This window comes from Trematomus bernacchii, unplaced genomic scaffold (assembly GCF_902827165.1).
Source record: "Trematomus bernacchii unplaced genomic scaffold, fTreBer1.1, whole genome shotgun sequence".
Taxonomy (NCBI): Eukaryota; Metazoa; Chordata; class Actinopteri; order Perciformes; family Nototheniidae; genus Trematomus; species Trematomus bernacchii.
Window position 1 is genome coordinate 4,489,250 of NW_022987839.1, and position 72,089 is coordinate 4,561,338.

The 72,089-nt window shown below is 39.5% G+C and overlaps 5 protein-coding genes across 5 annotated transcripts; 2 read left to right on the forward strand and 3 right to left on the reverse strand.

Annotated features, from left to right (window-relative positions):
• Nucleotides 1-8,125: 8,125 nt before the first annotated feature.
• pip4p1a (phosphatidylinositol-4,5-bisphosphate 4-phosphatase 1a) lies at nt 8,126-29,192 on the reverse strand. The gene is given in 8 exon segments (XM_034153185.1): nt 8,126-10,924; nt 14,957-15,047; nt 17,613-17,665; nt 19,964-20,069; nt 22,387-22,493; nt 27,647-27,795; nt 27,798-27,839; nt 29,009-29,192. Coding segments are annotated over 8 exon segments (810 nt in total). The 5' UTR covers nt 29,127-29,192; the 3' UTR covers nt 8,126-10,780.
• Nucleotides 29,193-31,007: 1,815 nt separating this feature from the next.
• On the reverse strand, nt 31,008-34,202 carry dnaaf6 (dynein axonemal assembly factor 6). Its single transcript, XM_034153137.1, has 6 exons — nt 33,948-34,202; nt 33,443-33,509; nt 33,220-33,325; nt 32,048-32,144; nt 31,438-31,523; nt 31,008-31,230 (listed from the first exon to the last, which is right to left on the reverse strand). Exons 1-6 carry the CDS (start codon nt 34,041-34,043, stop codon nt 31,101-31,103), a joined length of 582 nt encoding a protein of 193 aa, XP_034009028.1. The 5' UTR covers nt 34,044-34,202; the 3' UTR covers nt 31,008-31,100.
• A 568-nt stretch (nt 34,203-34,770) lies between these two features.
• LOC117500312 (MICOS complex subunit MIC26-like) lies at nt 34,771-35,952 on the forward strand. The gene is given in 2 exon segments (XM_034153136.1): nt 34,771-35,314; nt 35,316-35,952. Coding segments are annotated over 2 exon segments (603 nt in total). The 5' UTR covers nt 34,771-34,915; the 3' UTR covers nt 35,520-35,952.
• Nucleotides 35,953-36,639: 687 nt separating this feature from the next.
• Nucleotides 36,640-41,284, reverse strand: eif3f (eukaryotic translation initiation factor 3, subunit F). The gene is made up of 8 exons (XM_034153138.1): nt 41,138-41,284; nt 40,512-40,582; nt 40,043-40,122; nt 39,823-39,960; nt 39,596-39,687; nt 39,216-39,352; nt 37,789-37,902; nt 36,640-37,028 (listed from the first exon to the last, which is right to left on the reverse strand). Exons 1-8 carry the CDS (start codon nt 41,247-41,249, stop codon nt 36,951-36,953), a joined length of 822 nt encoding a protein of 273 aa, XP_034009029.1. The 5' UTR covers nt 41,250-41,284; the 3' UTR covers nt 36,640-36,950.
• A 2,353-nt stretch (nt 41,285-43,637) lies between these two features.
• LOC117500409 (G protein-activated inward rectifier potassium channel 3-like) lies at nt 43,638-56,778 on the forward strand. Its single transcript, XM_034153335.1, is given in 8 exon segments — nt 43,638-43,964; nt 45,673-45,886; nt 47,262-47,463; nt 48,958-49,099; nt 49,102-49,149; nt 50,650-50,847; nt 53,253-53,383; nt 56,288-56,778. Coding segments are annotated over 8 exon segments (1,335 nt in total). The 5' UTR covers nt 43,638-43,681; the 3' UTR covers nt 56,405-56,778.
• Nucleotides 56,779-72,089: the final 15,311 nt, after the last annotated feature.

Consider the following 72,089-nt stretch of genomic DNA (forward strand, 5'->3'; position numbering starts at 1 on the left):
CAGTCGGGCATTCGCGGCGCCCTACTCAGGTTTGTGTGTCCCGCACCGTCGTCTCTTTACGGCACCTTTTCACACCTCCCGACGCCTCCCGCGGCCGATTCAACATGTTGAATCGGGAGATCAGAGAAAGTCGGGACAAGCAATCACTCTGATTGGCTGTTCACACTACCGCTGCCTGCTGGTAAGGACAGTTATTGCCACTCGTCGACTGAAGTATTTGCGGTGTGTTCGTAGGCGGGCGGCGTAGCGGGCGGCGTAGCCGACGCAGGCGACGAAGCTGACGTAAAAGTCGGGACGCCTTCGGTACGCGTTCTTTGGTCTCAGGTGGGTGTGTAGCGGCCTTTAGAGTGCTCAGAGGGCAGGGATATGATAGGAGGAGTGAAGGAGACACAAGGTGTTCTCCTCTCTGAACCAAAAAGGTAAAGCAGTTTTATTAAAGTTTATTATTTCTGATTCGACAGTCGCTAATTAAAAATGTTTAAGAAATTCTGCCAATTTTTGGCTTTTTTATTCAGGCAGGATTTTGCACAGCTGCTTGCATTTATACAACATTTATTAAGTAACTGAATAAATCATAGTGGAAAGTAAAGAGTTCGATAAAAAGATTGATAACCACTTTATGTCCCTGCAGTAAATAACATTTGAAGCTATACCAGCAGCTAGTTAGCCTAGCTTAGCATAAAGAATGGAAACAGCTACCACCACCTCTAAAATTGAATAAATAACACTTAAATCCCTACAAAAAATGTGCCTATTTGTAAAGTAATATGCTAATTTAATATAAGATAACTTCTTCCCCTGCCATTAAACATATGATTTTGTTTGGGTAAAATCATGTTTATATATAGTATAGTGAGCTTTTGTTTTGGTATTGGTGCCAAAGGCCCAGGAGAAAACAATAATACTCAGACTGAAATCTGAAAGTGTTTTTTTTTTTTAAAGTGATTTCAGTGAGAAGCAGGTAACAAGATAATGCTGGACTACTTAACCCCAACTCAGTGTGTGTCGCTGTGTTTGAAGGTGGATTAGCTGTGATTTAGTTTGCACTGCAGCTGAGAAGGAGACAGAAAGTGAAACTCACAGCAGCAGCAATTCATTTAAGCTTAGGATACACAGGCATCGCTATACATTCACCTCCTTTAACACACAAACACACTCACACCACTTACACACACACTTATCGCCCCTCAGATGTGACAGCTGACACCGGAGGCTTTTAATTCCAGTGTAAATACAAATACTCTCCCAGACAGCTATCAATTATGCATGCCGCTAATTGAGTTGAATGTTGTGCTTTTAGCAGCTCGGGGACCCTGGGTCACATGCAAAGAGCCTGAAACCAAACACACGCACACATGCACACGCGCACACGCACGCACACACACACACACACACACACACACACACACACACACACACACACACACACACACACACACACACACACACACACAAATACAAACAGACATAAATAATAGAGGACCGTCATGCATTCACCAGCCTCTAACTTAAATGTTTTGGTACCACTTTACAATAAGACTACCCTTATAAAGGATTCATAAATGTTTATAATTAGGTTATGAATTAGGTTGTAAACACTTTATTAATCATTAAGAACCATTTATAAACCAGTTCTAACATAGTTTTCATACATCAACACAGGCTCACTATTTGGCAAGACGACTAAGCCTTATATTGGCTACCTAGATTACTTCGTCTTCTTCATCAGCCAGCATCCTTGGTATCTGTTGTTCACTGAGTTGACCCCCCCAAACTTTCCCCTGGCCACATCAACCAGCTCTGACTGGGGGAGCCCAAGGCGCTCCCAGGCCAGCCAAGAGATATCATCCCTCCACCTGGTCCTAGGTCTACCCCTTGGTCTCTTCCCAGCTGGACGTGCCTGGAACACCTCACTTGTGCTTCTAGCCAATAGAAGCACAAGTGTTACATAGTGATGTCACTATGTTAGGAAAGTAAACAAAGGAGTCCAATGGAGGCCTTTCAAGCAGGGGGGGGAGAAGAAATTCTCTCTGGAGGGGAACTTTAAGTTGGAGCCTTTGCAGACCATTAACATGCACTATATATCACACTACAGGAAAGGGAAACCCCCAAAAGTATAATAGGGCCCGTTTACAAATCTACTGATGCAAAGCTTGCTGATGATGACCATGTGATAGGCTACTGTAGAAAGCTCCAGAATGTGGATCTTGTATGGGCTTGATATGTCATTTTTTTACATACTTAAGCCCTCAAAAGAATCCCTTGAAGCTAAAAAAAAAAAAGCACCTGCAAAAATGTCATAACTCCAAACAATGTTTCCACCGAAACTGGAGTTGGTCCTCCAAGAGATGGAAGTATGAGGACACACACTCATAACACTGCTGCAGCTCATGGGTTTATTCAGACATATCTTTGTGCACACACACACTAATACACACGCAACAAAGGAAGAGGACTCACACAGAGTATAAAAGCTGACAGTTTGGAAATTGAGCCTTCGGACTGATGGAGCCACCCAGGCAGCATCCAGAGCCCGATGACAGAAGAAGAGATTTAAACAAACCGGGTGAATATCGAGGCGAGCGGCGTATAGGCAGGGGAATATTACTGTTAAGATGTAATATAAACACATAGTTGTAAGAAGAAAAAAACACCTCTCCTTTGCCATATGTACTCTGCAGTGTTCCAGATATTAGTCCAGTCTATCACAAACAAAAGGGGGAAAACACAAATGTAATGAAGGACTTCTGCCTGGGCATAATCAGACTTCACAATCCCTGAGGGGCAATTTAGGGAGATGGGAATTTGCTTTCCACCAAGATTGTCATCCTCTTTCGTCTCCTCCCGTTGCATTATCTCCTCTGAGTGGTGTGTGTGTGGTGTGTGTGTGTGTGTGTGTGTGTGTGTGTGTGTGTGTGTGTGTGTGTGTGTGTGTGTGTGTGTGTGTGTGTGTGTGTGTGTGTGTGTGTGTGTGTGTGTGTGTGTGTGGATGAGGATGAGGATGAGGAGGAGGAAAGTGGGGGGGTTAAGTCTGGATTTGATCCCCGCTAAAAGGACTGTTTGTTTTACAGCTGACGACCCCGGAGTTTAATCTGGTGCTTAGCCCTCTGCTCAATCTCTCCTCTCCTTCATCTCCTTGCATCCTCTCTCTTTCCTCCTTCATCTCTCTTTCTCACTCACTCAATCGTATCATCCTCTCGCAGCAAGTCTCCCCCCCTCCCCCTTCCTCCCCATTAAGTCACCACCATCATCCTCCTCTCTTCATCCTCCATCCCTTGTCATCTCCTTATTTCTGTCTTCGTTCTGTACGGCAGGTTTTTTTCTTTTACATTTAGCTGGATCCATCAGGTTGTGTTATGCGTACAATTAGGCGGTGTTACATCATGCAGTACAGTGGGTGCATGCGAGTGTGGGAGGATGGGAAGGTGTTCTAGGAATGGTTTCGGGGCCTGAAATCAGTCCATGTGTGTGTGTATCGGGGTCTGTAAATGTGTGTGTGTCTAGAGAGGACAATAGTGAGAGTGTATTTTAAACAGGATGATGGTGTTGCAGCAGATGAGGGTCATGCTCCGGGACTTACAGGTCAAATCCTGTTAGAAGTAAGAGGGATCAAGGCTTTAGCGAGGCGCTGGCTTTTTTATTTTTTTTACTGCTGCAATATTCAATGACGCTGTGCAAGAGGAGCTCTGAGTGTGTGTGTGTGTGTGTGTGTGTGTGTGTGTGTGTGTGTGTGTGTGTGTGTGTGTGTGTGTGTGTGTGTGTGTGTGTGTGTGTGTGAGAGACATTCACAAAGTGTGTGTGTGTCTCGGTGGAAAAGCTTGAAAGAGATTTGATTGAGATGCGGAAGAAGTCATTAGATGTTTTATTTAAATAAAAGTATAACTGAGTGTAGTGAACTCTTGCATTACAATTCTTACTAGTGTTAAGCATCAGAATAAACTTAAGTGAAAATACTCATATTCACATTTTATAATATTATTATTGGATAATAATGGATTCATAATGCGGGTGCAGTTGGAAAATATATGGCTAATTTGTGGCTAAAAATGGCTAAATGTACTTTATGACAACAAAACCTCATAATTTACAAGTTGATTTTGAATTGTTGAATCATCTGAACCCTAACCCTAACAAACTTCTGTATAGCTGTCAAAAAGTACAATATTCACCTCTTAAATCTAACTTTGAACTTAATGGCGGACAGATATATGCACCTACTTTTATAAATGTGTTATAGTAAAAAGTCATTACACTTCATTAAAATATATTCATCCCAAGCATGTTCCTTTGTCTTGCTCAAGGACACAATTAATGCTCATGCTAATTGACACACAAATACTGATTTACTTTAATAATTATCAAATGAAATAAGACGGTAAAAGGAAGGGAAAAGGGAGATTATGAGAGGCATTTCTGTATACCTTCATTTTGAAGACTGTGCTTGTTTTGTGAGCAAATGTGTGGATTTATATAGAAATGAAAATAGCTGAGATAAGTAGGCAGTATATACAATGAGGGGGAGGTAATAAAGGAAAAAAAACATCAACAAATATATAAAAATGCATGACATAATTGCAGCCATTTAGCCCTGCAGATATTAGTCCTCATATTTTGACACATTCTTTAATGTGTTAATATCAAATTATCCCAGAATGTTGGCAGTAAAAAAACACACATAGTATCCAAAATGTTAAAAAGAGCTTTATCAAATGTGGATGATGCAAAATAAATTGCATTTTAAACCCTGGCTTTGTTGTATTGCTGCATTTTCAAAGACTCAGGTCATGCTTTTAGAGAAGTAATTATCACTTAAAGGGGACCTATCATGCAAAATGCACTTTTGTACGTCTTTTATACATGAATATGTGTCCCCGGTGTTCCAGGGAACTCACCAAGTGTCAGAAAACACAACCCTCTCTATTTTCCTCCATACCCAAATCTCTAAAAAAGGGGCTGCAACGGATCTGATAAAAACTGATCCAGATTTGAACACTGTCCTGACGTCAGGACGGTGGCGCTACGGCTATTGGGCCAACTCCACCAATCAGGAGGAGACAGCCACGGCCATTGCCGTTCGAAAGCGCTGGAGACGCTGTAGTACATATGCCAGGCCAGTAGATGGTGCTGTTCTCACTGAATCTGCCCTTGCTAAAACAGATCTAAAAAATGTCAAATTGAGCAAAATGAGGCATGGCTAAAATGCATGATCTGTTTGGTATTTTGAAAAAAAAAAAAGTATAAATATGCCTTATATAGGTATGGTCCTACACTATATTATTCAAATATAGCATGATAGGTCCACTTTAAAAGAGCATTTTTCTCCTAATGATTGAGTTAGCTTACAGCAAGAGGTAATGTGCAGAAATCCTAGATATGGTGTGATAGAGACATTGGTTTTATACTGTTCACGGTAGACTGAATGTAAGGTGTCATGTTGTATAAAACACTAAAATAAGGAGATTTACAGCAAATAAGATTTCCTTTCTCCTTGCTGACTTCTGAGTCCCTCTTCAGTTGAGTTGTCAGTGAAGTGTCTCACAAGGGAATGCTGTCAAGATGGAAGAGAGAGGAAAAGTGGAGCGGGAACAGACGAAGATGTTCCCTAAGGAGTTAAAGCAGTATAATATCAAACATTAAGTCAATAAAAGAGACCTGAGGCACTTTGAGTAGCAGTGTGTCCGTGTGAGAAGGAGGCTGACTGTGTGTTTGCTGTGTAGCTGAATGAAAGCACACTGCAAAAATATAAAATATTGCCAAGTATATTTGTCAAATTTCTAGTCAGAATATGTCGTTACACTTGATATAAGACTTCATAACTTAACTCTTGTTTTTAGACAAGGCATCTTAAGCATCTTTTTAAGTCAAAGTCTCTTAAAAACATCTTATCTTATTGGAAAATCTCCAAATAACATCAGAAAACAGAAAATGTCTAAGCATTTCTGTCTTTTTTTGTTACAGATTCCCCAATTCTGGTCAAATAGTTCAAAATAAGTTTTCCCAGCTAAATACAAGATCTCATTTATCTAATTATCCCATCTTTACTTCACAAAATCTTACTAAGCCATTTTGTACTTGTTCTATTAGCAGATTTGTTCACTTATTAAAAGCGAAAACACCTTGTTTTTATTATATATTTACTTGTTTTTTTTCCAGTTCAGGCTTATGCCCTCTCACTTGAAACCAGAAGGTTATGGGACCAATTGTCTTCCTCACTTCCTAGGTTTTTTTTTTAATGCTTTTTTCCTTTTTTCCCCCATCCACTTTCTGGTCTCTCAGCCTCCCTCCTCTCCAGGGAGCTGTGGTTTCTGAAAGGTTTCTCAATGTCCTTAATCCCTCCATCTCTTTGTGTCCAGGCAAAAAATATATCCGCATGAAACTCAAGAGGCCAAAAGGGGGCCAAGTCATGTGAGAAAAAAGCTTCTTTCCAACATTATATAGGAGTAGGGGGGAAACAAAGCTCCTTTAAAAAACGAATTTGGTTTCCTTTTGAAGCTTTAAATGTGTAAACTGGATCACTTAAGGTTCAGCACAAAAAAAAACTGGTTTGACTTTCATTTTAAATGAGCATGTGACAGCTTAATCATAGGTTTCAGTAACAAACATTATTCTTAAAACTACTACTGCTGTAAGTGGAAAAATGCAGGACAGCTTGACTAATTTCAAAATATGATTTGATTATAAGTTAAATCCACACATTTGTGTTAAGTAATTGGTGGGCTGAGCTGCAAATTAAGCCGACAATACACACCATCAATTTGAGTCAGTTGTTGATAAAATACACCTAGAGGCAAATCCCTTCCACTGTGATTGACTGGTTGACGTTTATAAGTACTTTTGTTAGTCTAAAAGCCTTAAATGAGTGGTACTGTTGTAGCTTGGTTGAAGCAATGAATATATGGTGGAAACAGATAAAAGTACGATGAAGGGTAGAAATAAGTGGCTAAACATAACAGATAGCTTATGGTTGAATTACTTGGCTAAAGGTTATGGAAAAATGGAAAAACATATGGATAAATCGTTGAATCTTCTTGCTAAAAGTAACAGATGAATGGCTCTAAGTATTAGCTCAAAGTAATGGATAAACAGATTATTAAACAGTTAGCTTGAAGAACTGGGTAAATTATGAAATGGTTGGTTAGAAGTAAGATAAATTGTTGAAACATACGACAAACATTACTTGTATAAACAGTTGAAATTTGAAGCTAAGGGTAATGGATAAATGGTTGAAAATGCTAGCTGAAAGTAACAGCTTAATGTAACAGATAAAGGGGTGAAACCTAACAGTAGCCTGAGCTAAAAGCAATGAAAACATGTATGAAATAGTTAGCTAACTGTAACAGATACACGTGGGAAGCAGTTAGCTGAAAGCAACGAATAAATGGTGGGAACACTGGGCTAAAGGTAATGGCTAAAAGTGTTAGCATAGCAATGAATAAACAGTTGAGACAACAACCTTAAAGTATGCTACTTGATAGATGGGTAAAAATGTTTCCTTAAAAGTAATGGATGAGGAATAGAAATCATTAGCTAAAAAGGTGACATAAATGATTTAACAGCTAGCTAAAAGTAACGGGAAAACAGTTTTAACAGTTAGCTTAAAGTGATGGAGAAATGATTGGAATTGTAACGGGGTAAACAGCTAAAACAAGAAACGTTAAAAGCTCTGGTTTCGCTCGTACTTTGCCAACTTTTACCAAATTGATCCGAATATTGACATTTTTAATTAATCAATAACTTAGTGTTGGTCACGGTTCAGTCTAAAATCCACAGAAAACAACATTCGGTAGTTTTGATCAAGAGCTGCTTGATCCGTTTGGCTGCGGGTAAATCATGAAAAAAGGTTGGAAGATATTTGAAATCACAAACCCAAGAATAGATGCAAAACCGAAGCAGCATACAAAGTAAAAAAACAAGACAGCTGCTCATTATACTGAATGTTGAAAGATGATAATATTTATGATGAAACAGTTTGACTTTCAAAATCTTCCCCGGGCAGCTTTACCTAAAAAAGGGTTGCATCATAAATTACACGTTTTTAAATATAAACACTTGAAGCCTTAAGAACAGAGATATGTGGCATTATCAGGTCATGGGTGTTGTTGAAATAAAAAACAACTCACGTTAGCTGTTTTGTACATCATCATGTCTTTATTTATGTGTAAACAAACTCTGAAAAGAGAATCAGCCAGGTTGATTTTTGGCATTAACATGATGGATATCTTTAGCAGTCATGGATAAAACACGATCACTCCACTGCAAAAAGAAGGTCGTCTTAAACAAGTCATGACGAGTCTGTCCTTCAATCTTATTTTTTTACCTCCAATCAAGATCTTAAAATGTAAAGCACTGACCATAACTTGAAACCTGCTCACTGTAGTGATTTCAAAAAGGGAAAAACAAGTGTCCTTGGTCTAGTCTTGAAGAAAGTGAATAGAAACTCACTCTACTGTTTCTACAATAAATACGATTTTAGGACTTGACTAACGACTCATTTGTGGCCTTTTTTTGCAGCGTGTATAATAAATAACATGACACTTCCATATGAACTGTTTGCGACCTCAGTTCAGTCTAGCAGGGTAACTTTTCTCATCTTACTTGGTGTATGCAGTGTTTCTCACTACTGTATAAGGTGCTGAGTGGGTGTGTGTGTTTGTGTGTGAGAGAGAGAGAGAGAGAGAGAGAGAGAAATGTCATAGCTTTGGGAATGTGATTCAGTCATAATGTCTTTCGTTGGTGCGAGTATGTTGATGCGTTTTGGACACTGTCCAGAGGCTTATTAGGTTAGTAGTTCATTAAAATCATTAAATATTTAACAGGTGAAGAGTTGCAAAAATAACCTTCTTAAAAACAACAGATAAACGTCTGAAGCAATCACAGCATTAGTGTTAAATTCAGAGTGCAACATAATTCGCTTAGTCACTTCCATTGTACATAAACAACAAATATATTTACAATCAAAAAACATAATTTCATAGCAAAGGAAATGTTACCACATTCAGAACCACAGACACATAAGTCATTGTGAGAATGTAAAGTGTTGTGTGTGTGTATGTTACGGACCTATTCTGACCTATATTAGGCGTTGTGTGGTCGGTAGAGCTCTCTTTACAGATTTATTCCACTGGCCTTAAAGTGGAATTTGAAACCAACCAGTAACAAAGCCCTGGAACAGCCTCCATCTTCAATGACAAAAACTGGACACATTTTCACCAAAGATGGTCCAGAACGTAACAAAAATGGTGCATCATGCCGATTGGTTAATTGAGCTCTGATGCAGTTAGATTTAGAAAAAAAAAAAAAATGGGTTGCAATCAGGCGCTATTAAAGCCTGAGGTTCAGTATCTATCTCTGTTTTTTGCTTTTGCTTTTCAGCTGGCAAAACATACAGACAGGTCATTAAAATTCTGCTTTTTCCTTTTCAAAGACAAGTGGTGTGTTTGAAAGCATAAAAGCTTACTACAAACAGGATTCAAGTCTGAAAACACACGTTATACTTCACAGGGTTTTGCAGGTATAAGGAGACTGATATCAATGCTGTGAAGGTTTTTCCCTTCATGATTCTTTTGTCTGTTTCAGAAAGCAAAGCATATCAAATCATCCCAGGCCAAAACATGGAGATGGAGATAAAAGAAACATGTCACTGTCTTTAAAAATGGGGGGGGGATGATTGAGTCACATTTTGGATGTTTATAATATTTCAATTGGAGATTGAAGTTGGTATTATGGTAACGAAAATAGATTTTTAAAAAGATCTGTAGATGTGGTTACACTCCTACAGAACCCAAACACTTTTCTGCAAAGCTGCATGTATGTCACCGTTTCCTTGACTGAAATAAGGACGAACAAACCGTTAGCAGGTCTGTCTTTGAAGAGAGAGGCTGGGACACCTTTTAAAATCTGATTTGTGAGCCGTCGTAACTCTAGAGCAGCATCCTCCTTTTGTTGTGTGCCAGTATGCATTTATGTGGCTGTGTATGTATGTATGAGTGTGTGTGTGTGTGTGTGTGTGTTGAATCCTTCTACCACACCTCCTTTTAAGGCTTTTCAAGCTGCTTTGGATCAAAGTCAGTCCCAGGGGAATAATTCAGCAGAAACACCGAGTTCAAAAACATCACAGCCTACCTTCACGTACTGCTGAATTCATTTTTTTCAGACACATTTCAACACCTACTCGATCCTTTTGCTTCACAAAAGGGGGGGCTGATGTCCCTCCAGCCACACTTCTTCTACTGGCATTGAAATGTTAGCTTCAACTGACTTCATCGCCGCGTTCACAAATCATTTGTTTCTGCTTAGAAAATGTTAAATGCTCTGATACTAAACCTAATGTCAAATTAGGATTGGAGAGGGAGCGCCCCCCTTTAAACACAAAGGGGAAATATTCACGTCTTTAAGCCCTCGTCTTAGAGAGAGAGCAACTGATGTGCCACAGACTGAAGCTAAAATGTATAAACAGCGCAGGGGGGGGGGCGGAGAGAGAGGAAGAGAAATTGTTATAGTTTGTTATAAGGTTAAAATGAACCCCACACTGGCCACGAGATTAGAACAGATAAACAGCACATTAGGCTATACGCATCATCATAATTACCGATAGATAAGCCACCGCCGTCCAGTTTTAGAAACACATCGGATTGAAAGGGAAGGGACAGGAGGAGGAGATTTAAATATAAATTTATATTTAAATAAATATTTGTGTGTGTATTTTGATTCTTTAAAGCCGTCTTTTTCCTCCTGCCTGGCGGAGTTTGATGGGAGAGGAGAGGCAGGGTCGGAGGGGGCTCTATGTGAAGTTCTGGAGGGGCTGGCTGACCCTCATGCAGGACCAATAGAAAGCCCGAACCAGGGTGACGAGGACCAACAGCAGCATCACGGCCCAGGAGGCGTAGATCCCCTGGTAGCTCTGAGCCTGAGCCCACGTCCCCGCCTGAGGAGAGCAAAGAGAAGGAGGAAAGGAATAGAAAAAGGTTAGAAAAGTGTCAGAAGAACTATAATTGCACGGGAAGACTAGGGGTCGAGGAATGTGAGAATTTGGTTAGGGATATTGCCAAATATTACATTACATTACATGTCACTTGTTAGACGCTTTTCTCCAACATACTCAATACTGTGGGCAATCCCCACAGGAGCAATTTGGGGTGAAGTGTCTCAGGGACACAACGACATGCTGACTGCAGTGGGGTTTGAATCTGTGCTCCCCTGATCCCAACACAAGCGCACTTGCCCACTGCGCCACACGCCTCCAAATATCTGGAACAAACTCCCAGAAACCTGCAGGTCCGTCCGCTGCAACTCTGACTACTTTGAAATCCAGGCTGAAGACTTTTCTGTTTGCCGCTGCTTTGAATTGAACTATTCACATCTCACACTGCACTGTAACTGTTATTCATGCTCCTGTGTTATTCATGTTTTATTATCTTTGCTTTTTAATGTTTCTAATGTGTTTTATGCTCTTAATGTCTTTCATTTTTGTAAAGCACTTTGAATTGCCTTGTGTTGAAAAGTGCGATATAAATAAACTTGCCTTGCAACACACAGAGGAAGTTAGACAACATCTGTTATAATAATAATGACATTGGGGTTTTCTATTTAGTTGTGTTTTAAAATGTCTTTACATCATGTATGAGGGTTCTCAGTCTGTGGCTATAAGGATGGTTTTATTGTCTCGTGCTTTTACATTCGTTTCCTTTTGTCTAAATGTATTTATGCTGCTTTTTTTATATACTTATTGATGTACAGAACTTTGGTCAACTCTGTTGTTTTTAAATGTGCTATCTAAATACAATTGGATTGGATTTATCCAAAGCGCCTTACAATAAGTGCAACACCCATGAAGATGATAACTCCGAACAACAAGGAAAGTGCAGATATATTGACTCAAAGCAAGTCGTACTGCTGGGGAATTAGTAACAAGCCCTCAATTCACTTTTTTAAGTGCTTTTATTTTCATTTAATTGCCGAGGTACAATCGATGTTTTCAGTTTGCGACAGGAGATACAGAATTTTGCAGTCCTGATATCAATGGGGAGCTCATTCCATAATAATGATAACATTACTTATACAGCACTTTTCAAAACATAGTTACAAAGTGCTTTATGTGGATTTAAAATCGAGCCGTTCAGAAGGCGACAGAACACGAGGTCAACAATCCACCCCACCCCGAAAATGATGTAGAGCAGTGGCCTTGTTAAGGACAGGCTTTAATAAAGAGATGAGTTTTAAGAAGTTATTTAAAAGATGTCACTGTTTCTGCTAGCCCCAGATTCTTATAGTGATTATAACGAGGCGTCCAATCAGACTGCATCCAGGACCCAGACATTTAAAGCTACAATCACACTTAAAAATGTTCCATGCATTTATTATGCGACCCATTTATGCTGCAGCGCATCGTGCATAATTCATAAAAGTATCCAGTGATTTTTACACTTAAAAAACTGAACTCAGTGTGCTTCTTACATTTCTTATTAAACACATATTATGATGTTTCCATAGTCTGTGATGAATCCACCTGCAACAGACTGAAGCACTGAATTGTTTTCCAAATAATGTTCATGGCAGCATTCAATACTCGAGTGTCTGAGGGCTAAGAGAGAAAATAGCTTTCCCATCAACTATTAAGTGTGCAGCTGCTCAGAAGAAAATTATTTAATGTAGATGGCAAAAGTGACTTTGAGAGAACCCTCAGGGATTCTCTGAGAAAATATGGAAATATGAACGCCTGTTTCAAAGTCACAACACTCGAGCTAAGCTAACATGGGTAGGAAAGGTCAAAACACAGTTATGAAGGCATTGTTTTAATATATATTGTTTTACGACTCAGAAATAGCATATCATTCCTATAACAAATAATATTCTTTCTTGTTTTGACAGCCTGAGATCTGGTGGACGATACACCCCCCCTGGCTCAGATGATTAATGCTATCTAGAATAAACCAGCAGGCATGTTAAAGCACCAGATAAGGTTAGTGTCCGACACACTGTCAAGACAGGCGCTTTTTATAATTATTTTAACGATAGGAGTCTCTTCTTTGGAGGTAATCAAAACAGCTCATGCAGGCAGAGACAAAAGCATAAAACACGCTCAAAAGTCATGTTTAGCACAGCTTTAAATGAATGACTTCCCTCTTCTTCTGTAAATGACGTGTAAAGTTTTAATGATCGGGCTGCTCACAGGGGCCTTCACATTTTACACGGCGTCTTTTAGCTCATGCTGCTGACTTAGGGACACACAACTCCAGAAACGAACAGCTTTTAAGGCGATAAATCGTCCTAACTACCTTCATGTACCGTTAAACCACCGCTTCCCTATTCCTAATTAAATGCAGTCTGGGAATGAAGTTTGATCCGCTACTTGTCTTGGGCCGCTGCCGATGAAGTTTCACTGACGCAGCGGAGATGAAACTGTCAAAGCCTCATGCTCCTGTGCCATTCTGATCATTAAAGCAACCCTTTTTTATTAAACACAACCTGGTCTCAAGTTGTGACATTTATTGCTGCGACACTGGCATAATGCAATACTGTCAATACAGCATATTTATTGTGTGCGCATTGCTTATTGTTCTCCATGCTCGCAGGCACGTATACAGCCTGTCTTCATCTTTACTTTGGAGCCGTTTCATGCTCTTCTTGCGCCCTCTGCTGTTTAAAAAGCAGAATGCATCTACTTCTCTCCAAGTATCCATGCTTTGTCTTCTACTAATCCAAAAAGATCCTTAAATACAAATACGTTATTCTACGTTTTCACTCTTATTTGAACCATTTGAAAAAGAGCAGCAATTAAAAAACTGTAAGTATAAAATGAATGCAGACTTGTAGGTTTGTTTACATACCTCTCTCTCCCTTCTCTCCCCTCTATCTCACCTCTCCACCCTGCCCCCACTGGACCGGGACTTAACACCCCCGCCCCCCACATACGCACACAAAAATCCAGCACCAGTCACTTTTACGCTGCTATGGACATTTTTGCACTCCCATCAACTTTTTTATATATATCCTGCTTACTTGAAGTAAACGGAAGTATTTTGGGTTTTTTTGTAAATTATTGAGTGTTCTTGCATTTTAATGTGTGATTTCTTTTTTATACCTCGGGACTGTGGGAAACAGTATTTTGATCTTTCTGTGTGTACAAACATATTTTGAGATTGACAATAAAGTTGACTTTGACAGTCAAATAAGAAAGGGAAACTAGGCAGGAATAATATCATCTCCTCTGCCTTTCAGTGGGCGTTTTGCAGCCGGTGTTGCAACCTGAACACGGATTACAGTCGGACTCGGCTGCGCCTCGGCTGCGCCTCGGCTGGATCTCACTGACAAATAGAAACCTGTCACAAAACCAGAGCAGAGCGTCTGTGAGGGGCACAGCCTCGTGTTTAACAAACGACTACAGAGAGAGATTGTTATCGTATTCCTTCTTCCTGCTGCCTCTGTTTTATCTGCAATTGTAAGGTTTTAACATTATGAAATGAAAAAGGAATGACAGATTTGGGGAAATATGAGCTCAGGGTTAATGCTCTCTGTAATTTGCAGCATCTTAAGCCTGCTAAAAAGTGGTAACATAAAATGCTACATACAATGACAATTATGCTTTTATCCATTGTATATAAGTGCAAGTTAAATAGCAAGTTTTGGATTGTTGACCACTAAAAATAAAGACATCATCTTGAACTCAGGGATTTTTTTTTTTTATTGTGCTGGCATTTAACAAACTTAATATTAACTGTATGTTCATTATTATTATTATTATTATTATTAATAATCCAATAAATCATGTTTAGCTGAATGTGTTGAGTTTCGGACTGAGAAAACTCGACATTAAAAGATATCACCTTTGACATTTTATACTATTTTCTGACACTTTAGAAAGAAAACAATGAATCGATTAAACCAGAGTATGACAGGCTGATTAATCGATCATGAAAAACATTTTTAGTAGCAGCCCTACTGGGGGCGGTCGACTCACCATCAGCCCGGCAGTGGCGATGCTGAATAGCAAGCAGAGTAGAAAACACCACAAGCTCCGCCTCCGGGGATACCTCTGACCAATGGAGGAGCTGCAGGACCGACAGAGGAGAGAAGGGAGAAATTAATTTCATTAGTAAATAACATTTATTACAGCTTAATGATGACCCTTTGTTTTAAGTATAATTCTCTTTTCCCAGCAGGCACTATTGACTTGTCATAGCAGGGAAAAGCTCAGGCGTTATTAATAACATAACGGTGGCTATGTTCTCTCCCTGGTTACCAATAGAAAATGACAGACTACATGAATAATACCAGGACCCTGAAACTGCTAAATGGACTTCAGCCATCATTAATTGTATCATTTATTAAATCTGTGCTTTTCCTGCTGTGACATGTCCAAATATATTATGTGAAAAAGTTATATAAAATGGCAGGAATGGGGGTTCAAATGTATCTTTCATATTTTGAAGCACACAAAAAGCTCCAGGATCAATCATTTTAGCTTGTGTATTTGGGGAATTTACAACCGTTTTATTACTGCCACCAGAGACGAAGTGCAGGACGGATATAACACATGACAGATGAAGGTGATACACCTGCAGAATAAACCTCCTGCAGCACCTGGCCAGGCTTTATCCAGCTGCTGGAGTTATTTTTTTATTTGAAAAGCTTACATTTTGATGACTAGAGCTTTTCATAAAGACAGTCACGATGCACCTGTGAGTGGCAGTCATACAACACTCACTGGTAACACTGTCAGTATAGTGAAGATACAAAGACACAAGGCCACCTGTTGCTGAGTGTGACAGCCAGAAACGTTCAAACACAAGCTCCCTCTTTTTAATTATGTGTTTGACGTTTTACCTTGAACATGGTTCTGTTGATTATTCAACGCATAACCAGAAATCACAAAATAGTCATATCAAACTGTAACATCAAGGCTTTGCCATTCTTGAACTACTTCATTTTGAATTGATATAACATCACAGGAAGCTAATGACTCCCATGATACTCCCATGATACTCCCATGATCACGGTTTAAGAGGCTTATGCAGATGGAGGTATAGGAATTTGGTTTACTGCAAAAATAAAAGGGAATTCCTGAGGTTCAAAACATACATGAGCTAAATCCCACAGATTAGCACACACACACACACACACACACACACACACACACACACACACACACACACACACACACACACACACACACACACACACACACACACACACACACACACACACACACACACACACACACACCACACACACACACACACACACACACACCACACACACACACACACACACAACACACACACACACACACACACACACACACACACACACACACACACACACACACACACACACACACACACACAACACACACACACACACACACACACACACACACACACACACACACACACACACACACCACACACACACACACACACACACACACACACACACACACACACACACACACACACACACACACACACACACACACACACACACACACACACACACACACTTCAAACCACATTTGTTGGCGTGTGGCCTTAAAAATAAAACAATTTAGCTGAGGTCAGAAAACAATTTGCTCCCCCGCAGCAGGTAGCCAAACACAAAGAGAGGCACGCACCTGTAGGCCTATTAACAGATATTCAGAGCTTCATTCCAAAACCTCAAAAGAAGCTTTGAATGTGAACAGAAATGAAATTCCCTTCGGCCCTTTCATATCTACAGAGCCAGGGCTTGGCATTTTCCTTTCAGTGACACACAGAACACACAGGTAGCAGAAGAATGAATTTGCTTAAATGTGACCAAAGATAAATGCATTGGATTAGAAATCACTTTTGTCTTATTATCATTAAAGGTCCCCTATTATACTCTTTTTCATCAATATATTACAGGTCTCAGATATATATATAAAACATGTCTCAGAAGTGTTTGCCTCCAAACACCAAACAGATCATTGCAGCATCCCATAATCCCCTCTGTTTCAGCCCTGCTTCTAAAGTGCTGATTCTCTGTCTGTTACTTTAGATGAAAATAAGGAGCCCCTCCCCACGCCCCTCTCTGAGAGATATTTGGTTAAAAAGAACCCAATGGTGCTCTAGGAGGAGATTCAGGTGATAAGGTGGGAGGGGGGGTTACCTTGGTTGGTGATTGGCTAATGGTTACGCAAGCCAAAACATCGTTATGACATCATAAAGTGGGCAAAATCTGATCAGCTCATTTTCAGACAGGTTTTTATATAAATGGATCAGGACAAAAAGAGAGAGAATCTTTGTTCCTGAAACTTTCAGAATCTCTTTCCACAGAGGGGGGGGGGACATGTTGATGTAGAAAAGACATGGAAAAGTGGATTTTGCATTATTTGTGACCTTTAAACAATTTGTATAAAAGTCACATATAGAGTATGACAGATTTTCACAACCATGTTCGTCTAATTTAGGAAAAGTCCAACACAACCTCTGAGGCTGGTGAGAAAAATGTGTCTCAGATCTTTATCCATAGCCTTCTGGCTCACTGTGTGTAGGATTACTGAGTGAAAGCTTTAGCAGAATGCCTGAGGATGTAAATCTACGATGTTAACGTACAGTGGGGGTGAAGGCATGTGATGGATGCTTACAGCTACTTACACTTTCCTGCAGTGTGGGCACCTGGCCAGCGTCCGGTCTGTGAACTCTGTCCACTGAAATTACAAAGAGAAACATTTGTCAAATGATCCACGTTATTGATGACAAAATGTTCAAGTACTGTGATTAGAATTCATATAATCTCATTCTCGATATTGCAGCCTTAGAATTAGCTGTTACTTACACCATGCGTATGAATACATATTGAGAATTGTTTAATATGTAGACCTATATAACACACTACAGAAGATTAAAACCCCAAAAAGCATAGCAGGGCCTCTTTAACTCACACTGTAAACATACACAGAGTTTCAAATATATTTGGTTTATACACAATCTAGGCAAGTGCAAATGTGTTCAGGTGTTAAAAGTGCAAAGTCCTTCACGGTTGTTTGTAATACTTTGGTACTTGGAATTAGGGATTTCATTTTTATGATGCGGTTGTCCTGGTCTGAACTGGTGGTGTAAAGGGCAATTGTCTATAAAGTTGTGTCAAATGCCAAGACAAAAGTAAAAAAAACAATTATCTGAGAGCAAGATAAAGTTGTTCTTTCCCTGGTAAACAATCCAAAAGTGGAGAAAAGCAACACTCCTTACATTTCAGAAGCATAATGTAATACATGTCTGCCTGAAAAATATCTTAATTATCTATTGTTGGTACACAGTGAGTTGATTGCTCGGCTGATTAAATGCACTGATGGGGGCGGTCTTATTTAAATGTGCCTGCTGATGCTGCTGTATTGTTTTGATGACATTTAAACATAATCATTCCAGCTCTTGCTAACATCCAAAAAAAAAGTGAGAAAGGAATCTTCTCTCGGGGTAGACATTTGTAAAACCCTGCAGAGCAGAATACACTGTGTGCATGCTGTGCATTCGTCTTGTTTTGAACAAACACTCTGTATTGGAGGCGCAGAGAACATTATCGCTCCATCTTTGATAAAGGGATCACGGCACTGCCACCCAGGGCACATATTTGTATTTTCATTCCGCCTCCCTGTCTTTACGCAGGTAGGGAAGGTCAGACTGAATGCTAAACACCCTGAAGCATCACTTAGCCTCCAACTAAATCCTTTCTCTCCTCTCACTCTGCAGCCATCCTCACTTCCCCCGTATATTTAAACCACCGTTACCTGTCCTAGACATTGTTAAAAAGCACCAAGTTAAAATTCCCCTTTAGCACACAATGGACTGAATATATCAGCGCAGGGTGGACAGGGTTATTGATCCAAACCAATAACTCAACATTCACTTGGCCTGGTGCAAATGGGGTTTTGGCTTTTCAATCATTCACCGTTCTGGCTGTGCTTCAGAACATTTCACAACAAAGACCTTTCAGCTCGACTGAAACTGTCACGAGATATTTCAATTACGACTGATGGCAAATGCCATAGCTGTTTTATTATTCGGCTATTGTGCATTATAGTGCAGCAGCTCCTCATACTGTGGCTGTTTTTATGGGATCTTGGCTCCCTGTGGAGGCTTTTTATTGGTGGTGCCTGTTTGGATGTGTCATTTAAAGAGATGGGAGGAAGGGGTCTGTGCCAGAGAGTTAATCAATTGAACTGATTTAGAAAATTCCTTGTCATAGAGGATGATAAGAGCAATCAATCATTGACTTTGTAAATACAACCTGTGCTTCTGACGGCATTCATACCTTCAAAGTGTTATTATTTTAAACCTCAGACAATGCAGCAAGAGCCATATATCTTATAAAACCTACGACAGAAATCCAATGACATTATTTATATATAAATTCATTAGAATCTGTACATAATAAAAAGAAAAGGAGAAAGCTAGATAGTTAACTATTTTGGTGGAATTTGACAGTTTTCGTACGAATTACAGAAATTAGATAAAAAATGGCTCAACTAGTGAGCTTTAGATGCTGGAGGAGTTTAGTCGGTTTCCCGTTTCCACTCTTTATGCTACGCTAAGCTAGCCCTCTGGTGGCTGTATATTTGACAGACAGACAAAAGATCTTCTAATTTAACTCTCAGCAAGAAAGCCAATCTACCAAAATGCTAAACAAATCCTTTGACTGTATTTCTTTAAAGCCACAAAAACATTGCACATTCACAAGAACATCCATAACATTCATCTGTTTGCAACTTATCAATATTCCATATATATGTATATAAACTATTCTGCACTATTTCTATTATATTCTATTTTATTGTATTTACTTGCACTATTATCTGTTATATTGTGTTGCACTGTTGGAGGAGCCTGTGACCTAACCATTTCACTGTCATAACTACACTGTAGCTATGCACACATGACCATAGAAGCCTTGAACCTTGAATGAATCTTGTTCTGATAACATGTTTTAAACGGTGAGGGAGGATTGGTACCAGGAAGGTGTTGTTGCAGTGTCCGCAGGAGACCCGGGCCCCGGCGGGCTGGGGGTCGGGACTGGCCGGACCAGGATGAACCGGACCCAGATTAATTATCCTCTTACTGTAAAAGAGAGACAGAGACATTCAGCGTTAAGAGCAATCTAATAATCACTGCCTGATGTTGTGAGCAGTCGTGACGGAGAGGAAAAGAGCTGACGACGGTTTCACTTTTTTGGGATCCATCAGCAGCCGATCCTCTCATTAGCACTAACACTGCTTTTCTACAATCAGCTTCCTCAGACACCTACAGCCGCTCAGAATCAGACGGCAGCACAGAGATGTGTCAGCAAGTCTGGTCTGAATGCAAAACAGAGAGAGTGTGGAGGTGAACTTCTCACAGTAATTGAATGCAGCAGGAAAAGAGGCCTCTGTGGATTATATACATCGTTTAGTATCAGTCTAATTAAATAGGTTACTTTAGGTCAACTCAAATAAAACCAGCAACATTAAAGGGGCTTCATATCAGTATGTAGTGTCTCTCCTGTGACATGTTTCCATGCTTTAATGTTCAAAAAGCTCTTTATTTTTCTCATACTGCCTGTGCTGCAGCCCCGCTTTTCACCCTCAGTCTGAAACCAGAGCCCAGTCTGCTCTGATTGGTTAGCTGGCCGGCTCTGTTGGGATTGGTCAACTTTAGAGATGTCCCGCCCTTTAGCCACGTACAATGTGTTGGAGAGCTAGCCAATAGAAGCGCAAGTGTTATGCTATGTTCAGGAAGTAAATGTGCAATGGATACATTTCAGTGTGTGGGAGAGAAACTCTCTCTGTAGGAACACAGGGATGTTATCCTTTGCAGACCATTTACATGCACTAAAACCTATAGAACACACTATATAGGGTTCATACACTTTTTCACCAATGATTTTCAATGACTTTTCCATGACCTTTACCAAATTTTCCATGACCAAAAAAATGACTCTTTCTCAGCGGTACCACTGAAAATGGTTTATTTTAACATGGAACGGGAAAATAAGGTCTGAAACATGTTGTGCCTATCTAAAACAAATCAAATAGTAGGCTAGCTTCTACACGTTAAAGCAACTAAAATCTCTCACCAGCAAAATACCTCGTCAGTTAAATGCCATTTTACGTTTCATTACTATACGATACAGTATGTATTATCATTATAGTATTACTATTTCGGCGATTAGCTAAAATATAAATTATATTTGATGCAACTTTAGTTACATTTCCATGACTTTTCCCAAACTTTTCCAGGGCCTGTAATTAGCATTTTGAATTTCCATGACTTTTCCAGGTTTTTAATGACCGTAAGAACCCTGACTACAGGAAAGGGAAACCCCCAAAAAGCAGAATAGGGCACATATATTATATATAAGTATTCACAATTTAGAGACAATATTTTCAAAGAAAGTTCAACACAGTAAATTCAAAGCATAAATGGCAAAGCAAATCACTTGAAGGTTCTTCCTGACATATAAGGACGAGTCATTTGGTTTGAAAAACTAAGTAAGTGGTTTCAAATATTCAAACATGAAATCGCTAATTAGCCTTCAGCCTTAACCTCTGATCTGCACTGACGGATGAATTATGAGCTTCAGATCTTTATGCTGACAGATTCTGTGGAAGTACCGTTTCACATCCTACATGTTTAGAAAATTAACCAAAGAAAATATGGCTATAAATGTTGCTTTTGAAAATGGTTTACCTCAGGCATCAAGAAAATGCCTCTCATCTGTGTTACCATGACACCATCAGCAGCACGATGTTCAGATGAGCTGCCAGAGCCGTTACCTTCCACTGACTGTTATCTGCCTTCTGTTTTTTTACAATTAAATAATACAACACCGTGGCATCTGTCTGGCCTGTAAATATGTTTAACGGCTTCCCTGACATAAGGCATTTTAAACTTTATTTCCTAAACGGTTCTGAACTTTTAGCAACCTTGTAATGTTGTCTATATGCACTGAAAAAAAGTGATTTACTATAGCTCCTTTTCCAGCTGTTCCAAAGAGACTCATATTATATGGAATTGAATTTGCCAAGTGTGCATCTGGTTAGCAGGAATTGAGTGCATCATTAAAGCAGATGAATGAACTCTGTGATTTCAGCTGCAAGGTGCAGATTGAAAATGTAACATAATCCGTATCCCTAAGGCCCCAAATAAGACACACAGTTAATGCTGTCTATTATCCAGGTATAAAGAAGTGGAACACATGATGTGGCTTGTTCTAATAACGCTGTGTTATCCTCATCCGGCTCGCTGAGCACTGGGAGCACAGCCGCAATTTAGGGACTGCTGCTCCCTCTGCGCCTTGTTACCTCTGCTTCACTTCACTCTCACACACACACCTTGTTCTCGCAGTACCACGGTGATGCAAACACACACACACACGCTGCTGGAAAGAGCTGCTCACCAATATGGCCGGGGACAGGCGATCCTCTGGGAAGTGACTTTGCAGATGAGCAGGCAGTTGCAGGGGCAGCGGACGTACTTCTTCCCTGCCGGGGCATTTTTAATAGGCTGCAGAGGGAGACGGAGACACACAGGGGGACGAGATAAGAAGACAGCAGAACATCCACTTAGAACGGGAGTAGATAACAAGCCAATTATTCTTGATGGACGAGAATTAACCAATACTACGCCACAGAGAGAGGTATTCTGGGAGATATTGGAAGTGGCAGTACTGCAGTGCCAGGTTTTATTACTTTAGTTATTAAGGCAATGATAAAGGAAGTTGCAAACTTTAACTTGTTGAACTTTTACAACGGAAAATGTGCCGATTCTATTCTAAGGATAGGAGGATTGTGAGGTTTATGTTATTTATTAAACATCATTACATTTTACATTTCAGTACACATTGGTGGTGATGACTTTAAGTACATTACTTCTGTACTTCTCCTGAACATTGTGCATTCAAGATTTGTACTTGCAATGGAGTATTTTAGGTATTTCAATTTGTACTTAAGCTAAGGAGCTGAGTACTTCTTCCCCGTCAGTTACAAATTATTCATCTAAAGCGACTTACATACACCTCAATACCGTAGACATGGTTTCAGTATCATGCCAAAGGACACTTAGACATGTTGACTGCAGGGGGTTGGATCAAAATGCTGACCCTCTGATTTGCATAACAGCGCACAGTTGCCCAAAAGTTCAGGAGCCGCTAGTTTGAATATTTTGAATACTAGTAGGTCATTTAAGACCAGAGCGAACACATCAAGAACCGATTTAATTGGCTTTCTGCAAAGAGACTGGTTTATTTAGCGCTGCATTTTACCTTAATATCAATATAGAAGGAAATACAGACAACATTTTCAAGAAATGCTTCAAAAAAATGTACTTGCATGTGCTAACATTTGGTAATATTCTGCAGGCTCCTATAGTATGTTTACAGATGTGTGTTGCTGTATGCTGTATTCACATTAGTTACAGCATGGCTTGATGTATACAAATCTAAATATATTCTTACAAATGATATACTCAATGAGTGAGTAACCAGATAAACGTCTACTTTGTGTCATCTCACTAGGTCACAAGATACTGCCGGCCAAGATCAGCTGTGAAGGACGGGGAGCTGAAACTGTGTGTTTTTACAAAACTCCAACTTTATTAATACCCTGCCTTGTTCTGGACTTAATAGAATATCCTGCTGATGGCTCTCTGCGCTGCGTCATTACACCCCGACTGACCAGATCTGCTTGAGTCCTGCGAGTTTCCTGCTTCATCATCAATTTCACTTACAACAGAAGTGGGAGTCAGGCTTATTTCTGCAAGGAGGTAATGACAGGGAGTGAAAACTAATATTACAAGTAATCATTTACAGGGTGGATTGTACAATTTCAGTCGTCTTTAGTTATTAAACGTATTGCCATATTCACATGCGGCAGTGTTAACAATCATATTATTTTAATGCAGTCTAAAATAACACACCTGCAATGAATTCTACCTTCATTAATATATAGTGTAGGTGATCTTGAAGCTTGTGGTCAAACTGTATTGCGCTATAATGACCGGCGTTTCAATTATTCAGCCCATTTTTTATAACAAAATATATTAATTTAAAGTGGACCTATCATGCTATATTATAATAATATAGTGTAGGACCATACCTATACAAGGCATATTTATACTTTTTTTTTTTTTCAAAATACCAAACAGATCATGCATTTTAGCCATGCCTCATTTTGCTCAATTTGACATTTTTTAGCTCTGTTTTAGCAAGGTCAGATTCAGTGAGAACAGCACCACCTACAGGCCTGGCATATGTACTACAGCGTCTCCAGCGCTTTCGAACGGCAATGGCCGTGGCTGTCTCCTCCTGATTGGTGGAGTTGGCCCAATAGCCGTAGCGCCACTGTCCTGACGTCAGGACAGTGTTCAAATCTGGATCAGTTTTTATCAGATCCGTTGCAGCCCCTTTTTTAGAGATTTGGGTATGGAGGAAAATAGAGAGGGTTGTGTTTTCTGACACTTGGTGAGTTCCCTGGAACACCGGGGACACATATTCATGTAGAAAAGACGTACAAAAGTGCATTTTGCATGATAGGTCCCCTTTAAATTATATAATGTGCAGCTGCAGGAAATGAACCTTTTCCAAATTATAAATGTATGATCAGAATCCCTATATTTTTGTATGGCACACATTATAAAAAATATAAACAAATAAGCAAAAACAAATTAGCACGAAATAAGTAAGTAGCAGTATTGTAAAACGCAACTAAATATCAAAAAGTGTTCAAGACACACACACATGAAATTGTAAATACATTTTAAAGTGACAACGACTTAATTGTAAATAACTGTATATTGCACATGAGCGGTGGTAGTGCACAACATTTTTTATATTATTAACAGTTTTAATGTCTGTTATAATGCTATATATTCCTATACAGTAATTGCTATGCCTCATCTGTGGCTATGAAACAACCTTTTTTTACTTAGTTGAGACTACTTATATTGATCGTGATCCCACCCCAACTTTTACAATAACAGCAGGGCAAGATAAAGTGTTATAAATTACAATATGTCTAATTCATAAAGCTTATTAGCAATGGTAGACTGACACAAAGAAGAGCTACTGATTGACAAAGATACATCTGTTTTGATTTGAGTCGACTCCAGCATGTTTCACACTCATTTACGTCAAAATTAAACCTCATCTGTACGTCTTATATGGTTGTTTTCAACAATCTATATTTGCACACCGTGACATATTTCTTTAAAAGTACATATGTTCCCTCCATCTGTGAATCGCTCATATTGCCAGTCGGTACATCTGGACACATTTCTTATTTCATCCTCCATCTGTACGCCGATATGCACAGCTAGTGATGCACGCTGTTGAAGCCCCTTTACCCACTGACAGCGCTGAAATTACATGCTGCGTTAACTTCAGCACAACTGTCCAATTTCTCAATCGTTTAGAGTCCTTTCTCTGTGGGAGCTCAAAGAGATGACTAAAACTCAATTTCCCTTTACAAGTGTTTAAAGAGGAAATATTATGCAAATGTTTAGGTCCATATTTGTATTTTGTGCTTCTACTTTGACATGCTTTTAATGTTCAAAAAACACACCTCTTCAGACTGGCTTTTAATATGTGAATGATGTTTGTGTTGCTGTTTTAATATTTGTATTCTATTATATCTCCATTGAGCACCTGAAAAAGCTCTTGGAAATGAAATGTATTATTATTATTATTATTATTATTAAAAAGCTCTTTATTTGTCTCATACTGCCTGTGCTGCAGCACCTCTTTTCACCCTCTGTCTGAAACCAGAGCCCAGTCTGCTCCGATTGGTCAGCTGGCCGGCTCTGTTGTGATTGGTCAACCGCTTAGAGATGTCCCGCCTCTTAGCATATCACGATTAATGTTATTTAAAGGGGACCTATCATGCAAAATGCACTTTTGTACGTCTTTTATACATGAATATGTGTCCCCGGTGTTCCAGGGAACTCACCAAGTGTCAGAAAACACAACCCTCTCTATTTTCCTCCATACCCAAATCTCTAAAAAAGGGGCTGCAACGGATCCAGACTTGAACACTGTCCTGACGTCAGGACGGTGGCGCTACGGCTATTGGGCCAACTCCACCAATCAGGAGGAGACAGCCACGGCCATTGCCGTTCGAAAGCGCTGGAGACGCTGTAGTACATATGCCAGGCCTGTAGGTGGTGCTGTTCTCACTGAATCTGCCCTTGTAAAAACAGAGCTAAAAAATGTCAAATTGAGCAAAATGAGGCATGGCTAAAATGCATGATCTGTTTGGTATTTTGAAAAAAAAAAAGTATAAATATGCCTTATATAGGTATGGTCCTACACTATATTATTCAAATATAGCATGATAGGTCCACTTTAATGTCAAAATAATTATCTCTAAGTAAAAAAGAAATGTAATAATGGGACCATTGTCAATATAACAACTAATGTCTATGGAGTTGCTGTTTGTTCTTAAGCTTCTCAACATTTAAACATATCTTTACATTTATTTTCACTATCTCTGTAAAGCGTCTGTGAGCACCTGTAAAAGCACTAACAAAATTAATCTATTATTATTATTATTATTATTATATATTTGCCTCCTGATTTTTCCCATCAGCATTTCACTCAGACTAGGTAAATCAATCTGGCACTTTTACACTTCAGACTGCCTCTTTAGGAAAATAGTGAACATGACCTGTCATACCGAATTATTATTAAATGTTACGGTATGGGTAGATCAAAATCCAGTTCATTCTCCCCACTGGTTATTAATAAATCAAACACCTACATGTGCTTTTAGTCTACATCTTGTCAAGTGAATTGACTAGTAAGGAGCTAAATGTGTGTAGCATCACACAGGACTGATAACATCAAAGAAGAAACAACATCAAACGGTCCTCAGAGATCAAAAGATTAACATTTAGCTTTTAAATTCATGCAAGTGTTAAATATTCATATCATATTTCCTGTGATTTGCCTGCATTTCATTCACATCATAAATCAACAGCTGACAGCATATCACCTTTTTCAATGTGACTCAATGTGAATCTGTTACTGCACCAGTTCAAATATTTTGCACTCACCAAACCAAACAAATTAGATTAAAAGTAATGTCATATTTTGGGTAGGATGAACCAAATAACGCCGTAAGGAGTCTTGGGAAATAATCTTTTTGTCATTGCAGGAAATATACAGACTGTACACTTTTATAATCTTATTTATTTATAAGGGCTTTTCACCCAAATGCAACAAAAATAAATGCTTTCAAAACAACTTAATATCAGGGAACATTCACATGAGGATTATAGGCGCTCACTGTGAGGTATGTGGATCAACCAGAGTCATTGGGATACTGATTATGGAAACTGAGCTGTATTGAAAGTTTTTCCTAAATTAGAAGCTTCTTTTGAGATGTCTGTTTTTATTATTTATAGTTAGTTATAGTGTGGTTATATACATTTAACTTATAGTGCTGATGCGCGCCTGCCTATGCATGCAGCAGGAAGGAAAGCAAACCGTTTTTAAAAAGCAATACAAAAATTGGGATTTAGAGACACATATCTCAAAAGCTTGGTTAATGTATTTGGTGATTTGTATGAAACAACCCATTGACAGAGCATAATGGTCAAGTATTTGTGCATGTGTGAGTTGCAACTGTATACACTGTAAACTGATTCAGTGTGTCAAAACTTACCGTAGCTTCATTGCAAACGCCACACTTCACCACGTGCTGGTGGATCTTTCCCTCCACAGAGATCAGGCTCTGACACACCCTGCAGCTGATCACAGGAGCACTGCCACTCTCTGGGGAGGTGAGAGGGGAGTAGGGCGGAGGGTCCTCCCCAGGAGCACAGAGGGCTGAGTGGGGCTGGGGAACGGAGGGAAGCCTGCACAGGGACGGATAAAAAGTAACAAATAGAACAGTGAATACAAAAGTAGTACAGCCAGTGACATATGATCGGATTGTTGAGGGGAACAAATCAACAAGAGTTGCACAATGGACTGAAATTCACATGACAAGTAACAGCTTACATTAGGATTAATAAGATAATAAGATTTGGTCTCGAGGTGTACTGAAAGGAGCTTTAGAAGAAAAAACACTCCTGGAATGCTGAGCGGGTTAATTTCAACAAGTAAGAGTCTAAGTACTAGTGAGAGACCCGAAAAAAATACAACAATGACGAGAGAAAGGGACAGTTTCAGTAAGATGCAACTTAGCAAGCAGACTGAATAAAGCACTTCATAGCAGCTAAACACAATTAAGGAGCCATAGCTCATGCTTTTTCCATAATGTTACACACAGGCCCTCCCTTCATGAGCTGCCATTGGTTGAAGCTCTCTCTTGCAGCATCCCTTTTCAGCCTCCTTACTGGCTTTCTCATATGTCAATCAAATCAGGTGTTTCTCAAGATGCTAGCTAGCTAGGTGGTACTGTTATCTAGCTTGCGAGCACCGTGGGCATCATTCAACTATTGGAAAACACGCAACAATAAGTGTCAAGAAACGTTAATAAAATATATGTGTGCTGTTCTTTTTCTGAGCTGCAAACTTCATATTATGCGCATGCCGGTGCTAATTGAGCTAGCTAACAAGCTAATATATAACGGTTGCTAGGTTAGCTAGTTAGCACAAGGCTGATTCCCTTCTGCTTCACGTCCTAATAACACAAAGTCAATCACATGTTATCCCCCAGGAGATGCTCATTAAGATATCAAGCTTACATTATACCCGGCATTAACACAGTGAGAATAGGCTGGTTCAAACAGCTGAGCTAGCAGGCTTATACATGTTCATTTAACTGATCAACGTTTTACCTTGTTGTTGTGATATCTTCTTTTAACAGTTACCTATACAAAAGCATTTTTAATGTAACTCTTATCTGTACTGTCCTGTATTTCACTCTTACTCTGTTGCTGCTTTAACACCTGAATTTCCCATCAATTAAGGTCCATCTTAACCAGAATGCCCTGTCAGTGGATGCTAAGCTAGGCTAGCTGGATATCCCTCTGCTTCTCATCCTGATAACAACACAAGGAAAAGCTCCATGGAGACTCACTCTGAGGTTTGTTCGGTGCACCGTAAGGAGCGGCACCGGGAGACACCCCGCCGTTACCGCTGACAAGAGCACCATCTCCCAGATCCGATAGTAACGGGGACCTCTCGCCGTCCGCCATACCGAGAGCCGGGCGTGGGGAGGGGGAGTGGGAGCGTGAATGCAGACCAATACGGTGTGTATTGTTGTGTCGGAAACGCAGGCGTCACATGATCACACCACCAGTGCTGCTGCTGCGGTAACGGGACCGGGGGGCGGGGCTTAGATCACCCGGGAATGGGATGCTGTTTAGGTTTTAATCAGAGGTGGGAGAAGTACTCAGATCTTGTACTTAAAGGTCACCTATTGTGCAAAATCCACTTGTTCATGTCTTTTATACATAAACATGTGTCCCCTCTGTAAGAGATTCTGAATGTTTCGGGATTAAAGATTCACCCACTTTTTATCCTGATCCATTTATATAAAAACCTGTCTGAAAATGAGCTGATCAGATTTTGACCACTTTATGATGTCATAACGATTTTTTGGCTTGTGTAACCATTAGCCAATAACTTTATCACCTGAATCTCCTCCTAGAGCACCATTGGGTTCTTTTTAACCAAATATCTCTCAGAGGGGCGTGGGGAGTGGCTCCTTATTTGCATCTAAAGTAACAGACAGAGAATCAACACTTTTGAAACAGGGCTGAAACAGAGGGGATTATGGGATGCTGCAATGATCTGTTTGGTATTTGGAGCCAAACACTTCAGAGACTTGTTCTGTATATATGTGAGACCTATAATATATTGATGAAAAACAGTATAAATGGGGACCTTTAAGTTAGAGTAGATGGTCAGAGTGTTGGAATACTCTGTTATAAACAGTGGTGTAAAGAAACTAAGTACTGAAGTAAGTACTGTACCTACTGTAAGTACGCATTTGAGGGACTTAACTTACTTGATTATTTCATTTGTTGCTACTTTGTACTTCTTCTCCACTATAATTCAGAGGTAAATCATGTACTTTTACTCCACTACATTCATTTTGTACCTTTAGTTACTTTACAGATTTGGATTAATGATGTGAAATATAATCAACTCTTAAATCAGACTTTAGTTCCACCTGGAGTAAATTCACAAGCTACCCTGCAGTATACAAAGTCATTCAAACTAGCTGCACTTTTACCAGCTCTGATAACACTTTAATTATCAATAATTATAATCAAAACATAAAATATATTATATATGCATAATGAGTTATTTTACGTTTGGTACTTTAAAGGTAGGGTAGGTAAGTTTGAGAAACCGGCTCGAGATACACTTTTTGTTATATACCATGGAATGCTCTTAACATCCCGATAGCAATGAATATCTTAAGTGCTTTGACAAAAAATCCATAACAAAATTTCATCAGTGGAAGCCGTAATACTGTAAAAAGTACGACCAATCATTTTAGCCGGCCCGACTAAAATAACTGTTCCATCTGTGCACAAACTTATCTCGTGCCCTCATTGGTCATGTGCGCGTTCGTGTGTGTTGGAGGAGGGGCTCTATAAGGAAGTGGCAGATTTTTTCCGGTTGTGTATTTTCAAATTCTAGCGATCTCGAGCCGGTTTCTCAAACTTACCTACCCTACCTTTAATTATATTTTGATGCCAGTACTTTTCTACTTTTACTTGAGTAACCTTTTGAATGCAGGACTCCAGAGTTAATAAGGTCTCAGTAGTCCAATTCAGAGGGCATCTTCCTAATGAAAACGACTAAATCATTTCTAAATAAACACGCACGCATGCATGTAAATATTGTATTAAATGGCTGATTTTAAAACTATTATTTAATGTACGGCTTTCCCCTCATAGGCCCACTTTTCAAAATCAGTTTGCAATAGCAGCTATGATTATACCATTCACAATAAATAAGGTATCAGCCAAAAAAATGATGGATGAACCTTTGCATTACCAATAAAAAAAACATCACATTATAAGACACAATGCTTATTAAAAAAACATATTTTATTACTCATGGAATAAAAGGAGACATATGTAGAAAACAGCATTAAAATATACATCAATCTTCTTTACGTCTCTCAAATACGTGTTGGCTGTAGTCACTCGTTCTTAAGGCATGTTGATAAAATCCATGGGTCGTTTGATCAGTAGAGTCACCTCCAGTTCCTCCCTCTCACTGAAGAACTGAGCCTTTCCCTCGTGGCTGTGGATCGGATGTGGGAGATGAAGACCGAGTTTACTGAAGAGAAAAAAGACAGGTTAAAGGGAGAATCTGAGAGGAGGAGGATGTTAAGAGCGGTGTGAAACGGCAATCAAAGCTCAGATCATGACGTGAACCTCTGATTAAAAGGAAATGTCTGCTAATGGGAGCATTTGGTCTGAACTGCTGCTGCTCCGTCTTGAGGGGATTCAAATTGAAAGAGAACATTTTCAAAGCATCCCTTACTATTTAAGTGTCCGCAGATCAAGGAACTTCTCTTTTACATCCAGGACCACATCTGTTGCTTTAGTGTCTGGTAGTTTGATTTTCACCTATGAGTGGGAAAAAGTCAGCATCATTAATATTGTACACAGTTTGATCTTCATGGGGAAAGAAAACAAAATTCTACTTATGTAACGTTGTCTAAATCATATTCTCACTCTTGTTTATCATTACTTAAACTATCTAAGGTTGTTACATTACTGTAATTTAGTTTCTTGATCTGTTTTGGTGGAGAAAAAAATTGATTTTCATTGTCTTTATTTAACTCTGGTCAGATTTTCCAAACAGTTACACTTACTCTGTCTTGTTGTGCAGCTTAACAGTTTAATTGTAGGCTCCTTAACACTTTTTATACCCGGCATTAAGTTTCAAATATGTTTATTAGTGTTTGAGTCTGAAATGATCTATTTCTTATAATGAATTATCCAAAACGACCCCACCCTTGGCAATGGGAGAGCCTGTTATATAGCCTGATAATGTGTCTCCTGCTGCTGACCCCGAATACATCCTTGAAAGCTTTCTTATTTTTCTGTGTCAAAATAAGGACATTGAGTATAAAAAAATGATAAATTACCAGCATTGATTCACAGCACATGGAGGATGGGTTTTTTCCATTCAAGCCAAGGAAGATATCCTCTGTTCCGACACTCTGCTTCAGGATTATTTCATACCTGAACACAAAGGTAATACACACATAAATGTAACAACTCTGCAGCTCATCAAGAATGCAGCGGCTCATATGGTCTTCAACCTTCCTAAATTCTCCCACACCACACCGTTCCTCCGCTCCCTTCACTGGCTTCCAGTAACTGCTAGAATCCACTTCAAGACACTGGTACTAGCGTACCATGCTGCGAATGGATCTGGCCCTTCCTACATTCAGGACATGGTTAAACCATACACCCCAGCACGTGCACTCTGCTCTGCATCGGCCAAACGGCTCACTGCACCCGCACTACGAGGGGGGAAAGTTCCCATCAGCATGATACATGATTCTGTTTTCTTCAAGTTTGTATCTTCTTGGTCGAATGCACTTATTGTAAGTTGCTTTGGATAAAAGCGTCAGCTAAATGCAATATAATGTAATGTAATGTAACATGACATTAGACTAAATCAACAGGGCATTAACCAGAAACGGAAAACAAACAGGAAGGAGCGGGCACTGAGGGTCAGCTGAGGTCAATGGAGAGGGAACATTCATATATTCAACCTTTATCACTTTAGTCATCATTGATTGTATTTATTTTTTATAAAAAACTAAGAAAAGACACATACTAACAGAAGCGAGGCAATGCCATTACAATATTCAAAAAGCCATTAAAATCTTTTGATTAGGAAAGAAGACCTAGAACTTAATAATTAGGATAAATAATTTGTAGGATAAAAATACAATTATTTAAATGAAAAACGAAATACATTTATCGAAACAATTACGAGTACAGTTCCAGAGGTTTAAACATGTTTTGGGGTTGATTTTAAGCTGGTGCTGTATACATTTTGTTTCATGTTCCCTTAAATCAAAAGCAGTACAAGGGTAATGACAAAGCCAAGTATAAAGTAATACTACAATAAAGTTTAGAATAAAGAAGGGAGGTAATCTCAATGCATTGGATGGTTTGGCCTTTTGGTTTTAAGGTTGAATTAAACTAAAGAAGAATGAGGAAAGGTGTAATCCTTGTGAGGGTGTTGCCAGTGTGTGTCCCCTTTAAAGCAAGGGTGTGTTTGTCTTCTGCCTTGCAGTCTTACTCAGGCTGTGGGCGCGGGTCATTATCGTCTTCATACTGGCAGCCCTCAGCCACCTCTTCCTCGCTCCAGATATCTTTGCTGTTCTTCTTCACATAGGCAGTAGACACTAAATACACATAGATACACATGAGCAAATGTAGTTTCATCAAGGCACATGAGTAAGTATAATGACGTTGGGGTTCATTTTTAGAAGTTAAGTATAAGAAGAAATATTAAGCATTACCTTCTTCATCTGTTTTGGATGGGGGACCAACTTGTCCAGGACCAAGCCGGGCACAAGCGTTGATATTCTGTTGAAAATAATTGATATTATCGTAAAGCAAACAGGGAGTTTGAGATTCAGCTTGATTAGATTACACATTTTTGTAATTCACTCTAATGGATATACGTCTTTGGTTTCAGATATATCAACATTTTCCTCTGCCATGAGTAACAATTCATGAGATAAAAATAAATAAAATTAGTTGGGCGGGACAGTTTGGATGAAAGACAGAGGATAGAATATATGATCTCTCAAAGATAAGCAGACAGAAAGAGGAAAACAATTGCATGCATTAGGCTAATTCAGTCATTAGACAAAAAACTACAAATACACACCATTCACTAACTAGCAAAGTTAAAACATTACTTTGTGTGTATTGCATTCAATATTCTTCATATGAATGCTGAGTGAACTAAATTAACTGTTAAACCTGGGCAGACTAAATCAAGAGTGTACAATATCTTACTTTACAGTCTTCATCATCTTCATCCTCCTGCTGGTTTGATAACAAGCTGGACAGAGCCTGTAGGTGCTGCAGCGATGATGCTCCAGCAAACTCCATTCAGAAGAAAAACAAGTTACTTTTGGCTTATTGTTTCTTAGAAAAAAGGCACGACCACTCCCTCGAAACAGAAACAGGTCAAATAGTTTAAGAAATATCCTTAAAAAAAGAGTTGAATATGTAAATTTAGCTTTTCCCATTAGTAATCGTGTGGACTGTTGCTTTTGTTGACGCTTGTTCCGTTTCCATGGAGACGACCGGGCTGCTATCAGGCTGCCATGGGAACAGTGACGTCAGATTCACGGAAGAGGAAATTCAATTTGTAGTTTTTTAGGGTGTTTTAAAACAAAACTCTTTATTGCGACAACAAAAATACTTGAAAAAATACCATCTCAAAGTGTTATTCATTATCAGAATATAATTACTGCTTTATTAACGTGTTGTATAACTTTATTATTACCTTTAAAGTATGCTGAATAGGAGCTAATATTCATATTTGGATAGGCTATGCTGTACATAACAGGTAGCCTAGTTACATCTATAACAATGCAGAATACAAGATCATGTTTAATATTTAAAAAGTTAATCTGCACAATAGCTGATAATTAAATGAAATTCAGCAAAAATATAAATATAGACTACAATACAACTAACAAATTGGACTCAAGAATAATCTCAGAATAACATTAGTCCCTATATTCGACCACTAAATACTTCTTAAAACAGTAAAATAATAACGTATATTGCAATGTGTATGCATCAAAAATAAAACCTGTCTAGCATACTTTGAAATAGCTTGACATTGATGTTGTTCTTTCAAGCATAATAAAAGCGTTTGTCACCAAACTACTGAAAGGTGGCGTTATTATCGCTTCGAGTATGAACCAGGTCCCTCCTGAGACACCGTAGAGATTGCATGGCACGCGGGGTTCATGTTGAAGGTGACAGGCAGTGCAATGCCGGGACCTGTGAGTTTATTATTCCCGACCCGCGTCTTTGCTGCCTCCCGTGACGGGGATCCACAGCCGACCGCCCTCTCACTCCTCCGGGACGAGCTGTCTCTGTACACCGCTCCTCCTCCTCTGCAGAAGCCCCGAAATGTGCAGCCTGAAGCGGGTCAGCTGGAGCAGAGTGTCGCCACCCTGCGGGAGTTCACGGAGCCATACACGGGGTGGTGCAAGGACACCTACAGCACAATTAAACCCAAAGTTCAAAGCGTGGTCCAGTGTGGGAGCGACACCTATGCCTATCTGAAGGACCCACCAAAGGACTTCTATCCCCGGGCAGGAGTAATCGGCTTCACCGGTGTCCTGGGGCTGTTCCTCGCCCGGGGGCTCCAGGATTAAAAGGTTTATGTTACCTGCGGGCCTGATGACGGTGAGCGCCTCCATGTATTAACCCGGAGAAAGCTGCGACCATCGTAAAGTCAGCCGGGAGACCTCCGTGTATGACCGGGCTGTGCAGAGCTACGCTGCCCTGGAGAAAATGGTGAATCCTCAAAGTAAATCTGGAAAAGACTCAGAAACTAAACCCTGAAGGGTCAAAGTGTGATTCTGCAACAACTCAGCAATACGAAATCACCCTGAGGATCCAAGTGTGATTCTGCAACAACTCAGCAATCAGAAATCACCCTGAGGATTGTAGATTGTAGTGATTATGCAATAAAAAAAAAATCAGCTTTTTCCTGATATTGTAGATTGACATTTGCTGCACAGACAGGCTGTAATCTGTGTGACTTCCTCATGCCCACTATTTGCACTAAGCTTCAATGGTAACTCAGGCCGGGCATGGCCTGTCACAAGGGCTTTGCAACTTGAATAATCAACATATGCTTCTGATTTGAATGTGTATTTATGTAGTGAAATATAAAAAATCTACTCTCTTGTTTGACGTCATCAGACATTTGTTGGTTACAGACCTTCATGCGTTACATACAATCATTCAAAAATAAAATTTACTTTTTTGAGAATGAGTTGCTTATTTTTTCAGGCGAACGTGTCAAACATTTCTTATAATATCCTCCTGGGACCCAGCCCACTGTAGTGCACATTTTGTTAACATGCATCTCCTTTTACTCTTTTGAGCTACTCTATCAATCTCTGATTTACTGTACAGAGGACATCCTGGTCTTTCCAGTGATATGTCATTGGTTAAAATCGCATGCTGGGAAGTTCCTCTTTCTTTTCATCCAAAATGGCTGGCATACCAAAAACAAAATGTTTTAGAAGCAGAAGTAAAATATTGTTGAATAATTGTTATTTTTAACATGAAAATCCTATATGTTCTTGTTTATTAACATGTGAGGAACTATATAATCAGTTCTGAAAGCAATTCAATAATTCAAGTTTTGAAATAACAGCTCTTTTATAAATGTCCATTCTAGTGGACGTCAGGACCATCTTCATGGACTTAATGACTCAATATTGTTGCAGGAGACGGAACTGAAGCAGACATTTTCTGTACCAGATAGTGCAGGGAGATTCAGATTTTGAGCTCTCAGATGATGAGAGAGATGAGGATTTAACACCTGGGATAGAAGAGGGTCAAGAAGAAGGGGGGGGAAAGATGCAGGAGGCTCCATGAGCGCACAGATACAGACAGACAGATAGGGACGAGCTGGAAAGACATGGCCCTCTGTGGGCCAAGAGTCATCAAGTATGCATAAAAACACAATTGCAACTTTAATTTCAAACATCATATATAACACTACAGGAGTTAGTCAGTAAATGTGAGCTACCTTATATATGGTTTCAAATATTACTTCAAAAATCCATTTCCATAAAAATCATTAGCCACGTGTGAGAAATCTAAATGTCTTATTTGTAATTACAGTATTACCAAAAACAATGCCTGGAAAAACCCAAAGGTGAACACTGTATGACTTAAACATATTTATTCATGTCTGCCCAAAAAAAAAAAAAAAAAAAAAAAAAATACAAAATTAAATATCACTTCAATGAAATCCCCTCAGAGCAGCACCAGCTTCTCATTCAGAGCGATCTGTGCTTGGGTGAGGTTAGACAGGTAGGTCACCATCAACAGGTCCTGCAACACATTAAACACATTCATTTTGTTATTACAAGTGTGTTCATGATGACATACAATTAGTACATTACCTAAATATGCTTATACTCCTTTAACAGTGTTACAAGAAGGTCACAGAGACAGACTCTGGGTGTTTCTCAATCGCGAGTAAAGCTGCTCCAGAGCCACTATTTCAAGCATACTACGTCATCGAGTGCCGCCGAAGTACTGTTCCAATCTCCAGCATACTTGGAAATCTACCGAGCCCGGCGTACTCCGTTTGGAGAAATATCGAGGCTGCACACGAGTAGACTCCGCGGTCTTAAAATCCCCACAATGCTTTGCGCACGGACCAATTTCCCCAAATCTGTGACGGAAAATGTAAGGCGGGGCCTCTCATATGACGCACACCTGCACACTTGCTAGCCTGTTGCACTCTTTGTTTTCCGAATGCCAGGAAGTATTCTTGACTCGCTTCTGAAGCAAGATGCTCGGCAGACATGTGCTACCAAGCAAGCGTACTCGCGATTGAGAAACACCCACAGTGTGCAGAACAAGAGTTATGACACTATAGTTAGGAGAGAACCAACAATGGAAAGCAAAGCCTTATTAAGTGCTTCCTGTAATCAATGTGAAAATGATGCTGCATAAAAACTGCTTACACCAAATCAATTGAGAATAAGAAAAGGCAGAAAGAGATGCACTAACCCAAATGAGGAAAAAGTGATTATAAAAACGGTTTATGTTAAGATTTATCTGTATGCAAATGAGGAGCACTCACGTTGATGTTGGAGTTGAGCATGTTCTCAAAGTCCTCGGCTGAGATGGTGGGCACCTTGTTGACGAGGTCCATCAGGAAGCGACCCACGCTGTTATCGGCCGCCACTTTGCCAGACTGAGACAGATCGAACAGCATTAGCTTTACACACACCACAAACTCCATTACTTTACAAATGATCTCTAGAGACATATATAGTGATACGAGTGTAGAATAGCTGGAATATGACAAGGAAAACTAACAGCAGAAGGTATTGCTTCATCATTTTGCACATACTCTAATCATTAGAGATGCACTGATTGAAGTTTTCGTGGCTGATTCCGTGTTTTTAAAGTCTAACCTGGAAAGTTACAGCATACAAAATAATTGTTCTTCTACAATTCTATTGTAGGTACATATTAAGACTGACTTACTTTAATACATAAATTATATATTTTTTCCAAAACAGCACCAAGTCTCAGGAACTTCTATCACTCTCTCTAAAATGCATCCAGGTGCAGAATATCTATATACCACATACATTTAAAGGAAAACTTGACAACTATGTATACAGGGTTTATAGACTTTTTCACCAATGATTTTCAATGACTTTTCCATGACTTCATGACCTTTACCTAATTTTCCATGACCAAAACAATTACTCTTTCTCAGCGGTACCACTGAAACATTTTAATTTTAACATGGAACAGGAAAATAAGGTCTGAAACATCTTGTGCCGATCTAAATTACTAACAAAGAATTACTAACAAAGCACTTATATACTAATAAAGGACTGGCTTATCTAAAACCAGTTGAGTAGCACTTGAAATGTTTTGGCTTTATGAAACCTGATGTACTAATATGATTCTGTTTTCTTCAAGTTTGTATCTTCCTGGTCGAATGCACTTATTGTAAGTCGCTTTGGATAAAAGCGTCAGCTAAATGCAATGTAATGTAAAACAAATCAAACAGTAGGCTTACTAGCTTCTACACGCTAAAGCAACTAAAATCTCTCACCAGCAAAATACCATTTTACGTTTCATTACTATACAGTATTTATTATCATTATAGTATTACTATTTCGGCGATTAGCTAAAATATAAATTATATTTGATGCAACTTTAGTTAGATTTCCATGACTTTTCCAAAACTTTGGGAAAAATATTGTTTTCCATAACTTTTCCAGGGCCTGGAATTAGCTTTTTGAATTTCCATGACTTTTCCAGGTTTTTAATGACAGTAAGAACCCTGTGTATAGGTCAGTGGTTTCTTTTTTAATACCCACACCCACAGACCTGCTATGAGAGCCAATCCACAATAGTATGTGTTAATCAACTATCGGATATACATGACAGTTATTCAGTTTTCACCTGTTGCTAATCATTTGGGGCATTTATACTAATCTTATCGTATTTGAGTCACATTATCGTTTCAATTGCTCTATTACTCACCAGCACATCATCAATGTATGCAAGCATGGTGGTCAGCATGTCCTGAACCCTGGCTGCAGAGCCCCCCACCTGGGACAGATCAGAGGTCAGCCCCTTGGTGCGACTTGGAAGAACACGAGTCCTCTGCAGAAGGTCCACTGGAAAACACACAAGGGATTATTAGAGTGCAGTACTGCAATTAAGAGCCAAAAAACCGGGACAGAGTTATAAATGTATTGGCAGGGGAAATAATTAACAGGCGCTATCCAAGTTGACAAACACCATTAAGTTGTTTTAGAGACAGCAATTCAAATATCACTATGAGAATTTGACGATCACAGATATTTAGTCAGACACAGATTTCTCAAAAAGTTATCTTCATTTATTGTTTGTAATCTTACCGCCTATCCTCTCAGTGTCAAAGTAGACATACTTGACAGTGAGCGGGGTGAACATCACCCCAACTGTCTTTCCTGGCACACCCATCTGCGCACTGTGTAAGAAATAGAGAAGCACAATTAAACAGGCACTTCATTTGTAGTTGATCACTCAAAAAAGGACCATGTACAGGGCTCAAACTAGAGATAAACCTTGAGCTCAGTGTTTTGAAACAGGATAATCAGCACACCTGACGTAGGCGCGGATGCTCATCTTGCTGCTCTGCAGGGCCGTATCCATGGTCAGGTGGATGGGGTTGGTGGCTTCACGGCTGTAGTACTCATGAATGAGCACCGAGTGTTCTGTGATGTCAAATCCTGTGGCATACCTGGGAGGACAGATTTAACACTGGTTAGAAAACGTATTTTATATTCCATCTTTGACATTTCTAATTTGATCAACCGACGCACCATCCGATGATGACCTCAGTGGGTGACACCCTCTTGTGGAGCTCGTACATGTTCTTAGCGAACTCCATGTCCACAGCAACCTGTTGACAAAAAGAGTTTCATTTGACTTATTGGCCCTTCTATAACAAAACAATGCAATATGAGGCAGCCATCTAAGTCTACATTTATTTGTAATAAGCCTAAAAGTAGGGTACATGTTAAATATTCTACCTTAAAGTGTTGGACAGCACAATAATGAATGTTCTTCTACATTTCTGCTACTGCTATATACGTCTATATATCTGTTGCTGTAGTAGAACATTCAAATGTATCTTTAATATTTTAAACGTTGTATTCTTTATCTATACTTTATTCCACCTTTTAAATATGTTAATGCGTGAACACATTGCTGCTGTAACAAAAGAACTTCCCAATATGGGATCAATAAAGTATCCATGTATACTGTGAGTAAATGAGTATAACAACATACCTCATCTTCAGATTCATTGTGAGGGACAGAGAAGCAGTTGGTCACTTCAATTGAGTGCTTGTCAACAGTACCTGAAAGAGAAATGTTGCATATGAGGCATTATTATTTAGCTAGCCGCCTTAGCCATGATAGCTACCAAACAAGAGGCTAAAATCATGACGAACCATCATCAACAACTACAATTAACTATTTTCAATATGTGTTACTACATACCATGGTAGTATATATGAATCAGAGAAGGTTAAATGACTTGGCAGATAGTTAATGTTCCCATCTGTGTATTGATAACAGCCAGCTGTTACAAGAGATGCTGCTAGTTAGCTGTGTTGGCTAACCAGATGTAGCTATATATTAACCATGGTAGTATATATTAATCAGAGAAGGTTAAATGACTTGGCAGATAGTTAATGTTCCCATCTGTGTATTGATAACAGCCAGCTGTTACAAGAGATGCTGCTAGTTAGCTGTATTGGCTAACCAGATGTAGCTAGCTACTACTGGATTGAAACCAGCTAACATGCGCTAGCAGGGATGCTAATCGCAGGGAAGCTAACATTAGCATGCTAGCCATCGCGTCTTTTATCAGACAGCGTCCCGCCCAACAAATAATTAAAGTCTCTACGTACCCAACAGGGTGCCGATACAACGACTCGCTCCCTCATTTCTCCGCTCGTAAGAGTCGCAGATAGAAGCGAGAACGACGGGGTGAATCTTCACCACTGGCCCGTACACCGACATGTTGGAAAAGGAGGACTGAAGCACCGGCTGCTGGGAACACATATACCGCCATCTGGAGGCCGGAGGACGGGGAGCTGGTGTTGAAAATGACCCTAATTATAATGACGATTCAATGTATCAGATATCATTAGAGATGGAAGAAGTACTCAGAGGATTTACTTAGGTAAAATAAGCAATACTGTTAAAAAGTGTGAAAATACTAAGTTAGAAGCACCATATATTTTAAACTATTACAATTATTGCTGCATGCATGTGTTCATTAGTTCAGTGTTGTACTTGATACAAGTGGGTTTTATTTGAACTACTTAACCTATAATTAGCTAGATAATGTATGTGATGATTTATATTTTGTATTAATAATCTAAATCTGCAAACTAACTTAATATCTAAAAATAAATGTAATGGAGTAAAAAGTATTTAAAGCAGCATAAACTAAAAACACTCAAGGAAAGTACAAGTACCTCAATTTATACTTAATGACAATGCTTGCGTAAACATACTTAGTTAAATGACACCACTGGATATCAGCATCATTATTACATCAGTTAAAAATAGCTGTATGAATCATTTTATTAGGTTTTAAGGGCTTGGCATAATACTGTCCATAGAAGAACCACACACATATTGAACCACTTATTTGGACAAAATAACAAAACACTAAGTACCTCAAATTGTTTATTTAGGTATACATACTTAGTTAAATTACACCACTGGATATCAGCATCATTATTAAATCAGTTAACATAGGTAGGTTTTTGGGCTTGGCATAACACTTTCCATAGAAGAACCACACAAATATGCATTGAACCACTTATTGGTAGAAAATAACAAAACATTATTACATAAAGAGCCTCTGGGACTTCTCCTCTCTGAGCTGCGTGCAGAGGTCTGTTTGCGGACCGTCTGCAGGCTGCGGCTCGGTAGGGGCTGGGCTGATGACAGCATCCTCCGCCGCTCAGCAGTCCACACCTGACCGCCTCCATCAGATGCACCGAGGATGGAGCTCTCTACGCTGCTGGGTTATCCTGTTGCCACCATTTCACACATCCACTGTCCGACACATGTCCTCCAGATGCCGTGATAGATTCACCTGGGTTCATTTAGCCGGTGGTTTTTCATTTTTATGATTCATTTTTCGCTCTTTTTCGTGTACTCGTCTCAGTGGTCGGATCGAGGTGCTCTCTTTGTTTTCCTGGAAAAAAGCGAACAGCAGTGGACTGAAGCTGCGTCGCTGGTAAACACCAGAAATGGGTGTCATTGAACCACTCTCGGTTCGCTTTTGGACCGGATTTTCGTTTTTCTTATGATAAATCATCTGCCCAATCCTGGTTCCTACAAGTTGCTACACTGAGCAGGTAAGGGTTTATTTATTATTAGCTGCTATTAATCCACGCTATTGGTTTCTGTAGCTTATTGGCTGGCTAACAGACACCCGTCAAGGCTATTTCTGATCCATCTGTCAGGCGTAGTGCGTCATCTTAATTGTCACCCTCCGTCTTCTCTTGCGTGCATCTCCAAATTTCCCAAATACACATCATGTCAGGCTAAAGTGGTGTAGAGTCGGGTTTACTGTGTTAAATGTCAGAGAAACATCATGTACACATACATATTTCAGTTTCAGATAATCATATGGGACTTATGTAAGGTATCTCAGCAGGCCTTAACCATCCACATTAAAACAGAGCAGGAGGTGCACACACACACACACACACACACGCGCGCGCGCGCACACACGCACACTAACCCCAAGGCGCTTTATGAAAACGTGCCCAAACAGGGAAAGTGTTGGAGTGCATATGTCACACTGCCTACAGCTATATATACAAATTGTACTTTTATGTGTTACTGACAAAACTATGCAATATCAACCTCAAACATTGTGATTTACTTCTTTATTTATATCTATATTTATTTGTGTGCTTATTTAGCATTTAAAAAGGGGGAAATTATTAAACAGGCAGAGACAGGAAGTCAGTTCTGTATGGAGAGCAACACAGAAGCTCAAGGCCTTGTTGTTTATGTAGACAAGATAATAGTATCCTAAGAGGAGTTAAAGGAGCCATGGATCTGAAAAGCTCCTGCAGTAATAGAGTATATTTCTCTTTAAAAATCATTGAAAGTGAATCAGAGCGACAGCACAACAGTTACTTAGTTAGAGGATTTAATTTGATCGTTGTGTTCTGCTCTTATGTTCCAGGTTTCAGTCAAGCAAACAAATGATCCAATCAATAGCCTCTGGACAGAGTCTGCCATAGGGAGGATATCAATAACACGCTAATACACTTGACACACACACACACACACACACACACACACACACACACACACACACACACACACACACACACACACCAAACACACACACACACACACACACACACACACACACCACACACACACCAAACACACACACACAAACACATACATAGGCCATGGCGTTGGAGGACTCGGTGTTCCCCTCCCTCCCGGATTCTCTTTCGCTCCCTGTGGAGGAGAAGGGGGAAGAGGACGATGTGGAGGTGGCCGCCGACGCCACCGGAGTCTTCAACCTATCGGAGGAGCTGGGCCAAATCGTCACCACAGAGACGCCATCAACACCTCCGCTTGCCAAGGTCAACAGGTCTTTCCAGGCCAAGTTGGCGGAGCGAAATGCCCAAGCCAATGAGCCCAGGAAGAAGGTCGTGCAGGAGAAGGAGAGGGGACGCTTCGGCTGGGGTGAGTGACTCTGCCTGGAAAATAAAATAAAAGATACATTTACAGGTCTTCCAAGTATTATTTGTCACTGAAAATATGTTAAGTTAAGAAAAGACAAATCCACATTACAGTTTTCAGTGAATCAAGGTTCAAGTGCTACAGCAAACGCAATGCAAATAGTACATTGGAGTAAAAGATAATGACAAACATTAAGATTATAACTGATAAACCGGGTACAGTGATGAGAGGACTGTTAGAAAAAAACCATTACAGATTAAGACAGAACAGAAACCACACTTGTTATGGATACGATTCATGATGAGGTAAATGTTTCAAGATTAGTTATGTCTTCAGTTGAGTCTTTCGAAAACTTAAGAAAGTTTGCTAGTATGTCATTATCGACCCCCTTTGGTTTCTAATTCACTCCTTCAGAGATAGGTAGCCGTTGACGGACTCAAGCCTCTGGATCAACGTCAATCAATGTCCTCTAATTGGATCGCGCTGCAGTGGTGCACCCATCAGCGGTTTTGACAGATTTGCACAACTTTTTTCATTAGTTTTCTCCAATAGTACTGCCCGTTGTTTGCTTCATTTTCTCTCCACTCTGCAGTAGATCTTTGTGAAAGACCTATGACTCTAAAGTCACTGCTAATTAAGGCATTGGACGCTTATTATTTTTGTGGGAGGATACCTTCCCCGGATCACAAAAATAAGATGAGCTTCTGATGAGATAAAGCTATAAAGCAGACCTTTGTAGAACAACAAGGGCAGATTTTCAGTTTGGTGTAACTTTGTAAAAGAGCAGTCAAAGGGCAAGGACTTCTTTTTTCTATGTATACAAACATATCTATGCAGGAAGTGTTTTTCATAGCAAGGGCAAGGCAAAGAAGGGCAAAACTATCCCTTTAAATCTTAATATATGGCAACAAATATAGATTAGTTTTGCATCCTTTATGTGTAGCAATATCAGTTGTGATGGGTGCACGACAGTAAAAAGGCCTCCTCCAAATAAAGAGCACCATCAGTTCCCTTTGAACAGTAAGGAGAGTCCAACGTTGTAGCTTTTCGTCTCTGAGTGTTTGATGGTGTTTCCTCTCCTTTATTTTCCTCACCTGTCTGTTTTGATTTCTGTTATTCAGCAGGCTGGCTTTCCTCTGAGTAATTCTGTCCCCTGGCACCTTCCTCTGTTTATCTTCAAATCTCTCTTATCCTTTCACTGCAGACAGAGTTGTATCTTCAAACAGTGAAATGTTTTCAGTAATGTAGAAAGGGAACTCTGTGTACATTTTTGAAGTATTGTGAAGGGCTTGAACGGGTTTCTTGGAACATAGGGTTATGAAACTGAACCCCAAAGCTCACATACATCCATTATGGCATTGGCTCAGTCAGTAGAGGCTTGGACTGTGAGCCGTAGGGTCGCCGGTTCAAGTCCCCGACCAGACCTAAATATGGAGTGTGGACTGGTACTTGGAAGAGGTCCCAGTTCACCTCCTGCCCTGCCGTGATGCCCTTGAGCAAGGCACCGGACATCCCCCTTCCCCCCTCACTCCCATTGCTCCCCGGGCGCTGTACAGTAGCTGCCCACTGCTCCTAGTACTAGACTCCTGGTACTAGGATGGGTTAAAAGCAGAGAACACATGTCACATGGTGCTGTGTGCTTTGCATGTGTGACCATTAAAAGAGGGTTTTTATCTATTGCTAACTGCTAACCACATTGTTTCTCCACCAGCCCGGGCTCGGCGTAAGAGACAGCGCTACGTGGAGAAGAACGGTCGCTGTAACGTGTCGCACGGTAACATGCGGGAGACTTACCGCTACCTGACCGACATCTTCACCACGCTGGTGGACCTCAACTGGCGCTCCTCGCTCGTCGTCTTCGTCATGGCCTACGCCGTCACGTGGCTCTTCTTCGGGGCCATCTGGTACCTCATAGCCTATTTAAGGTAAGATATTGGAGACACAGGTTGGAAGAAGCACATTTCAATTGTTATTTTTTTTATCCTGAGCCATAGAGGAGTATGTAGAAAGTCTTTCTAGTTAATCAAAAGTCATATAGCTCAAAATTACAATAGTATTTGCTTGACTTTAACATTTGAATCTTATCAAATGTATGACCAAAAACAGGGCTTTCCTTATCTGTGTTCTTTCTGCTTTTCTCCCAATCCTCCTGCTTGTTACCTAAATGAATGGTTTGACATTTTATTTGCCTTTTTGCTTCCTATCCAAGAGTTAGAAAATACCACTCTTCATGTAGGAAAGATACATATACAGCCATGGTAATTGTTAGTCTAGCTTTATTTCATTCAAAAAACGAATTGTTAAATGAATGATTGATGAGTTTTCATTTTTTAATTCCAGTCGTGCTTGTAGTAAGACTATTTTGCAGACACAGGCTTGCCGTTTCTAGTCTTCATGCTAAGCTAAGCTAACGTCTCCTAGATGTAGCTTGATACCTAATGAATGGATATAAGAGCGGTATTAATCTTTTCATCAAAATCTCGTCAAGAAAGCAAATATTTAATGATATTCCACAAAATGTCCTTTAATGCAATTATCACGAGGCAACACTCCCTTTTTAATTGCTGAAAGATGGAGGGTGATGCTGAGAGAGTGATCAGTATTGCAAGATATTCTGCAACGCAGGCAAAAAACCCCCCATTTTTCAGCCAAAAAGCAGATGACAAAGCAGTATTAATATTACAGTGTATTTCATCATGATGTGTTACCTCCTCCCTAGATGTGTCTGCTGGATCCTCGCTCTAATTAGCTAACGTATCCGTCTCGTAAAATCGCGACCTCCTCATATCAATTACAGGCCACCTTAAGCCGTGCCAGAGAGCTGTCGCTGTTACTGCTATTCCTCGGTCACCAACACAGGTCAATAAAAGTCGTATTTTATATAAATTCCCTAACACCACTTTCATTAATGAGCCCTCCCTCTCTGGCTGGAGCTGTGTTAATAAGACACATTAGCGAGTAGTTTGAGAGAAAATCTGCAGACTCTCGGTGGTGATCCCAGCAGAGGGAAGATGCTGCGTGTCATGAAATATGATATGATATATGATGGAAGAAGTAGGTTTTTGCAGCATCAACAAAAAGTGACAGCATAAAAGTCTAGTTAATATGAGGATGAGTCCTTATTCATTACAGGAAGGAGCTGAAAGGTGATTGTAAATATAAAGTGAGAGACAAGTCGTCATATTTCTGCAATTCTGTTCTAACAATATAAATCTTCACGCTCTCTATTTTTTACCTCTTGACACCCGCTTTGTCACCCTCCCCACTTCCCTTCTCTCACTCCTTTCTATCCTCACAAAGGGGGGATCTGGACCATCTGGAGGATGATACGTGGACGCCGTGCGTCCACAACGTCAACAGCTTCATCTCCGCCTTCCTCTTCTCCATCGAGACGGAGACCACCATCGGATACGGCCACCGCGTCATCACAGACAAGTGTCCAGTCGGCACCATGCTGCTGCTGCTGCAGGCCATCCTGGGGTCCATGGTCAACGCCTTCATGGTGAGCCAGAGAGGGGAAATCATGGACAGAAAGGATTATCAATGAGTAGCAAATATGATCAGATTATATATGCATTGTGATTAATATTAATGATAAAGACCATTATTGTGTTCATTTAAGGACACTATAATGTTTTTTACCTTATACATTTTACCCAGGTATTAGATTTTGAGGCTATTAAGCTTGACATCCGAGTTGCGCTAGACTTTTTCGCTTTTTCGGACAGGATCGTAAAATGTCCGTCAAAATCCAGTATGACCCGTCGGCCTTTACACAACTCTAACGAGGGGGGGGAGACAAAGCACGCTAATGAACTGTCAACGGGGGGGGGGGGGGGGGGACACACGCCGTGTTATTCATGCCCACTGCACCTCGCGGGAGCGCGCACAGCGTAAAGCCAAAACTCACAGACATTTCAATGATTTGTACGGCTAAGTTCGGTTTGGAAACGGTATCATTTCCTTTTTGGCGAGCATGCATAACACGGCATAACACCGGAGCCTCGCTGCGGGGAAGCTTTGGCGCTGTTCCGAGTTTGTTCTAATCTGACAAAATGACGGACTGCTTTCAGATTTTTCCGTCATTGTTAAAAAAAAATCAAATGTTTAATATTTTGTTATGAAACCTAAGGGCATGATCTTTAAAAACATGTCTTTGCCATACTGACACTGAACTTTTTGCTGACCCTAGTGAAGACTGATCTAATACGCAGATGTTTGTCTACACATAGCCTGCTTTAACACAGATTAAAGCAGGCTATGCTGTTGTTTTTTATTCTCTGTCAAAGCGTCTTTGAGTTTTTAGAAAAGCGCTATACAAGTCTCATGTATTATTATTATTATTATTATTATTATTATTATTATTATTATTATTATTATTATTATTATTATTATTAAAGGAAACTAAAAAGCGTTCAAATCACATTTTAGATTCTTATTTAATGTTCAAATGATAAAATGTCATTTGGGAAAAACCCACCTTTCTGAAATGCCTGGTAATAAGATAAAACAAATGTTAAAACGGTTTGATCAGAGTCTGTTAGATTCGAGGGAGGCCTCCTGTTAGTTCATGCAGACAAAATGACACCAATTGGGGGCAGATGGTGGGCCTCCTGATAAAGAATATTTACTTGGAAAGTGCTGACAGAGCTCGATGTTTTCCAAGTAGTAAGCACTCTTTTGATGAGGATGAATCCACACACAGAATCATGTTTATGCACGCTTGCAATCTGGAAAGATGCCATATTAGCACTGAGCTGTTTTACTATTCATATTAAAAAATATTGATTCTGAGGTTAATTCAAGTGTCACTACTCTCTTTTAACGCTGAGAACTAGAAATAGTCAGCTCTTCTTTTAAATATGGACGAGCGTTTGTAATCAGCACTCATTTAGTCATTTTGGAAAAACTAGGGATGCCTTTGTTTTTACAATAATCCTCAGTTTTTCTTCCAGTTATTTGAGTGTGTTGCCTCCCCCTCCTCCTCTCTGTGCAGGTGGGCTGTATGTTTGTGAAGATCTCGCAGCCCAACAAGCGAGCGGAGACTCTGGTGTTCTCCAAACACGCCGTCATCTCTCTGAGAGACGACAAGCTCTGCCTGATGTTCAGGGTGGGCGACCTGCGCAGCTCCCACATCGTAGGGCCAACATGAGGGCCAAACTCATCAAGTCCAAACAGACCCAGGAGGGTGAGGCTGCAAGAGAATTAACTATAATAAAGTCACATTTACTCTCTACTAATAAGGGCTGTAATGACAGTTTAACGCTATATTTATATTCAAGTCAAAGTCAACTTTATTGTCATCTTTCAGTTTGTGTGTACAGACAGAGAGATCGAGAAATACCGTTTCCCACAATCCCAAATACAAAAATACAAATATATATAAAAATATGTATATCCATATAAACACAACCAACAGACACATTTATACATATGCACACATTAAAGGTGGGGTAGGTAAGTTTGAGAAACCGGCTCGAGATACACTTTTTGTTATATTCCATGGAATGCTCTTAACATCCCGATAGCAATGAATATTTTAAGTGCTTTGACAAAAAATCCATTAAAAAATGTCATCTGTGGAAGCTGTAGTACTTTAAAAAGCACGACCAATCATTTTAGCCGGCCCGGCTAAAATAACTGGATGGCCTACCTGCCTGTCAGCCTTCCATCTGTGCACAAACTTATCTCGTGCCCTCATTGGTCATGTGCACGTTCGTGTGTGTTGGAGGCGGGGCTCTGTAAGGAAGTGGCAGATTTTCTCCGGTTGTGTATTTTCAAATTCTAGCGATCTCGAGACGGTTTCTCAAACTTACCTACCCCACCTTTAAGACATCAATAAAAGCACAACAATCAATATATACAAATAACAGTCACTTCAATATCTTTGGGTTATATATATTGTTGAAATTCTCCTTCCTAATCTCTATGTTTTCACTTGGTTCTTCTGTAAAGTTGCAGATACAGTTTAGCCTACTCCTATATTATCATTGTCCTATGTTTTACAGTATTTCTTTAATTAGTGTTGGCTATGAGGATTGTTTCTGATTTAGTGATATAAACATTTCTAAACTAACTCCATAGTGTTTAAATGTATTGGGAAAAAAAAGGTGTACTTATCACCCAAACTTAAAACATGTGACACACATATATTTTACATTTTTACCTCAAGAATTTATCTGCTTTATTCCATATTTACAGGCTTCTCAGAAAAAACATTTTCACTGTGGTAAAAAAGACTGAGTCAACCGAGTTGAATACCTGTGTTAACAGCGACATCAATTACATTTATATTCCAAAAATTACTTTTTTATAAGGATGATAATGTCACAAAAGTAGATGAAAGGCAATCAAAGCTTCATTTAAAAACCTTAATAAAAGCTTTGAGTGCAAGATGATATAGATTACTATGACTACTACAAAAGCTAATGCTACTTCTGACAATACAACAGACGTGTGAAACTACTATCTAATTATACAACTCGTAAAAAGATATGTGTACTTCCTTTGAGTGCATTTCAAAATCATAATTATTCCCCTTTCACCTAAGCAGATTTGATATTAACCGGCTTTTTGATGATCCAGATTTAGAGAGCTGCCTGTGGTTATGCTGATCTTAACTTATTGATAAAGAGAGAAACCCTAATCCCTTCCTTTCCTTCTCCTCACCTCCGGTTGTCTCCTCCAGGTGAGTTCATCCCTCTGGACCAGACGGACATCAGCGTGGGCTTTGAGACGGGCGATGATCGTCTCTTCCTGGTCTCTCCGCTGGTCATCTCCCATGAGATCGACTCAAATTCCCCGTTCTGGGACATGTCTCAGTCCCAGCTGCAGAAGGAGGACTTCGAGATCGTGGTCATCCTGGAGGGAATGGTGGAGGCTACCGGTGAGGAATGGGATAAAAATAGTTATGAAGTAATAGGAACGCAAACGGCATAATCCATCTGTCCTTGGGTTAACCATTTTCCCTTAAAGGGGTCCTATTCTGCTGATGTTCAGGTTCATATCAGTATGTAGTGTCTCTACTGGGACGTGTCTCCTTGCTTTAATGTTCAAAAAGCTCTTTATTTTTCTCATACTGCCTGTGCTGCAGCACCTCTTTTCACCCTCTGTCTGAAACCAGAGCCCAGTCTGCTCTGATTGGTTAGCTGGCCGGCTCTGTTGTGATTGGTCAACCGCTTAGAGATGTCCCGCCTCTTAGCCTATCACGTACAATGTGTTGGAGTGCAAGCCAAAAGAAGCGAGAGTGTTACATAGTGATGTCACTGTGTTACTGAAGTAAACAAAGGAAAAGGAAAATGAGGTAAACAGAAACATTTCGTTGTAAAAATGACTGCGATGTAAATGAACACTAAAAATTGAAGAAAAAATAATACATTGAGCTGATAATGATAGGACAATCCATATAACTATCACCATTAACCCTTTTTTGTATTACTCATGGGTTTAATATGAGTGTTAGATATTTAAAATATAATATCATATTCTAAATTACAAATAGCATTGTTATGTAGGGGAAATAATGTTAAATGCAAGTTAATATAACTGTTAAATTGTAACAGTCTCTTTGTTCTAAATGCATGTTCGGCTAGTAGAGCATTAGGGAATTCCTCTTGTAGATGCATACAGCTGTCTGATATTACTGTACCACCATCACTGTTTTACAGAAAGCAAACCCCGTCCAAAGCTGTCCATTAGAACAATTAAATGACCCCTTCCAGGATGTCTGAGTTTATATCTAAAGAAACGTCTTTTTAAAACCTCGATATGTCTCTTCAGGCTTTCGGGAAGCTTGAGAGCCTGATGTTGTTGGGGAATATACTTATACATATGTTTAGATAATGGTATATGTGATTACGTTATATTAAAGGAAATACAACTGGATAGTAATCACTGGAGCAAGCGTTCTCCTGTGGTGTATTATTCTGGTCTCATACTGTATTTTCCCATCACTCATCCCATTTAAAATCTCTGTGTAAGGAGGAGATTAAAAAGTGTTACAGCCAGAGGAACTATCCACATCCCAACACCAGCGAGTGTGCGAGTGTGTGTGTGTGTGTGTGTGTGTGTGTGTGTGTGTGTGTGTGTGTGTGTGTGTGTGTGTGTGTTGTGTGTGTGTGTGTGTGTGTGTGTGTGTGTGTGTGTGTGTGTGTGTGTGTGTGTGTGTGTGTGTGTGTGTGTGTGTGTGTGTGTGTGTGTGTCACAGTAAATACTCATCTGCCCCTGAGCAAGACACTGACCCCCTTCTGAACCATCTCACTGTTAGTCACACTTTGTTTTGGATTCAAACACAACTCAGTTTTCATTACTAAAGCCCCACAGGCTATAGAGTTTTTTTTAAAAGACACCATTTATTAAAACTTTAAGGAGGTCTGGATTCAAAGAATATTGATTGGTAAAATCATTTACCGCAGCTGGGCTACGAGTTATCTCTGCTCATAGATCTCCTCAACGATTACACATTCAAAAGCAGAGATACAGAGGGCTGAAACTATCAATTATTTTCATTCAATTTATTATGACGATTATCTTCTACCAATTTTACAAAATGACTGAACACAGTAAAACATGTCCATCCCGTTAATCAAAGACCCCTTGCTTTGACAGCCCAAAACTTTTACATAAAAATACAGGGACAGCAAGAAAAGTCAATATTTAAGAACAGCATTTTCTGGCGTTTTTGCACGAAAATGTTCTTTCTTTTATTTATTAATCAATAATAAAAATATTTGACTTTTCTCTATCAGCTAACCAAGTTGTTGGCTACTCATTGCAGCTCTAGAGTTTAACGCCTATGTTATATTTATGATTGTATTTAATGTTGTTGGATAGTGACAAACGTCAACTATAAACAGAGTCAGAAACAAATCAGGAAGTTACAATGGAAGATTTAGATGGCCTGTGTTTATCTCTTTTTATAGTTTCCCCTTCTCATATTGTCTTATGTCCAATTCATTCTGAGACTTAACTGTTCCTCACTTTCTGGCAGGAACTCAGAGCATCAGAGCATCAGAGCTATTCATAATGCGTCTTCCACGAGGTAAAGGTAGAGTCTCTGCCTACTCCAAATATTGATTTTCTGAGTCAGAGTGCGGCGCAGAGTAACAAAGAAGGAGCCGACACTATAGAATATTCATATTGAGATTAAATTAATTATCTCTTGGTGTGTTTGACTTTGACTTTCTGCTCTGAGTGTTGCCCTGTTCCTTCATCGTATGAAACACAAGGGTCTGAATGAGTCATAAGCATTAGTGAATGTATGTACTCATCAGTATGCTGGTCTCTGTGCAGGCATGACGTGCCAGGCGAGGAGCTCCTACCTAGCGGACGAGGTGATGTGGGGTCACAGGTTCAGCCCCATGATGCTGCTGGCAGAGGGCTTCTTCGACATCGACTACGGAGCCTTTCATCACACCTTTGAGGTAACGTCTTTCAAAACTGGGGACAAACTACGGGAGGGTCTATCAAAACTTTAAGAGATTCAGATCATTAACAGCAGCTGGGCTACGAGTTCTCTCATACATACCGTCAGAGTTTACATTTTGAGAAGCATGTGAATTAAGTCTGCAATTAACCATTATTTTCATTATTTATTTACCTACTGGATATCTTCTACATTAACCAATTTAAAGTGGACCTATCATGCTATATTTGAATAATATAGTGTAGGACCATACCTATATAAGGCATATTTATACATTTTCTTTTTCAAAATACCAAACAGATCATGCATTTTAGCCATGCCTCATTTTGCTCAATTTGACATTTTTTAGCTCTGTTTTAGCAAGGGCAGATTATGTGAGAACAGCACCATCTACAGGCCTGGCATATGTACTACAGCGTCTCCAGCGCTTTCGAACGGCAATGGCCGTGGCTGTCTCCTCCTGATTGGTGGAGTTGGCCCAATAGCCGTAGCGCCACCGTCCTCACGTCAGGACAGTGTTCAAATCTGGATCAGTTTTTATCAGATCCGTTGCAGCCCCTTTTTTAGAGATTTGGGTATGGAGGAAAATAGAGAGGGTTGTGTTTTCTGACACTTGGTGAGTTCCCTGGAACACCGGGGACACATATTCATGTATAAAAGACGTACAAAAGTGCATTTTGCATGATAGGTCCCCTTTAAGTTATCAAAATGACAGAAAACAGTAAAAAATGGCCATCCCGTTTACTCAAAGTCCAAGGTAATGTCTTTAAATGTCTTGCTTTGTTATTCCAAAACCCAAATATATAATCTCACAGAGAAAGCAAGACAAGTCAATTTTTAAGAGCAGCATTTTCTGGCGGTTTTGCACGAAAATGTACTTTTTTAGTGAAGTGCCCTACTGTCTAAGAACCACAACTATAAACAGAGTCTGTCAAGGAGTTTTTTCAACATCCTTTTTAAGAATCAAAGGTTTTTTTTATATATGCACAAAAGCTACAATGAGTTATTGGCTGTGAACATCTAAAGTCCAGGAAGTAGGAAGTAAAGTAGCGCAAGTGATACAATGGTGCTAGTAAAATGCAGGAATGAGTAAGCTACGTACATATAAGATTGTATAAGATCAAATACTTAGTAAGTCAAGTCAAAATAATAATAATAATAATCCTTATATTTATTATAGCGCTTTATCAATGACTCAAAGCGCTTTACAGATACACATTACACATACAGATCATACATACATGTAATGGTCTACTGTGGACAATACCCACAGGAGCAAGTTCAGGTGAAGTGTCTTGCCCAAGGACACAACGGCTTTACAGACGCAGCGGCGGCGGGTTTCACCCCCTTGATCTGGTGATCATTGCACAGCGCACTGCGCCACACCGGCCATCTTCACACCTCGAAAATCCTCCTTCAACACTCGTTTGCTGTTAAAAAAAAGCAATGCCTGATATTTTCATGTAAGATAGTGTCGTCACATTGGATTTTGTAGCTAAAATGGCTTCCAAACATTTTTTTAAAACAAATTTTCCCTACTTTTTAAACATTTTCTCAGAAAACGCAATCGTTCTCGTCAGTAAGAAAATCTGGAACAAGTCGAGCTGTTATCCCTATTCCTGTCTCCACCTACATGTAGTGTCTAACCGACAGCTGAATTCTCACGCTTGGTCTCTTGAGGTTGATGAAATGCATGCTGGGAAATGCAGGAAGTCGAACTGAAGCATTTATTTCATGTTTATTTTGGTAGGGACAAGCACAGCATGGACCAACGCCACACAGCAGAGCTTTTATAACTTATGCCTATCCAGTTATACAATAAGAAGACACTTAACATATAATAAAAAGCTCCTGATCACACACAACTAAATATTTGATGTCGTACACGCAAACTGAAAACCTCTTTCTACTGCACCTTTGCTAAAACATTTTTTTTTTTTTACTTCTGTTTGTAACACTCAGAAAGGTTTGTCTTATTTTGTAGCCCTTACAATTGTTGTTGGCGTATTGATAGCCAATGTACCTGCACGATTCTTGCTATTTGGAGTTTGTCTGGCGGGACATTGCACATTGTAAGTCACTTTGGGTAATAACGTCAGCTAAATAAAAATGTCATGTAAAGAGTGGTGCAGTGACGAGTCCTAAAACCCGGAAGTGAGTTATCATTTTACCACTTCCGGTTCCCTCGTCTCAGAGTCAACGGGTTTTTTGAAGATGTTTGAAAATAGCTGGAAATAAGGTCTGTGGTTGACTTAAGAGACGGATCATGTTTTGTTCTACGACATTAAATACATCAGCAGTGACCCCACTGGTGATTCTTGAAGAGTTGACGTGTCTGAAATACGATGGTTGTTAACAAGTGGCTGAATAGGACTACAGAAGTTGTCGAGGCCGTTGTACGTCATTACACCGAACACGTAAATACTCCCGCTAAGTTTGTTGTTCCCCGTGTTCTGCTTGAAAGCAAGTACCTGCCTCCTGCAAACTGTTAAAACAAACGCTTTCAACTTGTACAATTTTGAATCTGTATTTTTGAATATCGATCTTAAATTGGCGTGACGTTGAAGTTGTGCGACCCTGCTGTACCTGGCTGTAGTTCGTTTATAGCATAACGTTAGCATTTTGCTTCTGGCGATTAGATTTATTATTCGAACATTATAAAAGTAGGGTAGACATGTGGAGATTATCCGGCTGAACAAAACGTGCATTTATCATACAGGTTCGTTTTCCACAGATCTCATTTTTTTACAATATTCCCAAAACCCTTTTTTTGTCCAGGGAACCCATGCGCAGCTTACTTCCGGGTCGGCCTACACAAATACGTCATCACTCCAATGTAACTGGGGATGAGGCTTTCTCTTGCCATATTTGCAATACTAATATCTTCATCCCCTCTCCTAAGGTGACCACGCCCTCCTGTTCGGCACGAGATATCTCATTGGCTGCAGCCAGACTGGACGCTCACCTGTACTGGTCCATCTCCAGCAGGCTGGACGAGGAAGCCAACTCTGACCAATGAGGCGTCCAGGCAGCCGGACAGCGTCTCGGCCAATAGCAAAGCAGGAGAGCCCACCTTCATCGTGGGGGAGATGACGGACATCCAGGAGCAACGGGACAGGGCGAGCTGAACGGCAGCGTCGCCACCATCCAATCAGAATCAGAGGCCTAGAATAGACAATGTTTACAAAGACCTGAAGTATATCACCACCTCACCACTTTTAGTGTTTGCAAATCTTTTCTTTCCAGGGGAATGAGTAGTTTCATTAGGCCTAGTTCTATGGTATATGCCATATCTTATGTTACCATATGAAGGAGTTTCTTTCTTGATATTCTTTTGTCTTTTATTTCTATGTTGATCTTTGTTACAAGTGTACTGTATGTGTGCTATCTTTTTCTTTTCTTTTTTTCTCCGATTTGTTGTGTTAGATCACCCTTGCCTATATCTACATTTTAATGACAATACTATGCTTTAGGTAGGGTCAACAACAGTATAACGTGTGGACCATGGCAGAATGTGGAACAAGATAAGAAGGGGGTTGTTTGTGCAGAGTCACGAAAGTGGATTGTTCACATTTAAAATAGGTACGGTGCATAGACGCTTTAATTTCACCTGTGCATGAATATCACTAGATGATATAGAAGGATAGACTGAAATTGTTGTAACCTCAAATCTCTTTAGAAATGCAAAGATTGTTCGAAAATGTATTGTACATCAATCAGGTGTTTACAGGGTGGGAAAGTAACACCAGCCCACCACTGCTGGTATGTTAGGAACTCCATTTGGCCCCAAACCCTCTTGTGGTGCTAGAAAAAGTTTTAAATATCGATTTGGCTGACAAAAGATTATAAAAGTGGCCAGACAACAAAGCTGGTTTCCTGCCCTGGGTGTAAACAAGTTATTGTCTTATATAGGCCCAGAGTATTATGTTATTTGTTTTTGAGTACCTTGAAGAGATACTTCACCCCGAAAAATATCATTTGTACATCAATTATTCACCCAAAAGGAAACAGTTTTCTCACATGGTGAACGAAGGATCCAAAATGTATGATAAATTGAGGTCTTCAACACTCAAACAACATATGCAGTTTAATCTAAGTCTAATTGATTCAGTCGTATGCTCACGTCTTCCTAAACACATGCATTTCACTAAAAACCTTAAACAAATTTAGCGCAGACATGCAACTTCTAAAGTGTTTCAAATATAACGATTTTAGAGAAAATGCTGGGAATGTTTGGGGAAAAAGTGTAGTGTACGACTGGACAAATAAACTCCACAGGTTGGGTGAGTTTCTTAACAAATGTTCAGATAATGTTATTTAACGCAGAACAAATTCAATTCAATTCATTGAGATTTTTCTCTCCGTTTTTGGATTCTTTATATTGGTAGTTAATTGATACACAAATGATCTCTTTTGGGATGAAGCGTTCAATTATCACCAGGCTGATTAACCACTAAAAATGCCTAACAGTGATGTCACTGAGTCCTGGAGTACACCTGTACTTCACATCAGTAGGGTGAGAAATTAAACTACTGGGAAAAACAGATTTAAGTTACTATTTAATGACATTTGCTGACTTTCCTATCTGCACTCTCCCATCATGGTGACTAGGGGTATCTATCTAAAACCAGGTGAACACTCAGAGTGTCTGTGGCTTCGTTTCACATACGGCGTGTGTAGCACAAGGATTATCTGTGTTCTGTTCCCAGCCAAGTAGAAATTAAAAAGCACAACAGTGTCCTGCTCAGTCCGGCCCAAACTCCTGCTTCTGCTGCTGTGTATATATGTGGCCATTTTTACTTGGTGTTTTTAATATGTAATATAACATATGAATTATAATTAATAAACTGCATTATATTCCAGAAACAACTGTCCCACGTGCGTCATTTTCTGAGATTGCATGTTCAGAAAAGAAAACTGAAGTGTTTCTGAAAATAGGCCTGCACGTAAATTATATCACAGAAGTGAATGGAGTAGTGGTACTGCAGTGTAACAACATAAAATCAGTGTTGGCATGGAGCCAGGTACATTTAATCATGCACTCTAATAACACTTCACTTGGGTATTTCCAATTTATGCTGCTATAGTTCTACCTCATCACATTTCAGAGGGAAATACACATTTTACTCCACTTCATTTAACATAAAGCTATATTACTAGTACCTTTAAAACAACTTAGATTAAGATTGTACACACATTATACCAACATCCTATTAGGTGTTGGGTTGTATCTTGTTAAACTATTACTTTAACAGTAGATATAGTAGTTAAAATTAGCTTCCCATCCATTAAAATAAGCTGTAATGAAAACATGATATATTGATATAAAATCGATCTGGCCATTTTCCTGATGGTAATGGATTATATTTACATGGAGTGCTACTATTGTAAAACGCCCTGATACACTTCTTATATCTCAGTATGAGTTATATTAAATCAATTATTAGACACTGAGAGGAAACAAACTGATGAGTCAAGTTGCAAATATTACTTTTCAATTCTCAAGGAACCTAAAAAAGGTGTATCTCCTGAACCTTCACATAATCTGATGTCATGTTGTACAGTACATACTAGGGATGTAACGATATATCAAATATCGTGATATCACGGTAAATAAATGTCTCAATACCGTCGTGAGACTGACAAAATCTACCGCGATTTTTTTAATTTTTGAAAAAGATTTTATTTTTTTATTTTTTTAAAGATTTTATTTGTTTTAAACCTTTATTTAACCAGATGGTCCCATTGAGATCATCGATCTCTTTTTCAAGGGAGACCTGTCCAACATGGCAGCAAGTAGGTTACAACATGAACATAAAACAACAGATAACACAAAGGACCTCGTATTTACAGGGCTACATTTACATAGAGACATTGACAAAGTACCAACAGTATATTTATATCTCGCCCTGTCAATAAGCCTCACCTTCTTGGCAAAAACTGTATTGTTTTTGAAGTGGTGGAGAGACAATGCACAGTTTTACCCACTGCTCTCACCCATGGCCAAAGCATATCTCTCTGTCCCAGCACATCAGTACCAAGCAAGAGAGTTTTTTCCACAGCAGGGGATATTGTAAACGCCCAAACATCCCAGCTTCTACCTGGAAATGTGGGCATGCTCATATTCCTAAAAACCTGTCTGATGATGCTGAGTGAGTGAGCTTGAGTTGAGTTACTTGAAAAACTAAAGTGAAACTTGATTTATTCTATTGCAGGGTCTGATTATTATATTGTTGACACTTTAAAATACTACTATCCTACTAAAATGCTGTACAAATCAGATGTATTATTTAATAAAGAAAACAAATTCAAGTAAAAAAAAAAAGTGAGAAAATTCACATTTTTTTTTCCCTTTATTTTTCAATAACGCGATAAATATCGTACCGTGGACTTTTTATCGTGATATTATCGTACCGTGAGTTTTTTGGTATCGTTACATCCCTAGTACATACATATGATAAGTGAGTGGTGCTGAATGAAGTATTTCGATCATTTAAACATACAGCAGTTTGGCCACAAAATGTACTTTTAGTATCAAAACTAGAAGTATTTTTTTCACAAGGGTCAGTGTTGGATACTGTTGGGGAATAATTTCCCTTGCGTGTTCACCCTCTGACGCAGATGCCCAGCCTTGAGCAGCCGTTATCTACCTTAAGGAGGGGCTGCCCAAGCATGTTGTTGTTGTTACCAGTTTATGACCGGGCAACTGTCGGTCAGAGATAGTTATTGTTGTGGGACACCTGGAACACATCCTTCTCGGGGTGTAGATGACCCCGAGCCATAAGCGACAACACATGTGATTCAGTGTCCCTCAGCTGTTAGTCTATCTATTGAGGAATGTTAATTATTACACTCTGACTAGTTAAAACCTCGAGCTACAGGAGGGGTCTTCAGAATTGGTTGTGGCATCTCTACCGTGTGGTCAACCGTGGCCTGTGACATATCTTGTGAATTTCCGGCCGAAGCTCCAAATAAACCGTTAGTGTTTAGCCATCAAAGCTCCAGCTCTCCATCGTGTCTCTCTTTGAGTCCTGACTCCAATTGCTTCCAGAGGTTTCCGTCACAGATACTTATATTATTAGACCATAATTATTAAAGCAGGTAAGCATAAGCACAATAGCAATGTTGTAGTTGTTGGAGATAATTGTACTAATTTGCACAGGTAGTTGCATCTATTACAATGTTACACTTTTAAAAACTGAAAATTACAAGTAACTAATAGCTGTTGCTGTTGGTGAAAAGCACAATATCTATGTAGTGTAAAAGTACAAAGTAGCATAACATGTAAAATAGTCAAGTATAATAAAAGTACCTCAGAATTGTACTCGAGTACAGTACGTGCGTAATATGTACTTAGTTACTTTCCATCATTGTAGTAACCTCCATGTATCTCGAAAACAACCCCGCATTTTTATAATTTATCCCTTGATCTATCAGTATTAAAATGTGTGATAATTTGCTCAGATCCAAGCTCAAGTTGCCTTACTGTGACAATCAATTAACGATTAAATAGATAGATACTTTATACCTTATTTATGTATCCAATGTTGGGAAATAGTAGTCACAGCTGCATTTTTGACAGTCATTGTGCAAGAATTACATGACTCAAAAATATAATAAAAAAAACATTAAACCAAATATACACATTTTCACATTAGAAAATACATCTATTCAGAAGAGTATCTAAGAATACACACTATAAAATATACAGAATAAATTAGAGTACTCTCTATATACCAATAAAGGGATATAAACATATAAACAGTGTACTCCTAACACTAGGATGGGTCAAATGCAGAGAAACATTTCGTTACATAGTACCTGTACTATGTAATGACAATAAAGTGAAAGAAAAAAAAAAATATATACATTAAAAAGTCTTGCACAGCTGCTTTTGATTAAAAGTAAATATATCCTGTGAGGTAGTGTGAGTAGGCTACACTATGTATGTACAGTATGTGCAAATTGTTCATGATTATAGAAAGGGAGAAGCTAAACAAACTATGGAGCCGTTAGAACTCAGTGATTGTATACTATTCAACTAAAGACCCACATTGAACATATTGAAGCCCTGCAGTACGATGTGTCTCCTCTGAAGCTCCGGGCTGGATGTCAGCACCAGGAGCAGTCAGCATATTGGGTTACTAGGCAGAAAGGTTGCTTAAAAAAAGAAAAAAAAGGAAAGTATTTCTCTGTCTTGGCTGCTAGGTGGCGATAAAGATCCCGTGCTTCCTCCCTGCAGCCAGCCACACAGCCCTATTGGTGTGAAATGAGATGGGGTCCCCATCTCAGCTGTCTCCTAGGCAACCAGGGCTGGGGACAGGGAGAGGGCAGAGTGTGTGTTGGTGTGTGTGTGTTGATGTGAATGTGTGTGTGTTAATGTGTGTTTGAAGTGGACCCTCACAACTGATAGGGGAGTTTTTGAGAGTTGATGTGACGTTAGATTTTTTTGTTGTAAGAATGGACGATGATGATGTTGCACAGCTGTGACCTTCAGCTGGAAAATGCCCCTTGACATTGAAAAGAAATCATGAAGGATATTGGCAATGTTTCCAGTTTTTTTTACACATTATAACAAATCTAATATAGGACATTTTTGGACCTTAAAAATATTTAAAGAGAACCAGCTTAAGTATGAAAGTGTTTTCAAGAGAAAAACCTAAATATCTTCAGAAAATAAGGCCTCTGTTTTTTGTTCTCATCACGTTGTTTGGATGTCATATATCCAGAATCAGATACGTTTTGTTTTAGGACTGAAAGGCTAAGTGCACGTTTAATAGTTTGCAGTGATTTTCAGCTCGCCTCACCGTTGAACCCCATGTGCCATTTCCAAGTTCTAATTATGATTTTAATGAGAGGCTGTTTTGCATGATCCCCGCTGAGTCGAAATCAATGTTTCTCTTCATGGAGGAAGTCATGACAGTGCAGTCGTGGCAGACAACGAAAAAAGGGGAGATTTTAAAAATAGAAGAAATCAAATATCACCTACACACTGACCTAAAGTTATTCTGATAAAAAACGTATGGGAGAATTAGGATTTAAAACAAGATTCTGGAGCACAGATTTTTACCACTCGCCTAAAATTGAGAAGACCCTAAAAAGAGAACGTGATGTTGATATTGACTCTGAATTCAAGCCCAAAAAACTTAAGATTGAAAATGACACAAAACCCAATTTCAGTAAACATTAAGAGATTTAGCATCTAGTCAAAAATACAAATGCAATTCTTATGACAATTGTATTGACCGTTTTAAATAATAGTTTATCAATACTGGTTCGCCACTGTGTAGTGAAGTGGTAAATATGAATAGCTCAAGCCTAAATCAAATTGAAAATCGTTATAATATTGTTTATGGCCTTTGGTGGAAAACATTGTTGGTTAAAGCTGCTCTAATCAATACTTTTGTATACACTATTTATCAAATGACTGTTTGTAATGTGAACTGGATCACTCTTAATGATGAAAACGCAGAGTTTAACGCTAAGATAAATTCACTAAAAACTCCCAGTACAAAAACAATTTCACAAACATATGCTTGATCACGACCTCTGGATGACATTTTTTAAACACTGGGAACCGCTTTTAAATAGAAAATGTGGTGGTTAAAGTTGTGTTACGTACTTGACATAAGTTAAGTACGTTTCTTGGTTATGTGTAGGCAACAAAACTACTTGGTAAAGTTTCAGAAAAGATCATGGTTTGAGTTAAAATAAGTACAGTTGTTACGTAACTTAAAGGTGGGGTAGGTAAGTTTGAGAAACCGGCTTGAGAAACACTTTTTGTCATATTCCATGGAATGCTTTTAACATCCCGATGGCAATGAATATCTTAAGTGCTTTGACAAAATATCCATAAAAAAATTTCGTCTGTGGAAATTCTAGCGCACTCGAGCTGGTTTCTCCAAAATTACCTACCCCACCTTTAAGTACGTTGCGTAAAGTAAATACAAAAACAATGTATTTGGCTTGAAGGTGGGGTAGGTAATTTTGGAGAAACCAGCTCGAGTGCGCTAGAATTTGAAAATACACAGCCGGAAAAAATCTGCCACTTCCTTACAGAGCCACTCCTCCAACACACACGAACGCGCACATGACCAATGAGGGCACGAGATAAGTTTGTGCACAGATGGAAGGCTGACAGGCAGGTAGGCCATCCAGTTATTTTAGCCGGGCTGGCTAAAATGATTGGTTGTGCTTTTTACAGTACTACGGCTTCCACAGATGACATTTTTTTTATGGATTTTTTGTCAAAGCACTTCAGATATTCATTGCTATCGGGATGTTAAGAGCATTCCATGGAATATAACAAAAAGTGTATCTCGAGCCGGTTTCTCAAACTTACCTACCCCACCTTTAAGTTAAGTACAATACGAAGTAGTTACATTTCCCAAATTGGGTCTTTCTTTGTTTGACAAATCAATCCAAACCTCCTCCCTACACAGACTTTTGTCGCTCTTTATATAAAGGAACAGTTAGCAGCCGAAGAGCCTGACATTTACCTCAGGGGTTGGTGGAGACCTAAAAGGGAGCTCAAAAGGCCAGAAACACAACTACAAATAAATGATAACGGTGCTTTGATTCTGAATGTGGAAACAAGCAACTGCTTTTGAACACAATATTGTAATACATATATATGGAAGGTTGAATGTTCTTAGACAATCAAATAAAAACATGTTAGCAATATAATGACCTCCTGATGCATTACACAAAACCCTAGAACTGCAATATCAAAATGGATGTTGAGAATTGTTTTCACATTTAGTTAGAAATAACCTCATGTGCTAGCAACGATCGATTTAAATCCACAGTACTGGACTGATTACTTTTCCTGCTGCTTCTAATTGTCCACATTCATGAATGTTCTCCTACTCCTTAAACCACAGGGCTTCATTATAACTCTATAACATGGCCACCAGCCTTCCTCAAGTTTCACACAAGACATATCTTCCCTGCTTCTGAAGCACTGATGGAAAAAACATGCAGCAACACCTCCTGTATGTGCAATGAGTTCAATCTAAAGTGAGATATTCACCTCCGGGTAACAGATGCTCTAAGAATAAGTACAATTAAAGCAAAACTCTACATTTATGGAAGCTCTTTAAAAAGTCCTTGGTTGACTGAAATCTTAAACCATATTTCTTTCAAAATGGTGCCAACATAAGTACAGACTTTAGTCAAAGTTCACCATCTGATACTACAGTATTCCTATCAACTCCCACAGATGCCTTGTGGCTTTCTCTTTGACGTGTCTATGATCCCTTTAGTCGAATACTTTCAGAGCGATAAATTAGACGTCTGCACTCGGTAAAAAGTCACTCTGCCATGTGGAAGTAGAGCAGAGCGTATAAAGGTGTTAGACCACCCACTGTCGCATGCAGCAGGACCCATGAAAAAGGCAAATCTTTCGTCTGCCAAACGCCACGATTCGACATCCCCTCACTTCAGCAGGCAGATATAAACCACAGAGCTTTCTCAGTTCATCTCAAGCCCGAATCCAGTCATGTCGAGGCAGAGGAGGCATCTAGATAAATATCACTACAAGAAAGAGGGGAGAAAAAACCTGTATTTTAGGGTGAGCTGTCCCTTTAAGTACTATAAGGTACACAAGCTACCACCAAATAGCATATGTTGCCATAGAGATGGCTGGCAGTTGCTTGACAGTATGGCAGGATGCAGGAGAAGAGCTGATACAGAGCTCTGTGTTCAGCAGGTATTCCTTAGACAGAGTGTAGTTAATTAATTGTGTGATATGACTGTGTAGACATATCACACAGCTATACAGCTCAACTGTGTTCGTTATAACCTCTCAATCACAGGTATTTTCTGTGTAGTTTTGGGCAACAGTAGTCTAGACACTTTGCTTTGGAACTGGAGGGTTGCTGGTTCAAGTCCCGCAAGTACAGATTGATGACTGGTACTTTGAGAGGGACTAGTTTGCCTCCTGTGGACTATCACTAGGATATCTTTATTTTCTATAGTTTGAGCTTTAATAATTTGGATAAAATATGAAATGTCTTCATGTGTATTAACGGCTGTAAAATATAACTTAGCACATGCTCCTTTGGAAAAGATACAGAATCCTGCAGTAAAACACAGTATCTTTTTTTTGAAACAGCATGTAAACATTACACAGGTGTAAAAGAAAGAAAAGTAATAAATTATTAAATTTTTCGGTTATACATTTTGTCTTTGTGACACAAGATTGTAAGGGTATAGAGGGCAAAGAGGCAGATACATAATAAGGAGTTCATCTTTTAAAGCTGAAATTCACTCCTGTCCTGCCTGCCTCTCGAGCAGAGACAAGCAACTGTAATCATGTGTGAACCACAAGAAAGATAGCGTCATTGATTGGATGTACGCTGTTAAGTTTGATGTGTGATAATGGTGTGAAATGCCTTCCAAGTACAGCCAGCTCAGTCAGGCTGATTGCAGCAGAGTGTCAGCCGACTTGGCACAGACGTGAGGCGGCTCCCGGCCCATGTATGGTTTCCACATTCAGCTGTGTACTGTAGAGAAGATGTGGATGTCATGGATCCGAAACCTTAGACACTCAAGACATAACAAGATATAACAAAATAGAAACACAGACACACTGCTGAATGAAGGAATTATTATATTGTTGTACAACAGTATAAGAGCCAGAATACTTACGTCATGTCCGCCAAGAGTATAAGTGTCTGTCTAAAGAATAACAGAATCGCACACTTCTTTTTAGTTTACACAGCACTATGCCTTTGGACCTTTTACAATCACATGTTACAAGATCCTATGCTCAATCACACGCTGCAAACAGACAGCGCTCAGGTGAGCTTTGGGCCAGTGTTAGCCAGGAGATACCATCAGTGTGACAATCCAGTGTACTACAATCAGGCTGTATACAGTGGTTCAGGAATGAGCCTCAAAACCCACACATGATTTGTCATTAAACCACATCTGGTTCCATCGTCTCAATCTCAATCGTTTTTTTAACGTGTTTTTGGTTAGAAGTCTGAAATAAGGTCTGTGGTTTACACAAGCTTTAGAGACTTTCACGTTTTGTTATACGACATAAAACACGTCAGTAAATACCCCACAGGTGAATGTCTAAAGCTTCTATGTGTCCTAAAAACTGCGGTTGCTAACAAGTTTCTAAATGAGACTGCTACTACTTCTTCATATCGAACATTAGGTAGTCAAATGAAAGCATGTGACTGATTTAGTTTGTTCAAAGCCTATAACTTTAGCGTTTTACTTCTGACCCTCCATTTAACAAATCATAAAAGTGGTGTTAATATGTGGAGATAATCCTTTTGAACAAAATGTGTAAGTATCATAAACAAGTGTTTGCCAAAGATCTTATTTTCTGCAATAAACCGAAATCCAATGGAATAATCACATAGCTTTTTCAGAGGTAACCCTTGCGTTGGTAACTTATAGATTGTCCTACAAAACACATCATCACTGCACCACTCTGATAGGTCAAGGCATTTTGGCTACTTGGGAACACTCAACATATTTAATGTGCTTTGTCAAACAGGACAAAAGCATTATCATTTCCTATTGGCAGAGCATGGAAGAGTCCTAAATCATTCAATAATCCATGATGGGGACCAACTTGATGAACTGCTCAGTAACCAGGAGTCACTGGACATCCGAAGGGCAGCTCCCACACGTGTTTGCATGTAAATTAAAGCCCTTCCCTAATAACAGTAAAAGTGGAAGGCTAACATGGTGTCTGCAGGACCCCTGAGGTCAGGCTTTAGCACCTCGTCATCAGTGAGTAGATCTTTGGGACGTGTGCGTTGCCCCGTCACTCCTCAAAATTGAGGGATCCCTCAGAGTGCAGCATGTCACAGTTGGCACAGGAAGGCCTGAACCCAGCACATTCAATTAGCCAAGCTGTCTTGGCATTGGATGGGAGGGGGGACACACACAGTGACGAGTCATCAACATCACCAAGGGCGCGGTGCTGCTCACATACTGCACATCTCAAACTTAACAGGATGGGGAAGAGACGCATGGGCGTTAATACGGAAATCTGTGACTGGAACATGGAGGGTTTTTTGTTGGGAAAAATGAGTACAAGCAGTGATTGCCTCTTCTTGTAGAAACACATAAGGCGTGTTCCTCAGGTTTAAACGTACCCAACATGTGTTCCAGATGTTGAGATACAAGACATAGAAATAACTGGTCCATATGTCGCTCGTAATCATTCAAGTCAATATGCAAGATTGAAAAGGGGAAAAAATGACTGTTGCTATGAAAAAAAAGCAAAGTTAGGGGAAACAGTTTGGAAGAGACCATTCTGACATCCCTCTCTCTGCATGTGAGGAGCCCACCCCACCTCAGCTGTAGTGAGGAGAGCCCATCAGGCAGCCAGCAACCAGCGCGTCTCTGCCTACCAATCGGCATGCTCCGCTGGCTGTGTGCAGTGCTCAGTCTCAGCAGCTAAAGCTGGGCGCAGGGGAACTGCGACGGCCGCGCCAAGCATCTCACCAGGTATGCGTCTCTCCGCCGCTACGCCCTTTTCCGTTTTGCAATGTTATGCCATATTTCTGCATGCTGTTTTCCCCGCTCTGCCTGCACTGTCTTAATTCTAGGGAGGGGTTGCTGTGTGCTTTTTTTTTTTTGGAGGCTCACGTAGCCTCCACTGTAGCGCAGGGTCTAGGTAAACACTCAGTGAAGATGCATCTGCAAAAGCCTCCTCGTTAACCGCGCGTCAACTTGCACACACCTCAAAATGTTCGCCCTTCGACAGATCCGCGCCGCCGCTGCGCTGCGTGCATTTCTGGGGAACATCTTGCAACGAGGTGATGATTTGGCCAAAGCGGCTTTTCGTCAAAACATGACCGCTGACTATATTTTCAACTTACACTGCGTGCAGGTGGAGGGTTATTTCTGGTAGGCGCTGCTGTACTGGGCGAAGCAGGTATTGGGAGCTGATTTGCACACAAAAAAAAAAAAATCATTTCATAGCAGTCAATTTTATGCAGGCTGTGCCATATAACACTGCAGCAGGCTATAGGATGGCTATAGTAGGTCATACTGTCTCTATGCATGGACAGATATTTCCACATGTATTATTGATAGCTATGTGTTATGATACTAACGGATCTATTGCAAATCATTATTCATTCATACAGCAAGTTATCTTCCAGGGGGAATGATTTTGAGGAGGATGTTTTTGAGGAGAATCAGGAAAGTGTTTTTAATTTGCTGAACTGGAGATTTATATGTGTTTGAATAAGCAGTTTAATGATAAGCCTGGTCTGTGCTGTGTTATCACTGTCACTAGGTAAGATGTAGGTACACTCCCTTGGCAGTTAGGGTGGTGCTGCTGCTAGTGCTGATGTGTTACAGTGGCCACTACCTGTGCATGCAGTCTGCCAGGCCTGGCTGCACACTGGGGAGCCTCCCTTCTCAGTTCAAAATGTAAAGTTCAAAGTTTAAAATAAATCTAAGCTCCAAGTGGAAGTTTTAAGGCCAGCACAGGAAAGTTAGCTCCTCACATAAAAATGGATCTAACACACACTCCAACAGCAGTAAATATCCACTAATGAATTACCTCACAGCAACTTTTTACAACAGCTGACGTTATTGTTACTTCTCCAAACACACACACAACCATCATATCCCTCTATATATAATAATGTGCATGTGGAAATCTGGTTGTGTTGCAATTATTAATGCTACTTTTGTTGTTGCTATGCAAAAAAAGGCTCATGTGCTATATTTCCACTGCAATCATTTGAAGCTGTGACCTTGTCAAAAAGGGCCACTGCGTGTCTGGTTCACTCTGGTTCCCTCTGATAAAACTGATAAAGGAAGTTACTTTTCCAATACGACTCCTTCTTTAAGGGTTATGACTGCTTTTTGGATTTGGCTAATTCAAGAAGCCCTTGAGTTGATTTTTGCTGCATTTTCCACTCTGAGTATTCACTCCACTTGAAGAGCCAGAAATAGTTGGAGGACTTAAACATGAAACATCAGACGCCCTGCTTCCAACATGCTGATTTTTAATGTGATCTTTGCTTAGGCCTATAGTCAATGAACGGCATTCATGAGTTGGTCAATCCTTCTTCACATGTGCTGTCCTTGAACATGTGGTTACACACAGTGTGGTGTCAGGATGGAGATTTTCTGCTGAGTCTTTTACATCTGGATAGTATATTAATTATCCTGAGGCTACATGTGAAGTGTTACAGTGAATCATACAGCATGAGATCAGCTCACAGGCCGGACGCAACTCTTCACTGCACATTGGATAAAGTTATGGGAGTGAGAAATGTTAAGGTCAACTTAAGGTCAAGAGAAAAGGTGGGGATATTTCAAAATCAGCTGAGTGAATTTGTCCTTTTTATACTGTCCTTTTCATCATTGAAATAAAATAATAATAACTTTATTGACATATTTCTTCGATTTTTGGAACATTTGACTATGTAACCAGAGAATTTAACTTTCAATTTTAAACACATTTCAAAGCCAAAAAGTCAAATATTTGTTGGTTCTTGCTATGCCTTCTCTGCTTGTCTTTTTCTGATATTATATTAAATGAAAAATGCTTCAGTTTTGGAATAAAGCAACAAAACAAGCAGTGTAAGGATATCATTTTGGTCTCTGAGAAGTTATAATGTGCATTTTCACTACTTAAAATAAATAAATACACATTGTCATACTAAATTATAAATCATTACTTGTGAAAATAATTGGCCAATAAATCGATAATACAATGAATTGATAGATGCAGCGCTAGTCCGGCTACTGTTTAATACTATTAATATTGAATATGTTGTAAAGATTTAGAAGACATTTGTATTTGTTGATTTTAGCAAAAACAAAACTTATGATTTTTGAAATGATATTTCAAAAATCAATATAATTTGAATACATTGCATTATCAAACGTATTTACAATTACATAGAAAATAACAGATAATGCTTTTTAATAGCTTACAGGGTCAAATAAAAACATGAAAAAGGGACAAAAGCAAGTCTCATATAAGCTTATAAAAACAGTGCATTTGCACAACAGGTGCTTTCCTCTGGGAATCCTCGAGAGAAGTGTGTACTATAAAACGTTTTCAGTGTTTGATATCTTTCGTATTAGATATTAATTACTTCTCCCTCATGACCTCCAGCCCTGATTTAAACTGTAATCTGTGATTTGAAGATAACAGAGATGTCGTTTCAGGCAGGAAAATAAATAAAGCTGTTTGCTGTGAACAGTGTTGGCATCTTATAGTGAGCACATGTTTGTAGTTCTACTTTAACGGTCACGTCTTTGATTCAACAGTGACACCTTCATAATGGAAAATGAACAGCGAGTCACTTTTCAAGTCCAAACATGATTCGCCAGAATGCTAATGTATGCAAAGCCTTTGATCACCGTGTTACTGTTTTATAAGCCATCCGCTGTCATCTCCAGGCAGGACACACTGTTAAAGCCACTAATTAATATATCAGACAGGGCTGCTTCTGCATTCACATGCTCACACAATCACATGCTCACACAATCACATGCTCACACAATCACATGCTCACACAATCACATGCTCACACACAATCACATGCTCACACACAATCACATGCTCACACAATCACATGCTCACACACAATCACATGCTCACACACAATCACATGCTCACACACAATCACATGCTCACACACAATCACATGCTCACACACAATCACATGCTCACACACAATCACATGCTCACACAATCACATGCTCACACACAATCACATGCTCACACACAATCACATGCTCACACAATCACATGCTCACACAATCACATGCTCACACACAATCACATGCTCACACACAATCACATGCTCACACACAATCACATGCTCACACACAATCACATGCTCACACACAATCACATGCTCACACAATCACATGCTCACACACATCACATGCTCACACACAATCACATGCTCACACAATCACATGCTCACACAATCACATGCTCACACACAATCACATGCTCACACACAATCACATGCTCACACACAATCACATGCTCACACAAACAAGTGCTCACACAAACAAGTGCTCACACAAACAAGTGCTCACACAAACAAGTGCACACAGCAGAGGAACTTAGGAGAAAAGACTAACTAACAAAAAAAACATTCATGCAGCCAAAAAACAACTTCCTTATTTACTCTAACCTACTTGTTGCATTAAAGTAAGAGCTGCAATAAATAGTCAATTACACAATAAGTTGATGCATCAACTATTTTGATGTTAGATTCATTGTTAAAGTAATTTTGCAAAATGCTGTATTTCTACCTTTGAATTAGAAATGTGCTGCTTTCTGTATTCTGTGAGGGTAAACTGAAAGTCAAAACAAGCAACGTGATCAAAATACCTTGGGCTTTTGGAAATATTTATAGCATTTTTCACTTCTTTCTGACCCTTCACAAACCAAACAATGAATCAGTAAACTAATAATAATTGGCAGATTAATCATTACATTAATTAAATGATACTTGCAATGCTAAAAAACACAGATAAGGCAATTCTTTTTAATGTAATTTGCATTATTTAGATCTTAAAAACTGTGAAGACAGTCTGAGGGATGTGCTAAAATCCCCAAAGATGAATTTGTATCTTACATTTTTAGTTCATCTTCGCACGGTGTGGTGGACTTTTGTTATGGCTGGGTTTGGTTAACTAAGTCAAACATAAGATTAGTAGATACATATAATATGATGTACCCC

Coding starts and splice junctions, on each gene's coding strand:
- dnaaf6 (XM_034153137.1), bottom strand. CDS start 34,043: ATGGAGTTTGCTGGAGCATCATCGCTGCAGCACCTACAGGCTCTGTCC. Junction 32,145..33,219: donor GACCCGCGCCCACAGCCTGA/GTAAGACTGCAA, acceptor CTTTGTGTTCAG/GTATGAAATAATCCTGAAGC. Junction 31,231..31,437: donor GATCTGCGGACACTTAAATA/GTAAGGGATGCT, acceptor TTTTCTCTTCAG/TAAACTCGGTCTTCATCTCC.
- eif3f (XM_034153138.1), bottom strand. CDS start 41,249: ATGTCGGTGTACGGGCCAGTGGTGAAGATTCACCCCGTCGTTCTCGCT. Junction 37,903..39,215: donor CATACATTGATGATGTGCTG/GTGAGTAATAGA, acceptor GATCTGTCTCAG/TCTGGCAAAGTGGCGGCCGA. Junction 37,029..37,788: donor TGCTCAACTCCAACATCAAC/GTGAGTGCTCCT, acceptor AATGTGTTGCAG/GACCTGTTGATGGTGACCTA.